The sequence below is a fragment of the Trachypithecus francoisi genome, unplaced genomic scaffold, assembly GCF_009764315.1.
Source record: "Trachypithecus francoisi isolate TF-2019V2 unplaced genomic scaffold, Tfra_2.0 Lachesis_group17, whole genome shotgun sequence".
In the NCBI taxonomy this organism is placed as follows: Eukaryota; Metazoa; Chordata; class Mammalia; order Primates; family Cercopithecidae; genus Trachypithecus; species Trachypithecus francoisi.
Window position 1 is genome coordinate 32,481,947 of NW_022681462.1, and position 72,089 is coordinate 32,554,035.

At 36.3% G+C, this 72,089-nt stretch overlaps 1 pseudogene; it reads right to left on the reverse strand.

Annotated features, from left to right (window-relative positions):
* Nucleotides 1–1,612: 1,612 nt before the first annotated feature.
* On the reverse strand, nt 1,613–48,752 carry LOC117062819 (annotated as a pseudogene).
* Between the last annotated feature and the right edge of the window lie 23,337 nt (nt 48,753–72,089).

Sequence of the window (72,089 nt, forward strand, 5' to 3'; positions counted from 1 at the left end):
ACTAGTTATTCATCAGCGGACAAAACCCAAAGCAAACCAATAAATTTGATTGTCCCGCTTCTACATTTAAGCAGTTTGGGCTCAGAAAGTGATATCTTCATAACTGGCATTTTGACATGCTGAGAGGCCTTGGAAGCTGCCTCAGAATCAAGGTCCTACAGACTTGTCTCATTCTCCTGATAGAGAGGGACTCTCTCTGGAAATTTTCTTATCTGATCAAGAAAGATTCTTTCCAAAATAAATGCAGTTGCCTTAAATCCTCTCCCTAAGGATCTTGTTGAATAATCAGGAAATATCAGCCACAGAAGAAAAGAGACTGGGAGTCATCGCTATGCCAGAAAGACTTTTCATCTGTTCTAAGGGAAGCTCCAAACGATTACCTGAGGAACTCTGTATAATAAGACAAGCTTTGTTTTTGTGCAGCTCTACCTCTCACCATGAAATTTGCCTTCCACCTCCCAGTTTCATGGATTTCTCTCCTACGAGGAGAATATTTAAACATCAAATATCTGGTTCCTCTTTGAGTTAATATTTTGTATGACCCCCCTATGCATATGGGTGCACATTAATAAACTTTGTATACCTTTCTATTGATCTTTTGTTAGCAAACCTTCAGAAAGTAAAAAATGTTTCCCTTTACCCCTACAAAGTCTGAAGTGAAATATTGGATCTGGCCTCTTTCTATGAAGATAGATATGTGAGACTATGAAAAGACTCAATCAGGACACCTATTACGTCTAGTACCTTCCTTAATATCTAGGTGAAACTGTCCTAGGCATACTTCCTTCTATCTTTTTCCCCTCTTTTTAAAGACAGGGATAGGGAGGAGTGAGTTCACAAGGTCTTCCTCTAGGTATGCATTTTACCTTTTGTAGTGTCTGCCAATTTGAACAATTGTGTCTGTTGTAGGTTGATGTTGATATAATAATTTTCTACTTCTTATGTATCATATTTTTCTATCTTTTTGCATGCCTAGCATTCTTTTAATGTCAGAAATTTGAAATTTTATGTCTTTGGGTGATGGATTTTTTATATTCCTATATATATTATTGTGGTTTGTTTTGGGATATAGTTATTTGGAAGATATTTGATCCTTTTGAGTTTACTTTTTAAAATCCATTACTAGCTATGTTACTACTTAGACAGAAAGCTTCTGGTTAGTTTATTCAGTATCCCAAGGATTATAAAGTTTGCAGTTCTGGGTGATGGGCACCATATGTGAGTATTGGATACTGTTCCCTCTGTCTTTCCTGGTGGCTCTTTCCAAGATCTCAGGTATTTTCTTTTATGCGTCTGTTTATATTGCAACTGCTTTCAAATAGAAGGGACCTCGGGTCCTCCTTCTACAGCAAGTTTCTTCTTCAGAATTGAGCCAGGGCTGAAAAGGCAACAGACCTTTTTCTCAGGGAAGGTCATACTACCAACCTCAGCAGGATTTCCTCCAAAAGTTATGCTCCTTTTGTTCAGCACTTGGCACTTAGGGAAAGGTGAACAACACCACCAGCCCAGACTCATCAGGATTCCCACGCAGCCACTGCTTTAGTGCTTCTTTGTCTTCATCTGCTTTGGGGGAGCTGACCCTCCCAGGAAGGCAGATAGTGTAGAGGATACGCTAGCCGTTTGACTGGGGTTCACTTCCTCCTTGTTGCCCCATATTTAACAATTCTTGGGTCAATTCTTCCTCCAGCTTCTCTAGTTCCTCTAACAGTTCACAATCACCCACATCTTCTCCAAAACCCACAGGTCAAGAAATGCATCTGAGATCTGCTGGACCACCTCCTGCTAGTCTGTGATGTCATCCATCCGTTCATCTACCTTGCCAGTGTCCAGGTCCTGGTAGGCCTTCTTTATGCCTCGGGCAGCTAACTACAAGGTATGAAGCATGTTTGCATTGGTAGTGGCATTCTCAACGGCTTCATGCTGAAACTCCAAGGGGGATAATGTTCCATCAATTTGTGCCAGCTGCTGTTCCAATCTTTTCTTCCTCTGTAAAGCCCGCAGAGCAGCTTTCTTATTCTTTTTTTTTTTTTTTTTTTTTTTGAGGCGGAGTCTCGCTCTGTTGCCCGGACTGGAGTGCAGTGGCCAGATCTCAGCTCACTGCAAGCTCTGCCTCCCGGGTTTACGCCATTCTCCTGCCTCAGCCTCCCGAGTAGCTGGGATTACAGGCACCCGCCACCTCGCCCAGCTAGTTTTTTTTGTATTTTTAGTAGAGACGGGTTTCACCATGTTAGCCAGGATGGTCTCGATCTCCTGACCTCGTGATCCGCCCGTCTCGGCCTCCCAAAGTGCTGGGATTACAGGCTTGAGCCACCGCGCCCGGCAGCTTTCTTATTCTTGAAACCATGGTTCTTTGATAGTCTGTTCTCAGTGCTGCTAATAAACGATTCATGTTGAATCATCTGCTCCAGAAACTCCTTTTTCTTGATTACTATCTTCTCTATCTCCTTCAGTTTCTATATTGTTTCTTCAGGGGTTTCACTCCTCTTCTTCTTCCTCAAGATTTGCTGGCACCACTCATGGCAAACTTGCCTCTCTAGCCTCTGCTTCTGCGCATCCTCCACAGTTCTGCCTCGTGTTGATCATTATTCTGTCAAATACTCAAGAAAGACCTTCTGCAGGTCTATGGACTTCTCTCTCTGAATATCACTAGAATAACCTCTCCATGCTCCTCTTTCTTTCTGTTACAAAGTCTATCCTCCTTGGTCTCCCTGGATTCCACTTCCATATTCTCAACTCAGAGAGTCTGCAAGACTCTTTTTAGATTCTGTTTTCTTGTGCTGTGTCCTGGAAACTCTCTTAAGACAATGCATTTGGACAATTTTAGGGCTCTCTCTTTTATTTCCTATATCTCAGGGAAGACTTTTCTTTGTTTTTTGATATATCTTGTTTTGAATATTGTTGTTTCATATCATTTCCCCCCCATTTTGAGTTTACTTCACAAGGAAAGTTTATCCTACATCATCTTGGCCAGAAGCTTCCCTTTTGCTTTACAGGTAGATATAATTTCCACTATTCCCTCCAGGATAGAATATTGATTGTGATTTACTATCTGACTGGCAATGAAGAGAGGCAGTTACACAGCTTCCATTTCGACAGCAGCTCTTATACAGGGCAGTGACCAATTTTTGAGTTCCACCAAATTCTTTATAGTTCATTTTCAATATGCTTTTGTGTACATGGAAAAATAACTGCCAGTTAAGTTTGTGGATAGAGCAGACACACTGAGGCCTCGGCATGCATCAGAACTTCATTTATTATCTGTTCCCTTATGTTTTTCCCATTAGGGAGCCTAATGATAATTTTGGACCCTGAATAGAGTATCAGTCTAATTTCTGTGTCCAGTCATCCTCAAAATGTTTGTGTATTTCTGTTTCCAAGTATGCCCTTCCCTAAGTAAGTGACAATTGGATTATTCTGTTCTCAATGCTGCTCATAAGGATACACCCAAGACTGGGTAGTTTATAAAGGAGAGAGGTTTAATGGGCTCACAGTTCCACATGGCTGGGGAGGCCTCACAATCATGGCAGAAGGCAAATGAAAAGCAAAGTCACATCTTACATGGCAGCAAGCAAGTGAGCTTGGACAGGGAAACTCCCATTTATAAAACCATCAGAGCTCATGAGTCTTATTCACTGCCTCAAGAACAGTATGGGGGAAACTGTCCCCATGATTCAATTATCTCCACCTGGTCCCACCCTTGAAACATGGGGGTTATGACAATTCAAGGTGAGATTTGGGTGGAGACACAGTCAAATCATATCAGCAATAGATCCATTTGGGGAAGTACTATGGGAATTATTGTAACATCATTCCCCCCAAATACTCTCTGTCTACTGTAGTCAATTGGTACTGGATCTGAAAAACTGTCCATAAACAGAAATTAATTCAGAAATTCTGACTTATTTGTGTATGGTTGCCTTTAGCCCCTGAATAACTATATGTGACTTCTTTGATTCTATCCACCTCATCCCTACCTCAGGGTTTCTTAACCTCAGATACGTGGATATTATTGTTTGCATATTTCTTTCTTGTGGGAGCTACTCTGTGTATTTTGTGACGCTTAGCAGCAACTTTGGCCTCTACCATTCTGATACCAGCAGCATCATTCTGCCAAATTGACAGCCAACCATATTGCTAGACATTGTCCAATTTAGAAAACTTTTTTCTGATTGAGAACCACTTTCTAGGGACTTCAAGTATTTTTAAGAATCTTTATAGGCCTCTCAAATATGTGTCAGATTATGTCAAATCTTCTTCAATTACCTCTCAAATAATCCTATTATGACCAGTCAGCCTTCTATCTACCACTTGTTTCCTGTTTTTCACAATCATCTTTATTGCCAATTATGCTCCAAATGTTTTAGTAGCATTTCTTACCGTCAGTATGGGAATGTGGAAGATGGCCACTGAGTTTCTCAGGAATGAATGCGTACTTTTTATCAGCACTGGGGTAAAATGAGTATTCTCTAGTCCCTCCCATGGGATATATTCAACTGGTGAGTTTTCCAGTCTTATGTTGTTTATCCATACCAGCATTCCTATGTCCATTTTTTCCATTTTATGCCATATCAGTTTTGTCATTTCAATTTCACTTTGTTTGGGCATCACCTTTCTCAAACTTCCAAAAACAATATGTCAATTTCATTTCCTAGCACATTGCCAAGATGTTAAATCTGTATTATGAGAGAGCACTCTCATATCCACAAACTCTTCTTTAAATTTTGTATTCTCTTATCTTCTTCCCACAATCCAGTCTCTTCAGTATCTAACCCTAATTCTAACAGTAAATGTTGGCTGAGCCCAGCAGCAAATTCTAGGTATAATCTCCTACTTATGGTACACCCTGCACTTTCTAGCTTGGTTATCTTGTAATTTAGTTTCAGTTATTGAACTTGCAGACTGAAGGGTGTTACTGTGGGTAAATTCTAACGGGGGTTTATAGTTTCTTGCAAGACAGCAACCTGTACATTGATTGCAAGCAAGGAAGGCACTCTAGCAATTAACAGAGAGTAGTGGGCCTTTAATATGGGTCTAGAGTCTTCACAAGTATCTAAACATTCAATAGTTTGAATTGCATTTACCTAGATAACCCTATAATATGCCTCTGAGTCCACTTTTACCTAATCAGGACCCTGGTTTTAGTAAAGTAGGCATTCATTCCGAGTTTGAGAATTAAACCCTCTTGATAGTTTTGCTGCTACTATTATTCTTAAATCCTGGGCTTGATTCTGTGTTTTGTCTGCTCGCCAACTGCAGTAAAAGAGAATTTCAGTAGAAACAACCAAGGAGCCCCTCTAGTTTCCACTCTTAGCTTTTAATTGATGACTAACTACCCTTAGCCTTTTCTTTATCAAACACATCGTAAGTCCTAGTAAGAACCATTCAACTCCACTTTCCTAATGACAGTTACTTCCCCAGAATTTCTTAAACACCTGAAATATGCCCCCATTAGTGTGTATGCCCAATATTACTTTTGCACAATGGAAAGCTTAATGATTACACTGCCAGAGCATGCAAGGCACTAACAGTGTTACACATTCTACCAGTGATGGAGTTTTTGTTGCTTGCAGTATGGTGGTTAATCTAGCTCTAAATTTGTGCTTTCAAGTAGGCTTTCTCAGTGATTTTTGGCATCACCTGTCTAACGTAAATTTCTCTAAGAAAATTCTGAAGCTGAGATTTGTGGGGAAAAAAAAAGATTCAAGTAAGGAATGCTTCTGGGATCAACAACCGTAGGAGAATGAAAGAAGTAGGACAGAGCAGAAGGATGTTGAACCGTGATGAAGTCACCACAAATCCTTCAGATGGTTCTGTGGTGAATTCTGGCATGGAACACTCCTACAAAATTCTTTACTTAAAGCAAAGGAGGCAAGTCTTTTAATTCCTACATTGACCCATCAGTGGATGTAGGCTGCTTCTCATAAATGTGGTGTAACCCTCACCAAGTCAGCTTTCATTTGTAGAGTACAGTTACCAGAAAGGGACTTGGTTGACATTTTTATGCTGTCAACATCTCCAGAATCTTGGAGAATAAGCAACTCTGTCCTAAAGTGGAGAGTGGTATCTCTGTGTTACCCCCACACTCATTATGTTGCTTATACCAACAAATGAAGATGTGACTGTAGAACTTCCCTCACAGGCTTCAGTGAACTAGATGATTTTTTATTTTTTATTTTTTTATTTTTTTTGCAGGGGGAAGGGTGGCTTCTTGGCCTCTAGACAGATGACTTCTTTCCTTAAGGACTCAGGATCAGCCCTGCTTAAAGACAAGGTGAATGACTCAAGAGTATTGCTAGTGAGATAATTGGCTGTCTCCCCTCTGCCCCCGACCCTGCTAGTTGTGTTATTGACTTCATTCCAGAGATTGCAATTAATCAGTGATGTTTCTTCTGATGGCTGGTATAAATAGTGACTTTCCTAAGTGGCAACTCGAGAACATTTTATTCTGAAGTGACCTAAAAGGCAATAATGTGAGCTTGAGAAATATAGCCTGTATTGTTGTGGCCCTGAGCATTTGCTACCATAAATAATACATGATACAGTCTTTCACATGGACTGTAAATTATTAAATTATGTGTGATACTTCTGAATTTAAATAGAACTACTAACTAGATGCAATAGACTTTGTACACACGCACACACACCCCACTTCCCTGATAACAAGTAATGCCTGCAGTAGGAGACAGTGTGGTAGTAGATGAACTAAGATTTTTAAAATGTTCTATTTAATTTTGTGAAGAACTTTTTAAAAAGTGAAAGTTCATTTAAATGGAATATGTTACCATTAGTACTTTTACTGGCACTTCCTGTCTGTGCAGTGGAAATTATTGCCCATTTTCACGTTCATATAGGGATCAGTATCTTAAACTAGACCTGGAAAACACGAGTTATATTACATGCCAGTGTTTCATAGTAGTTCTGCCTTAGTGGGCCAGGTCATGCCTAATTACTGATTTTTTTTTTCCATTCTCGTTCTTTTGCCTCCATTAAACCCACACATTTTTTCTTATGCCTGCCCCTTTCTTCTCCCTTTTCTCAATACTCTATTTGCCCATTTGCCTTAATGGATTGATTAACAGGTAATAGTACACAATACATTTGTTATCACTGTGGTAATTTTATTTATTGTGTATAAAATATTCTTGGCAATCCGAACTTTTTAATCTTGTGGGCTATACTCACCAAGTTCATTACTAAACACAAACCATATGAAATTATAAAAAGTGAAAATGCAATAGCTGCCTTTTAATTTTTGCATTTTTTTACAAAACTGCTGAATTTTGATGAAAATTCAATATACTATAATTGTGAAACACTGTGGAATATTTTCTCACCTGAGAGATATTTTTATATTCTATTACCCTCATCCACTGAGGTAACAACAAGAAAGAAATTATTTAGTTTCTCTAACATATACTTTCATATTTTTTACTTGATTGTCCCAAATTCCTGTACTCTTTCCTAGCAAATTGTACTACTCATTGTTTTATTCATATATTACACCTATGAGCATTTCACACCTTACTGATTCTTCCTTTGCTCAATTTCTCTTTACTCTTTCTTCCTAAAGAGAACTTGCTTAGTCTGTGGGAGTAATCCTTATGTCACCTCTTGCCAGATGGAAACCTAATTATCCTTTTCTCTGTGCTTTTACAGCAATTTTCTGGTGTTTATCCAATATAACAGTCACTTTTATTTTCTTAAATGTGTTCCTTTGCCTGTGTAACTTGAGAACAAAGAATAGGTCCTTCCGATACCACATTTGTCACAGTATTTTGTGAAATTTTTTGACCAATGACATTTTGGCTTCAATCAGGGATGGAAAGTAGATGGGAATGGAAAACCCCATTGGAATGATGCTTTTATTTAGAGAGGTGCATTGTATACCAGAGGGCATGGTATACTGGAGTGGTAGAGCAAATGAGAAAGCCCTGGACTTGGGATCAGGAGAAGTTGCTCGCAATGGTTTCCCTAATATTCTCACATTGTATACTTCTAGGTTTGCTACTTGAGTCCTCTGACCCTCATTTTCTTTATCTGCTGAGCATGTCATCTTTATGCTTTATAAATTTATGACTTAGATGTAGCAATTATAAAGTGAAAGCCACACGTAAAGTGCATGAGAAGAAACTATGTAATGGTTCAGAGCACAGTCTTTAGAGACATACCTAAGTTTATATCCATTCTCTTTCACGCATCTTAGGCAATGACTTTAGTCACTTCCTCCCCACCCCAGGTGTTGGGATAGTCCACTGGAGCCAACCTGGTCATGAGAAAGAGCTTGGAATCTAAGTCTGTAAGGGTTGGCCTGGCATAGGGGTGGGTCCAAAGTCAGGGAGATTGAGATCAGTTCTGGTGGTCAGGCAGGCTTGGAGGCTCTGTGGATACCAGTCTGGGGTGCGGCATAGGCCCAGTGTTGGGATATGAGGCAAAGCCTGGTGCTCAATTTCCTCTCCATCCCCAAGCAGAGAGTATCTTCTCTCTGAGCTGTGCCACTTGGAGTTTGGGGAGGGTAACAAGGATAATGTTGAAAGTGTTCTTCCTATACTTCTCTATGCATCTTCTCTTATTTCTGTGCCACACCCAAGTGCTGTAATCTCACACTTCTTGGGAAGATATTTTCCTATGTGGAGAGTAGTTGTTCAAGATGATGTGGCCTTTTTGAGTGGGGGCAAAATGAGTACTGGAGATCCTCTTCTACAATCTTGCTCTTTAAATGACTTTGAGCATTTTTATTAGCTCTACAGAATTCTAGTTTTTCTCAGTATAGGGATAATATGCTCATCACAGATAGTTCTAAGTATTAAATAAGACAATACGAGCACTTACTGAAGTGCTAGTATATAGTAGTGCTCAAGAAATAACAGTGGTAGTTGAAGCAGGTAGTACTGGTGGGCTGTAATTTCAGATGACATTTGGCTTAAGGTAAATAATACAGGGAGGCCAGCAAGTGACAAGAAGCACCTTATTTATATTAGTTCATATATGAAGTATCCACATTCCAGTCATAGTCATGTTTATGTAAAAAACCTCTTTTTGCCTTTATCTTTTAATTAAAAATAAAATTTTATTAAATGAAGGCATGTAAAGCAAAACTAACATCCTTAAAGCATATTTTTAAAACAAAATTTAAAAATGGTAATTAGGTACATTTTCAGAAATCATGAAGTATTATCAAACTTCCTCAAATTATCTGTTTTAATTTAAAGAGTGAAACCAGAGGCTCGTCTCACTTATCATTTGACTTCATATAAACATTCCGAGGTTTCATTTCTAACGTGTTCTTCATAAACGAGGCCTCTCTACTATCAGTGATTGATCTCAAAGCAGAGAGACAGGAGAATGGTAGAAAATTGCAGTGCCTATCTTATGTGGCCTCCTGTTAGAGTTGCCCTTAGGTTTTCTTGTATTTTGAACTAACATCAAAAACAGAAAGATGGGCATTATATTTGAATTTGCTTCAGCATCAACCTCATAAATCCTGCACTTCTCTTTGCCCAGTAAGAAAACAAAGACTATACATTGGAGAAATAGGTTGGTGAAAATCTTTGTAGAAAGTAGGTTACCTTATAAGTTAGAGCCAAGGATCTTGACACATCTTTTTCTTAATTTCTTGTTGTACTTAATGTGATAAACCAAGAACCTATGCTGATACTGTTGACATTTTATAACTTGCCACCATGTTCATAACCACTCAGAGAAATTAACAAAAAATAAAACCAATGTACCTTATACACTAAGGAATACCAAATTACAGATTCCTATTCAGATTATAAAAGGGGGGAATAGTTAGAAGTCGGTGGATCAATTAATAGCTAGAAGTCAGGGCAATTTAAGGCAGAATACCACCCCAGTGAAAGAGATGATTTGGGGCAAGATGTGTTTTTCAATAATTCTTAATTAGATGCTCTGTAGGTAACTACATTTTTACTTATAATTGCTTTCTTTTTCTTTTTTTGAAAGAGAATCTCACTCTGTTGCCCACGCTGGGGTGCAGTGGTGCAGTCATAGCTCACCACAGCCTCAAACTCCTGAGCTCAAGTGAACCCTTCCTGAATAACTGGGACTACAGGCATGTGCCACAACATTGGCTATTTTTTTTTTTGTAAAGACTGTGTCTCACTGTATTGCCTAGACTGGTCTCAAAATCCTGGACCCAAGTGATCCTCCCATCTGGCACTTACAAAATGCTGGGATTATACACGAAAGCCATGGTGCTTGGCCTATGGAATTTTTTCCTATGATGCCATCAGAGCAAGAATGTAACAAAAACACCATTACTTTCCTAGGTAGAAAAATTTTAGTATAAATGATTGTGAGTTGCCAACATAGGCTGGTGCATGTGCCATATCACCAGTTTCACCAGATGGTACATAGCTAAGCCTATATAATAAGGTGGTGTAATATCATATGTGGCCCTGGATATGTTTAGATGACCACGTGGGAGCTACAGTTGTATTTTAGCCTCCAAGATATTCTTTTTTTTTTTTTTTTTTGAGACGGAGTCTCGCTCTGCCGCCCAGGCTGGAGTGCAGTGGCCGGGTCTCAGCTCATTGCAAGCTCCGCCTCCCGGGTTTACGCCATTCTCCTGCCTCAGCCTCCCGAGTAGCTGGGACTACAGGCGCCTGCCACGTCGCCCGGCTAGTTTTTTGTATTTTTTTTTAGTAGAGACAGGGTTTCACCATGTTAGCCAGGATGGTCTCGATCTCCTGACCTCGTGATCCGCCCGTCTCGGCCTCCCAAAGTGCTGGGATTACAGGCTTGAGCCACCGCGCCCGGCCCAAGATATTCTTAAATTTTAATTTTTCTCAGACTTCTTAAGGAAGAATCATGTCAATTTACCTATAACTTCACAAATTACAGGTACTCTTTGGACATATTCATGAAACAGCCCTTATATAAATCTGTATTTCCATAATGATATATTAGAAAATAAATTGAGTGTTTTCTACTGGGTTATGCATTTTGATTTTAACTGAAGTAGCAGAGGGAAATCTGAGATGGCATTAAAAAGCTTAGGGACATTAGTAGGTTGGAATGACAATAAAATGCTTAAAAATAATAGTATATTTACCATCTTCTTTTCTTAATTCACCTTCTGCCATTGGCCTAGGCTGTTATAAATACAGCATCCACTGAAGCTGAAGTAATACTTTATAACTCCTGTTTTGTCATGATTGAGGGAAAGGCTGAACACATAAATGATAGTACCAAGTATACATTAGATGCCTTGCATTGTCATTTAAATACAATTTGAACTGAATTTTGCTAAATTATTTTTCCTTTCATTTGCAAAGCTGGAGACAATCACTTGGAATTATTTGCTGTTTTTGGCATAGTATTGGCTTCTTAATCCTGATTGCCTACACTTTGCTTCTAAAACAGAGGTTGGGTGAACTGGATCTTTTCTGTCTTCAGTTTTTCTCTTCTTTCTTTTGGTCTGCACACACAATTATGTTCAACAAGAATTTTGGACGGTTTAAAAACGTGAATACACAGGAAATGTTAACTCTGCACACCCGGGTTGCTCAAACTGCATATCCCAAAAAAGGCCTGTTTTCAGAGCTGGCTTTTGACTAACTCCTGGAAACTGAGCCCCTGAAATTTTTTATTTGATGAGTGCTTTTGCAAGCCTAAGGCTTTGAACCACAGTATCTAGTATTTCCAATAGTTTTTACTAACAATATGACACATGGTGAGCACCTGCTTTTTCTTTGGTGTTCCTGAGCTTGAGTAACTGAGGTCAGTTTCACTGGTGCTGCATGCCTACAGGGCTGACCCTCAGTAAAAATCCTGGACATCTAGACTAGGGAGAGCTTCCTAGGTTGGAAACATTTTCCATGTGTTGTCACACATTATTGCTGGGAGAATTAAATGTGATCTATGTGACTCCACTGGAAGGGGACACTTACAACTGGTTTCCTGCAGACTTTGCCGCACACACTTTTTCCCTTTGTTCATTTTCATCTGCATTCTTTTCCTCTCATAGGCAGTAAACACAAGTATAACACTTCTAGGGTATCATCTAACCTGAGAGTGGTCTTTGGGACCCCTGACACAGTGGGCTATTCTCCAGATTCAGCTGTAGCGGTGCAAACATAATTTGGGCATCACAGGCTATCAGTTGTAGATTTCTAGTCTTTTTATGCCACCTGTTCCTCTTCTTGTCCTCTTATCATTAATCAGATAAGCCTCATCTCAGCTCCTTATTTTTTCCATTATTCTATTCTATTCTATTCTATTCCATTCCATTCCATTCCATTCCACTCCACTCCACACCACTCCACTCCTCTCCTCTCCTCTCCTCTCCTCTCCTTTCCTCTCCTCTCCTTTCTCTCCTTTCCTCTTATCTCCTCTCTTCTCCTCTAGTGAAATCAATGAAGGCTACAAAAAATAATTGTGAGAAGAAAATATTGGAATCAGTGAAATACCCCAAATTGGTCATTGTTAATAATTTCCACTTTTGTCCCTCAATTCATTCTTGCCATTCTCTCTTTTGGCTCTCTCTCCCCACCAAATCAAACTGAAATCCCTTTGCCTGGCTTCAAGACAGCAAAAATCTAGTTTTCCATCATCCGGTCTATTTTATTTAACACTATTTTGCAATTATAACTTCTTCTTTTGTATAAGCTTAGTTTGTCCACTTTACTATTCCCACACTATATTCATTTATTAGCTCAATTATACACTCAGCTACTCTCTTAATAAAAAACTCATTTATTTAGTAAATTGGGTGCACCATACACAGAGTTAGACTGTATTATAAATATACAAATAAAAACACAGATATCTTGCTTTTATGGAGTTTACAGACATTTGATAAATGTACAAATAATTAACTCCTTATAATTCTGAGAATGTTTTAATGGAGAAGCATACCTTTGCTTAAATCTCCTCATCTACACTTGTATTATTTCTTTTCCTATTATGCAACATCCTCCTACCTACAACAATGGAATAACTATAAATAGATGTGACATTTGAAATTATTTTAAGAAATACTAGAAAATTTATATACTTTGGCAGTATAATTTAGAATGAGTTCTCATATATCCATCAAAGTGGGAGCTAAAGGAAATCTCTTTTAAAGAGACACAAATCTTTTCAGGCATCTTCTGCACTGTGAGATATCTCTTCCCAATTTTTTCCCCTATCACATTAAATAGAACCTAGACAATACCCCTCACCCAATGGCCCTCTTTGAAATAAGAATATGAGCTGCAATTTTTTGCTCCATATGTGTTAAGAAAATGAAGATGTGCTTTATAATTTTTTTTTACCACAGATTTTGAAACAAAGTAGGATCTTATTGTTCGTGTGTGTCTCTACTTTTTGTTCTTTTTTGTTTTTATTTTCTGAACATTTATTGTTTTGCTGCTTGTCAAATTGTTAGTACTTATACTTAATGACATTTTACTTTCTGTATAAGATCAGTAGTATTGTATGTGTATAATTCAGCAACTCAAACTCTGCTATAAACACACATGTATACATATGTATACATACACACTCACACACTGATAACATATGTTTAAACAGTTATTTCTCATCTAGCTATAAGAGGACCAATGGAACTAGTTCATCATATCCCTTATTTGCTCCCCAAATACTTCCAGAAATTAGGAAGTTGGCTAGCCCTTGGTATTCTGGCAATCTCTCTGTGTAGTCTAATGTAAGTTTTTGTGTAATACAAAGATAAGTTAGGATTACATTGAAAATTCAGAATAGGACACTCAACCCTAATATATGATTACTAAAGAGAACTTCACATATATGTTGAACACTTCCAAAAAGAGTAAAATAGCAACTGTAAAGGGAAGAGACTTGAAACAGTTCATGTACTTATTTTTAAAAGTTCACCTTGCAATATGAATAGGGCACCGTTATCTAAATTTTACAGATGAGGAGACCAGGACTGCCCTCTATGACAGTGAATGTTAAGCCCAGGGTCACAGCAAAAGTAATTAGAATAGATTGAGGCCACTAACTCCAACATTAGTGCCCCTTGCATCACAAATTACCGCCACTTGAGGATTCTTTTTACCTTCATGATGGCATTTCTATCGTTATTTCCCACTCTGAGTATTTGTTTTCAAATACATATCACTTTAACTCTATTACAGGAGTTTTGAGTAAACAAACTTGTTAATTTCTTATAAAAATCTCTCAATATATCAGATTATTGTTAATAAATATTGAGTTGATGATTGAAAATTCTTATTTATATTATCATTTGTTTTAAATATAATTGGAGATGGATTAGGGAAAGACAGACAATAACTTGAAGGAGCATGAATGGACAGTAATTAATGAGTTATTAATTGATAAAAGAAAATTTGCTTGTGAATGTCCTGTCTATTTAAGTAACAAGGTTGAAATAAATTGAACATATATAAAGGAGCATAATATTTAATCATATAATTATAGTCCAGCTGTTAAGAATTTGGGAGTTGAATCAGAGAATCCAGATTCGAATTAGAATATCAATCATTCTGTAGCTGAGGGACGTTGAGCAACTCACAAAACATCTGTAACCCTCAGTGGAGTATCTGAAAAAGCGAAATAATAATAGTATATTGTAAGGATTAAATGAAATAATGAATGCTAACAACTTAGTCCCCTACCTGGAACATAGTAAGAACTTAATTAAGATTATGTGTTATTTTAAAATTATATATAAAATCAGACTGAATAACAGTATTCATTGTACCTGCTGCAAAAACCCATTAAGTGCACTGTCTCTTTTAATCCTTTACAACAACACCATAAAGGAATTATTATTAGGGAGGAAAAATCACTCACTAAAGGCTTCATATGTGGGGTAATATATGGCACGGTTGGCTGGTTACTGAAGTCAGGCTTCATAAAATAGTCTTAAATCCTCTGCTCAGCTTCCCCATCATTCAAACAGAGGCAATGAAATAACAAATACATAAGTTCATAGTTTTTATTAGTGCCCATTTAGATACATATAAATTTTCTATTTACCATGCTACATTTACATTAGTTATTATTTTTGGCTAAATTAAATGCCACATGACCAATGTTAATATTAGTTTGATAAATATTTCACTCTATTACATATATCATGGCAGTTTCTATTCACTTTGTGGGGAGTAGGGGTAGGGAGAAGACCCACCTGCAAGTAAATGAGGCTGGTGAGAGATTGTGCCAAATTCTCGAACTTAAGAGAACTGTTGTCAAAATGGGACCTGAGACTTGTTACTTTGACATTGTGAAGCACAATCGTGAATGACATTATGAAGCCCAACAGTGACCCTGGATGATCAAGGTCAGATTTCAGGATCAGCCAGGCAATTGCATAGGTCCCCTATTTAATATTCTCCAGAGGCAGAAACCGGCTATTGTACAAGCTGCAAATAAATTATCATTTTAGCAACTCCTTCCATAAAGTAACTGAAAGATTCAAACGTGATGAGCAAAATTTCTCAAATACTATGACCCAATATAAAATTATTTGGAAAAATTGATTTTGTTTATTCTGATATTTGATAAAATCAACAAAACTAAACCTTTACTTAATATACATTCTTCTTCTTACTGGTCGTATACAAAGGCCCACCAATAACTTTGGGGATCTTGAGATGGGTTAGCAAAGTCCAAAATTCAAGGAGGTGGTAGCTTTGTAAGAGATAAATACAATAAACAATAACAATACTAGTGTAATAGAGCCAATGATGGGACACTCATATTTGAGTAGGAAGTCATTCTGTGCACAGAGTGGTGTAGAAATATCTTCTTATGTAGGTATAGTGAAAGATGATAATTAAAATTTGGGAGGTAGCAGAGATATTATCATAAAGGACATTCAGTTCTAGGGAAGGTTTTCAGGAATGAAAGTTTCTCAAGGAATGGTAAGAAATTCCACCTGGTCTGAAGTGAAATACTCAAACTTATGGCAGTGTCACTAAAAACATTACAATTGTTGTTCCAGTGTCTCTTGTGCTTTTGATGATCCTATCCAAAGCTAAGTCATATTTCTGACTAACTGAAACTGTATCTTTGCTTCTCTCACTCAAATTAGAATATCTCAGTGCAAGTGAGTAATGTGAATCTACCCTACTTCATTTAAAAACAGGTAATATACCCACAAGCCGAGGATACCTGGTAATATATCATTTAAATCTCATTCATGGCCATTTAGTACCTCAATCTATTAACATTGCCAATGATACCACTCTTCAGAGAGTTTGCCTCAGTTGACATGTTCAGGGGCAGAGATGAACACGAGGAATGGCTATTTGTGCTGGTTTTCTGAACTTATAGCCTTCAGACTTTCCAAATGGCTCTTCTCTTTAATGTAAATGTTCATTTTGCAAGTTGTCCTGCATATCTACAAATTGTTTTTCTGCCATGCTCACTAACATATTGCTTTCACATCAAAGTTGAATGCAATTCTCAGGTGCACTGTTATGTCCCAGTAGTGGGTCTTAGAAAAGAGAAACATATAATTACTCCTATTCTGGTGTAAATTTTCAAAATGATACACAATTAATGAATTGATCTGGCAAACTCCCCTAAGGAAATCCACTCCTCAGAGTGCTCATTAGCTCTCCAGAATTCAGCACTGTTTAAGCACCTTTTCTTACTAAATAGCAGCTCCCCTAGGGTAAACTCTATTATGTTTTTCATTCCTAAATTGCTTTAGCAACAAGATTTGTATATGATAACCCCGGAAAGTCCATTCCATCTCAGCAAGTAGATGCTGACAATGTTACCTTAACCTGTTTGTGAGGACTGGGACATGACATTTGCTCTTGTAGTTAGGGCACTGCAAATTTCATCCTCATCCTGTGTGGAAACTTTGCCTTTTCTGTCCTTCTCACTCACTCACCGATTTTATTTATTATCCTGATTTCTTTTAACAATAAATATCTGTTACATCAAGCTTGTCCAACCTGTGACCCATGAGCTGCATGTGACCCAAGATGGCTGTGAATGTGGCCCAACACAAATTTGTAAACTTTTAAAAACATTATAAGACTTGTGTGTGTGTGAGTGTGTGTGTGTGTGTGTGTGTATAGCTCGTTAGCAATTGTTAGTGTTAGTATATTTTATGTGCGGCCCAAGACATTTCTTCTTCCAATGTGGCCCAGGGAAGCCAAAAGATTGGACACTCTTGTGTGAAATGCTCCTCCTGTACTATCAGTCATATCCGTAAACAGAATGTTTTCAGTTACAATCTTCCTTGCATTTTGACCTCATATTTATTGGAATTTATGCCAACACTTCTAGCTATGTAAGGACTGTATGTTTAAAATAATATGTTCATATTTAATCTCAAATTAAAGATGATGCTGATGATAGAAACTTGGCTATATTTCAAATATGATGAAATAAGCAGGGCCAAATGTGTAGTCAAATGTCTTTCTCCTTAGCACAATAAACAAATATTTTGAAAATCCATTACATTTCAGGGGAGTGGAAAGCATCAAATATGTAAAAAATTGACCCTGGACTTTAAATGACTGAATTAGCAAGTTGTACTTTCCAGAGATTCAAAAAAATCAATAGTAATAATAATACACATACAAAAGAAAGTAAAAATAAAAATACTCAAATAAGAGTGGAGCTTTGGAAATAATTTTTCCACTACTAAAATCTCATTAAGTAGACCATATATGTCCTTGCCCAGCTCAGAGCTCAACATACGAATATAGGTTTTTGAAGTTGAGGAGGAAATTTAAGGTGTTACTAATCTGTTTTAATTGGTCATATGAAAAATTGACTGTGACACCACAAAGAATCTTCAGAATATGTAGAAAACTTGTCAATAACAAAAGTATCTGTAATGTAAAAACCAAAAACTACAACACAAAAATATCCATGATTTGACCTGAAATATAATACTTGATCAGAATGTTTCACAGGAAGCTTGCCCTAGAAAATCGTAGGTGGACAATCATTTAAATATAGTATAGATATTACTATAATCTACATAATTTAATAATTGTGTGTATGTAAACATATATATTCACAGACATAGCAATGCTCAATGCATGATATTACATTTGGATGGTATTTAACCTTATCTATAGATTATCATGCAGAATCATAGCAGTTGAACTTCACAACAGTTTTGTAAGAAAGACCAAATATTATTATTATTCCAATTTTATAGATGAAGAAATTGAGATTTAGAAAAATGTATTTAATTACAGTGTAGGTGGTTCTTCAGATCGAATTCTTGTATATAGAAGTATGTTTAATACAGTAGCCTAGTCACTGATTTCTACTTCTTGCTAATGGCTTTCAAAAGATGCTGTATCTATAGGAGTCATAGTATGGGTGGGGGTGTGTTGAAGTACTTCCACAGCGAGACCATGATTTAAAAACTTTGTCATCTTATTTTTTCAGCCTGTGTATATTTAACTCTCTACATAATTGCCATTTTCAAATGTTTAATAAGTCAATATAGCCTTCCATTCTAGTATTCTTTTGACATTTCCGTGATGTTTAATAATTCTTGTGCTTAGATATACAATGGGAAAATTATCCATCACCTTATCTTAGAACAGAGTTTAAGTTTAGAATCAAAAACTTTTGAAAAACTGCTTTACTAATTTCTCCTAACATAAATTTCTTTAAAATTACTTTAACCAGAGTTGGAACTAATGGAACTAGTCAAGTCTTTAATATGAGATACTGCAGCTCCATTAAAAAGAATCAGGGACTTTACCAAATGGTAATTAACTAATGTTATCTATCACATTAGATAAGCTAACAAAGAAAAATCTCGTGGTGATTATCAGCAGAAGCAGAAAAAGCATTTCACAAAATCCAACAATATTCATATTAAAAACTCTTAGTAAACTAAGAATGAAGGATAGCTTTCTCAACTTGATAAAGAACATCTCCAAAAAACCTGCAATTAATATCATACATATTGGTGAGAAACTCAAAACTTTTCCTTTAAAATCACCTAACAGAAACATCTAAACTGATGTTTGACCAAACAATCTGTGCACCTTCACCTGGCCAAGTTGACAAATAAAATGAGCTAGCATAGCCTAGTTACCATAGACAGAGGAAAGAATTTGGGGGTTAATTAGTAAATAACAATAAGCCTAACTTAAATCCTTTCTTTCTCTAGCATCCCCTGTTCATTCAAAAGTTCAACTATTCTCTCCCTGTGTTATTTTCCTCTGCTGTATGAACATATTCAGTATCTCTTTAAAAATCAGTTCCTTTATATACATGTCCTCTAGTTTTTGCTTGTTTTCACTTTCCAAGCAATCAGTAAAACCATGTCCATAGCATGCACCTGCACTGGTACAAAATAAGCCTCCACCAATGGTTGAGAGTTATTAAAGTTCTCCTTTCTTTCTATGGTTTTAATCATTATAAAGATGTCTATGTTTCTTCAGATTATATTTATTGTTCAGTTGTCTTGAAATCTTGGACTTCTAATTCTTCCCTTTATCGCTGGCTGTTGCTTATGGTGGATTTTTTCAATTTTTTGTTAATTTGTTTTTAGGTAAATGTTGAGAGTTCCTTTTACTGTTGGGAATTCCTTGCAGCCTAAGTTGTAAAAATGTCACTCCACGGTGCTAGGAACCGCAGTAGTATTAACAACTTGGGAAAACTATTTTTGGTAGTATTTTTGCTTGTGATTTTCTGCCAAAAATATTAGAATAAGTTTAAATCTCTAATGTGTATGACATTTTGGGGTCTTCCCGGGATAGTACATGAGTCATACAAGTGGAAGCAGAGACCTCTATAAAGCCAGCATTGTATACCGAAGGGCTGTCCCATGGTGAAACACTGGACTAGTCACCAGAGAAGACAGTCAATTAAGCTACATCTCTAAGTCAGTGGTTTACAAACTTGACTGCACATTAGAATCACCTGGGTGGCTTTCAAACAAATGTACAATAAAGGAACAAAAACCAGGATGTGTAGGTCATTTCTAGCAGAGTAATTAAATCAGAATATTTGTTGGCACTAACATTTATGGAAAAATTCACAGGAAACTCCAATGTGCAGCCAAGTTTGAGAATTACTATTAGAGGTGATCTTCTCTGAGAATCTAGAACCCTAGTGTTCATTATAGTTTTTCTTTGTCAAACTGTGGTTGAGAAGACATTAGACAATTTGTTGCTGCAAAATTGCTACAGTGTTAAGACATTTATGACATAGAGGCTAGAATCTGTGCTTTACACCACAGTAGCCATTTACGTGGTTATTTCAATCCAACTTTAATTACTGGTTAAAGAAATCAGTTTCTCATTCATGATAGCCACATTTCAAGGGCTTAATAGACACGTGTGTTTAATGGCAAATGTATTGAATGACACAGATATAGACTATCCATCATTTTTGAAAGTTCTATGGGACAGTATGAAGCTAGAAAGCTAGAATATCTTCTTGAGGCAGTTGGCCCTATTACTCTGGAAAATTATCCAAAGGATACTGTTAATTCTCAAACGTAACTTTTGAACAAAATTGTAATTAAGGCATATGAGACAAAATGATCTTAGTTTATTTCCTTTATTATAGAACCGTTACACAAGATTTTATGTCCTTAGGCTTTCTACATGATTGCAGCACGTTGAAGTTTCTCATTTTACAGTGAAGTAACCCAAGAGAAGTTTAGAAGCTTCTCCAAGCCCAGGCGGCTAGTTGAAATAAGAAGAGGTAAATTGCAACCAAGAGAAATGAACCCAGAGCTGGGCCTACTGCTCCACAGAGTAACCATGTGCAGGTGGGTATACCAAAATGCGCAAACACTGTTTCAGAGTGCCTGGTGCTAAGACACAAGGACTGCTTTTGTTCCTCTACAAGCCCAGCATGCTTTCAATGATGTGTAGATGGAGCATCTATAAAAAACAAGGTGGCATCAAAAATTCTGACTAGGCTTGCCCATAGAGTAAGATCCTGAGGAGTCTTTGACATAAATTAGCTCAGTATTTCCAGAGCGGCAGCACAGTTACCTCTAGTGTACTATTTAGCATTGCAATAAATCAGTGCTTCTTTGTTCCTTCAGCTCTCCACAGCCTCCATGGACTGAAGCAGCGCAAGATGTTTATATTCTATTCCAAATGCACATGCTTCTACACAGCTCATAGTTATGAGAATGTCTTTGGATATTCGTGGAGTTATCCATCAAGTAGAAGAAGTTCAATACTGTTTGGTAATTATTATCACAGAAACTCAAGTAAATGCCAGAATAGGGTTTTTAAAATACACTCCTTTGGAACACTCTCTCTCCGATTATCTGAGTCTTGGGCAAATCATTTCTTTTGTAATTCACATTTTTTATTAACTTTGACTCTTCAGTGATTTGTTTGAAAAAGTCACTACAGAGACATTTAATATAATAGGTGCACTCCCCACCAACACATGTATATATTTCTCCCTTAAGATAAAAAATAAACTAGTAGTATTCATCAACAGGAAAATATTCAGATTTCTTTTTTTAAAAACCCAAATCTGGTGACTGATTTTTCAAACTTTATGTCAAAAAATGGGCAGCCATAAATTCATTGAACAAAATTATTTATTTATTTGTTTACCTATTTAACAATTTAGATTTAATTTGATTTGTTGTTAAGCATGAAAGGTCCTTTCCTATCTACCTGGAAACTTTATTTGGGTGTTATGAGCCTCAGCATCACCTTTAAAAAATATACTTACTCTCAGGAAGGTTACAATGTTAGTACAAATCAACATCAATGGCTTTCTCTTGCCACCGTCTTTTAGACTACAAGATGAGGACTTTGATGTAAACTACACTGAAAGCAATTCTTTTGAATATCCAACAGTTTAGCAAATACTAGTTGGTTGAGAGTAACATACCACAGTTCTCAAAAAAACCCACCTCCCCTAATAGCACTCTCAAAAGATACAAAATAGAAAGAATTATTTGAAATATATGCTTTAGCCCTCCTTATGTAAGTGAGGAAGAAAGGGCCCACAGATACATAAATGGTGAACAAGAACAAAAGAAAAGATGTTCAGAATCATTACTCATTAGGAAAACGCCAATCAAAACACCAAAAAACCTATTGTATTTGGCATTTTCATTAGTTTTTGTTTTGTTTTAAAGTTTTTGACAGTTCTCTGTCAAGTCCTCAAAATTTATTTTGAAAGTTTTTTGACCTGGTAAAAGAATCTTAACATTGCGACTCACTAAGACCACAGCAAGTATCTTTTTCCTCTTCAGCTAAATTTGAATGATATCATTCTGGGATTCATGACCTAATTGCTATGTAACTAACTCAAATTAGGCAGTCACTTGCAAAAGCTATGATGAGACAAAAATAAAGGAAAACAGTTTCATTTTTTCATATCACAGAGGTTGTAAATTGATAGTTTACATTCCCTATGTAACCCACAGTTATACTATAGGCAACAGCATGGTTGTTTTAAAACTAAGTTTTACCCCAAATTACCCTGGAAGACAACCTTGGCAATACAATTTAGGACATAGACACAGGCAAAGATTTCATGCTGAAGATGCCAAAAGCAATTGAAACAGAACCAAAATTGACAAATAGAATCTAATTAAACTAAAGAGCTTCTACACAGCAAAAGAAACTATCAACAGAATCAACAGCCTACAGAATGGGAGAAAAGTTTTACAAACTGTGCATCCAAAAAGTTCTAATATCCAGCACTATAAGCAACTTAAATAAATTTACAAGAGAAAAACAAACAACCCCAATAAAAAGTGGGCAAAAGACATAAACAGACACTTCTCAAATAAGACATGCAAGTTGCAAACAAACATGTGAAAACAAGTTCAACATCACTGATCATTACAGAAATGCAAATCAAAACTGTAACGAGATACCATCTCCCACCAGTCAGAATGACTATTATTAAAAAGTAAAAAAATAACAGATGTTGGTGAGATTGAGAAGAAAAAGGAACACTTATACACTGTTGGTGGGAGTAAAGATTAGTTCAATCATTGTCGAAGAAAGTGTGGCAATTCCTCAAAGAACTAAAGACAGAAACACCATCTGACCCAGCAATCCCATTACTGGATATATAACCAAAGGAATATAAACCATTCTATTATAAAGACACATGCACATGTATGTTCACTGTAGCGCTATTCACAATCAATCTACACGCCCATCAATGATAGACTGGATAAAGAAGCAAAGACATGGAATCAACCTAAATGCCCATCAATGATAGTCTAGATAAAGAAAATGTGGTACATAAACACCATGGAATATATGCAGCCATAAAAAGAAATGAAATCATGTCCTTTCCAGGGACATGGATGGAGCTGGAGACCATTATCCTTAACGACTAACACAGAAGGAAAAAACAAATATCACTTGTTTTCACTTATAAGTGGGAGCTAAATGATGAGAACACATGGACACATACAGGAGAAAAACACACTGGAGCCTATTGCAGGGTGGAAAATATGAGAAGGGAACGTAACAGGAAAAATAACTAATGGGTGCTATGCTTAATACCTGGGTAATGAAATAATCTATATGAAAACCCCCCAAGACACAAGTTTACCTGTGTAACAAACCTGCACATCCTGCGCATGTACCCATGAACTTAGAAGTTAAATAAAAACAAGTGAAGTAACTCAGGAATAAAAAACCAAACATCATAGGTTCTCAGTTACAAGTGGGAGCTAAGCTATGAGGGCACAAAGGCATAAGAATAGTATAATGGACTTTGGGGATTTGGGGGGAATAGTGGGAAGCAGGTGAGGGATAAAAAACTACACACTGGGTACAGTGTACACTGCTTGGGTAATGGGTGCACCAAATCTCAGAAATCACCACTAAAGAACATTGTAACCAATCACCACCGGTTCCCCCAAAACTACTGAAATTTTAAAAAAGTAAATGTCATCTAAATCAAAATAAAAAAACCCAAAACTGGGTTTTAATTACCAATTTTAAAAAATATATTATTTTACATTAAAACTTGTATTTCTGGATTATCTTTAATAACCGTGAACTCACAGTCTGACATGGGCAAAAGCAACAGGCATTTCATCTGATTCGGTATGCATTTACCATTGGACCCACCGCTCCCCATTTTCCATCATCTCTTACATTTGTCCCACTTGACTCTTGTTTTATTCATATGGCCCTCTGTCTTCACACCAGCTGAAATGAGATAATTTGATCAAAAGAAAAATTATCTAATAAAAGATATCCCTAGTTCATTCTTTTTCAATGATCTTCTCAGCTTGTCTTACAAACACATTGATGGTGAAAATATTCAATTAAAAAATTCAAACAATTGTTTTGAAGTTTTGTTTGTGTTTATTTATTTACTTTTGTCATCTTGTTTTCTAAAAGTTGAACTCAGGACAAAAGAGGAAGAAACCTCTACTTTTAATTGTATAATTCAGCTAGTTTTAAAATATTTTTTTCCCACCATACACCTAAATGCCTATCTACTTCCATAGGTAACAGCAGATAAACTGGGAGGCATGTGTCTCTCACAGTAGAATGGACTTAGCAGGGAGAGGGGCTCTCAGGGTTCAATAGAAGATGGATGTTATATAATTTTTTTTAAAGCTCAGCAATTGGTACTAAAAAACTGTTCCTCCAATACCAAGAATTACTCCCATAGAGAGTTATTTATTTTGAGCCCTTCCAAACTTGTCTGGAAAAGCTTGGAAATCCCTTCTGATTGTTTAAAAATACATGAATGGATGCATCTAGGGCATGTCTAATAAAAAGCCATGTTACTAAGAGCTCTGGTGAATGGATAATTAGCTCCGGAAATGGGATCAAGAGTCACAATGAGAAAAAGAAGAAAATACTTTCTTCTTTCTTCTCACCTCTCCTTAATGACTTTGTATTCTATTTCTTTTAACTCAGAAGGGAATAAGGAATAGAATGATAAACTAAAAAAAGAAAACAAACAGAAAACCACCCTGAGTGAATTAATTCATGTAACTTGAATGAAATGTTTATATCCTGAAACATCGCCTCTTTTGTATTTATCCTGCTTACATTATGTGGCAATATTTTTTTCTTATTTCTTTATTTTCATTATGCTTAATGCACCCATCTCCCATTTTAACTCCTTTCAACATGTCTTTTCACCTTCTGTCTTATAACATGACACATTAGTCACTTCAGTGGAAAAGATATAGCCTTGAAAATTAGTATTCATTTGCCATACTCTCTCTCCAACCCAAATCAATATTTTGGCCCATATCTAACTTATTTTTGTTCTACTACTCCCAACCCCAGCTCAATTTATTTTTTTCTCTCCCATCTATGTCCTGAGATTCAGTCTTGTTCCTAGGGCCAATTCTGCCTTTGAATAAGCTGGATCATGTCTTTGAGCCTCAGTTTCCTCATTCATAATCCCCAAATTTCATTCCATCACTATATTTCTGTGCTTCTCTAGGATCACATACCTGTGGATTCAAATGTTTCCTGTACACTAACAACGCCCCAGCTTTGTGGACCTGGAAAAGATCTTGGCCTAAGCAAGATGAGGGCACATATTATGCTTTGCCAAGGATATTATGGGGGTGGCCAGAAGCAACTTTAAATCTATATGGTATGTATTATCTTCTCTTTCCATCTTTTCCATTTGAGCATTAGTCCTTTCATTTATCAATTCATTCTTTGAATATTCATTCTATGAATACTTACTACCTCTTAGATACATTGCTAGGTGCAATGGATTTAAAGACAATGGCAGAGACAGATCTTTTAAATAAACCTTGCCAATATTCCAAAATCACTAAACAAATAGCTGAATTTTTTTTTATACATCACCTGAAATAAAGAGGAGACATGATCTCAAGATATGAGGATGCCAGCCTTAAAAACTTTAAAAAGTAGATTTACATGGGAATAAAACAAATCCTTTCTTCCAGAGGAGAGGAAGTAAATAAAAATGTACAGATTTTTTCCAAGTATGTAAGAAAATGTTAAGAGAATTACTACATGAAGATATATTATGAGTATTTAGTATTTATAAGAACATGGTGAATACCTCTAATATGGAAGGATGGCGCCATGGAAAGCTTTCTTAACACCATTTCCTTATGCCCTTGTTAGATATAGTTCCTGATTGGTGGGAATATGAAACTAGTTTCAAGGCAATTTCTCATTCCAGAGTATACTTATGTGGCCTCATTCTGCAACATTCCCCACTTACGGTTAATATACCTGCTGTTGCAACCCTCTCCCATTTCCAAACACAACTTCTTCTCTCTTGATCCTTTGTCTTTGCAAAGATTCACCATATGCCCAAAATATCTGTTTTCTTTTGTCTGCTGGGACACATATAACACATTTATCAAGGGAATCTTAAAATGTCTTTTAGGAAATTTTCACTGACTTTCAGCCTAGGTAAATTTCATCCTCTGTACATAACAATTGCATGCAGTACATCATATTATATATCATTCCTTACATTATTGCTATAACTTAGTAGGCTTTTAACCCTTGTGATCCTAAAAATGATGTCAAATTCACATTAATAACTTAAAATTCTAGTAATAACTATCAGATACATATTTGTATATGTTTATCAGATATATATTTGTATATGTTTATTATACATATATTTATGTTTGTGAAAGAAATGAACAAATGAATGTGCAAATTAATGCTGTGTCTGCTAGAAAATTTGATTTTGTTGAATGTACTGACCGCTGTGATGAGAAGAGAATATAAATCAAACTTTTTGTTTGCTTTATAGACTAATTGTTGAATCATCAATCCCTCTTTAGTGCTTTTGCACTGAAGATAGGAATTATATCAGCTTTATGGATGCGGATTTTCATACCAAACTCAGAAGAAAATATTTTTTATGTTGGATTTGGGATTGGTAAATATTGAGCAACAGACAAACCAATAGACAATTGTTCTATAGTTTAATTGAACAAAAAATATTTCTTGCCTCACATAATTGATGCTTACTGCTTAGATTTGCATAATTATATCACTTCTTCCACAGTCCTTTCAACACTTGAGTTTATTTTTAGCAGGCAGGTTACTAATCTCAAATACCACCCAGGGAGAATAAGAAAAAAATGGTTACTACTATGGGAATAATATCTCTTTGCATTCCTGACTTTTCTTATAAACTGGAACCATCATAATGTTTCATTGTTGCAAAAGAAAGGTAATGTTTGCATATGAAAGTATCTAGAGTTCTTTTAGCTGTCACTTAGGAAGACCTAAACATTTTATACAGCATGATTTTAGATAACTTTTGACCTTTTTAGATTTTATTCTATTTTATTTTAAATTTGTTCCAAATGCCAGGAGCCATCAAGGCACTTGCTTGTCTTAAAGAAAAAGGTCACTCCGAAGAAGAAAGTTAGTCCTGGGTTGAGTGACAGTGTTTCTCTGTTTTCTAATACAGAATGTTGACTACTAATTGTAGAGTGCCTGAAATCATAGCTTATTCTCTTCACTGATCCCAGATTCACAAGAAGGTTTCAGGAATCTGCAGCTATTTCCAATGCAAATCTGGTGAAATGTGACAATTATTCAAATCCAACTGTCATGGTAAATGTAAGTCAGTGTCTTAAAGTGCACATCTCTTTGTGAAAGCCAGTTCTATATTCTCCAAACAGAGTCTGTATTTATTTGAAAGTTATTTATCACTGTCCCAGGTTATCAATACCGAGGTACCACTACAAACTTATTGCCATATAGGTGTATGATTTTTGCTTATAACAATGTATTTGATTGAATATCATTCTTACTGCAATCATATGATAGAATAAGCATATAAACGTGCAATTTTGTTGCAATGAAATAGAGTCACACTCAAGACTTTTCTTAAATAGTCAATTCCAAAAGTAAATGAGGCTACGGTTAACTGAATGTCATGAAATTATTATAAGTATTATAAAATGTTATGGTTGTGATGAACCTTCTCATCTATTATTAGAGAACAGTTTTGTTCTTCAGAATAAAGCATGAAGACCGAAGGAAGCTGAAGCTAAGCACCTTGTGCAGGAACTACAGCTCATTACTGACAAACTTAGCGCCAGAAAGCTGTTTAATATCTCTTCTGCAGTACATTCTGTCCCTACACAGTTTGTGTCTACTACAATACACAGGTAAACTAGATTTTAAACTTTGCTATTTGCTTGAATAGTAATGATCTACTGGTTTCAGGAAATGTTGATGTCAAATAAGTCTAGGCATTATGGTCATACAAGAGTAGCAAAAAGAAATAAAGATTGTAAGACAAAATTTATGATTCAGTTTAATGTTTGAGATTTAAAGAATTTATGATCTGTAATCTCAGAATACATACTATTTGACTAAATCCATGAGGTCAGATTTAGAAAGTAAGATATCAGTCAGTAGACTCCCTTAATATCTTATTTGCAGTAGACTCTACAGTCAAATATGTGACAAAAATATAGTCTGAAAGATATTTTTTTTTTTTTTTTTTTTTGAGACGGAGTCTCGCTCTGTCGCCCAGGCTGGAGTGCTGTGGCCGGATCTCGGCTCACTGCAAGCTCCGCCTCCCGGGTTCACGCCATTCTCCTGCCTCAGCCTCCTGAGCAGCTGGGACTACAGGCGCCCACCACCACGCCCGGCTAGTTTTTTGTATTTTTTAGTAGAGACGGGGTTTCACCGTGAAAGATATTTTTAAAAAAAAATCTGTAGTAACCACTGGAATGGAGACGCTGCTCATGTTCAGGAATTAAGGAAAGGAGAAATTTGCAATGCAAATAATAGCCAGGAGTCATCTCAGCTGCCTGAAGTAGCAAACTGGGTGAAAACAAGAAGTCACCGACAAAATCTTACTCCTGCCCTCAGTCAAAACCCACCACCAACCCCGTATCAAAGCTCTCATGTCTATTCTAAGTGGGCCAGACACCTGCCTTCCACTGTATGGAAAGTCATGACTTCCCTTCTTATCTGTCTTCCAGCCCTTGTGCAAATGCTTCTCATTGGTGCAATCTACATGCAGGAAAAGGGAGTCTGTGGAACAAGTTTTTTCAGGTCTGCAGCCACTGGCAATACAGAGAAGAATGCAAAAATTAGGTGGATTCATGATGAGACATCAACAGGCAATATAGCATGGTTTCTGTCCTTAAGAAGACATAACTCAATGTAAGCATTTGTATTCTTTATTAGCTTTGTCCCAACTTTTTGGGAATGTTTTTGTCACATAAATAGAATTCAGTCTTATATTGTCAGAAGTTGATTTGGTTAATTTGTACAAAGGAGATCATCTTGGCTTCATTACTTTCTCATTTAGACATGGAGCATGAGCTTGAGCAAAGACAGGTAGTTGGAAGTGGTTATTGGAATCAATTTATTTCTTATTTGTGAAGACAATAGTCTAGGATTGAATAAATCTTACCTCCTAAAGTGTTCTGGCTGAGATTTGCATGTTTTGACTTTATTTTAGAAAATGCAGGCTTGTCTGAGGAACTGGACAAATACACCATACTTCAGAAATGTAACTTTTAGTCAAAGTCGTGAGTGGTGATATGTCTATTTTATAGCAAAAGTCAAAGGTTACCCTATAGCAGTTATCCTTCAAGTAAGGTTCCAGGATCAGTAACATCAGTATCACATGAGAATATGTTACAAATACAAATTCTTGGGTCCAGTCACATATCTAGCAGACTAGGTCTCTGAGCTTGGACCCAGATATCTGTATTTTAAGATGCCCTCCAAATAATTCTAAGCCAAGACAAATTTGACAACTACTGGCCTACATTATGTGGAACTGGGAATATGGCTTTAGGAGCTGAATTTAAGACAGCAGGTCATTGCTATTTCCAAGTTGGCTATGAGTGCAGGGGAGGTGACTATGTAGAGAATGTTACAATGAATTAGCACTCAGAATATAACCGTTAACGTAAGAGACTCTAGTAAGATCCTTTTTTCTTTATCCTGCCCTTTCTTCACTCTGTCTCAGTCTTCAGATGCTAGCATTTACATGGAGGTGATTTTTGTAGTTAATATTCTCCAACGAGCTGCTATTGATGTACCCCTTGATCCAAGCTTCCAGGGTAAAAGGATATCTAGTAAGTGTGCTGATAAGCATAAGAATATAGTTTGACATGCTTGATTTCTAAGTGATTGAAGATATTCACTGGGAGACAATTCTTCATAGGGCTCTCGTGATTCTGGACATCACACACATACAGAAATTGACTCTTTGTTCTGGACTAGCTTTTTAAAATATGGTTATATAGTAAAAAGTTTTGGGGGATATAGTGTCTCCATCTAGATCAAAAGGCAGGTTTCTTACAGTTTATGATGAAACAGATAGTGTCTCCCTTCAAAGAAAATGGTAGGTCAGCCTATTCTCCTTTATAAAAACTTGGATTCCCTAAATTCATGAGTCCTTTCCTGTAATGCAACCCACTGCACGTGAACGCATTACTTGACCCTCTTCCTATTGCCCTGTCCAAATTGAGATTCAAGGAACCTATGCAAACACTGAGAACTCTGGCTACTGGTATTGCTGTGAGTAATAAATCATGCTTCATCTCTAATGCAGAACTCTATTATCCTGTTTCAGCACCCATAAACAATTCAACTGGCAATTAGGTTAAAAACTCTTAACATTTCTTGGAAATGTCCTGTGATTTCAGTATTTGTATGGACCAGTGACTACTTGGGCTTTCCAATTTTTCGGCTTTTGAATAAGAGTATCTAGAGCCATCATTCTAGGTCTGTGGTATCATTTCATGTTGGGTGTGTGGGGACAAATAACTTGTGCTCCTCATAAACCTTGCCTGAGGATAATCAGCTCTAAGGAGATTATTGTTTACAGGTCCTAATGGTTTTCATTTCAAACCTGCAGAATCAGTGACCCTAATTGCTTCTTACATATATATTTGTAATTAATCCAGTAACAGTTTTGTCTCCAAAAGTGAACAAAACTTTCTTTCCATTAGGGTGAATCAATGTCCTTAGATTATTATTTGGGATACCAATTTATATTTGCACTTACAAGCTATTTAATTAGTCTTAGTGATTGAATTAGTGAAAACAGTTTCTGCCATTATCATAAATATTAGGGAAATACAACAATGAGTTAAATGTGCCTTATTTGAAGACCTTGTGCATGAATTAATTCCATACATATATAAAGTACTGCTATTAATGAGAGCAAGGAGCAAGATTAACAATGGCTGGAATTGTCAGGGAAGATAACACTTGATGTGTGGAGATTAGGTGAGGTCTTCAGTGATGACATAGTTTGAACAGTTTTCTAACTGTTAAACTTTCTCTTGGTCTTAATATATTGCATCACACTGATTAGAGAGGATCATTCTCTTTTCTACGATTTTTCAATGTCCACCATCCATCCTGGCTTTGAGGGACTTTCTCCTACCCAAACTTGACTGCAAAATGAAAAACTGACCTTCAGCACTCCTCCTTCTCGTTGCTTATTTCCACTTCTTTCCTAACACTAAAGAGCGACAAGCAGGCCTTTCTTATTTGCAAGATTTATCTCTAGTTACTGGTGGTTGATAGAGAAGAGAGTCTAAGGGTAATAAAATAAAAATATGAGGAACATATAAAATATAATGTCCATTCTTCTTTTCTCTCTGTCTCTGTCAACTAACACTCTTTTAGCAGTGGGGCTCAGAAGAGCACTCTTTGATCTTTGTGTTACCTCTCTCTCTTTCCCTTCTGTGTGTGTGTGTGTGTATTTCCTTTCTAACAAACACACACATGCACCACACTAAAGTTATCCTCCTGCCATTACTATTAATTGGGCAAAAAATTTAAGAAGCACATCAGTGACCACTCAATAAACACTGAATAAAACTGAATGTCACTTGTATGTTTACTTTGTTCACTGTGTATTTCCAAATAAATTGCAAATTTGTCGAGAGCAGGGTTCACACATCATACACTATTAGTCCCATTGCACATACTCCTGGTCCTCATACATGTTGGTCTAGCACGGTGCTAGCAAGTAAGGCTAGTTCATAAACACAAGCTCTGTTTCTGCTTACCTTCTGTCATGAAGGACTCCACCATTCATTTATGATCATCTCAGCATTAGATGAAACTAGTTCTCTCTCTGTGTAGCCCTGTCCTTTACTTTAGTGACTGTATTTGAAAATAAGATATCCTTATTTGCATTTCACTACTGGAGCAAGAAAACATATGTGTGAAATTTTACATAGAGAGCAAACTGAGCCAGAAATAAGCATGAAAGTATAATATACATTATGGTTAACTCTATCATGGTTTTCCCCTCATTCTCTAATATATATATATATATATATATATTATATATATATATATTATATATATATATATTATATATATATATATATATATAATTATACATAAGAGATTATACATGTATATGTATATGTAATTAGATATATATAAAATTAGACATATATGTGTGTGTTTGTGTGTGTGTGTGATATTTGGTGATTTTTTGGCTCCTCAAATTTTGGAGATTTTGTTTGATTAGCTCTTAAAATTTTTATTAGCTAATACTTCAATTGTTTTACTTATTAAATAAATCAGTTTTGATTATATTTTGAGTTATTCAGTAGTATACAGAAACGCCTGCTATAACAGCTTAATAATTATTTCTTTGTGCTTGTAGTCAATTATTAGTTTTACTTGTTTTATTTGTATTGTACCATCCATGTTGAAAAACCATCCAATTATTTTTATGCACAACTTATATCTTAAATAGGTGTATGTATATGTGTGGATATGTTTTGTGTGTTTCTAGCCACTAGACACTAGTCATTGCATCATTGTTGTTTTATTTATCTAATTAACTGAACAAATATTCGTAATGTTTTTTATATTTTACATACCTTGGCAATTATAAAATGAATGAGGTTTCAAGAATCTTATAAAAAATCATTACATACTCATTAAATTAAAACAAGAATAAGTGGTTTGGGATTTTGCAATATTTCAAAAATTATTAGTGTTTTGATAGGTGGAAAATAAAACATTGGAAGAGGGCACTATGAAGTTAAATATATTAAACAATTAAACTTTATTGTTCAGTCAATGAAAAGTAAAACTACTAGACTATCAATATTTGACAATGAAATCTATTTCTATTACAATAAAGCTGGAAATACATATCAGGAACCCAAAAAATTAAAACATAGCTTGCAATGTAGATGAAAATGAAGTGGCCATGGGAGAAACATAAACAAGGAGAAGGAGAGAGAACGGAGAGAAGTCTGGAGAATTTAAATCTTCGGAGTCAGAATATTAAAAGAAGCTGGGCAACTGAAAAGCAGGAGGCTGCAGCAGAGCACAAGTAAAGATGTCCAAATGCAAAAGGCAAGGAAGGAAAACTGGTTTTCAGGAAGAAGTATGAGATTACATGCAGTCAACAGGGGGCAAAGTGGCGAATTGCATTTGCAAATTTCTATGTTAGCAGTACACGTTGAGGAACAGTCGAGATATATGGGGGTAGCTTGTGTCTAATGACATGGGCAAGGAACACAGGGAAGTTTTAGCCAAGTGTCAGTGACTATCCCTTCTGGAAGGGAATGGTACGATATTAAATACTTAGCCTTCTCTGCTGATTTCAATGTCATACTTAGTGTAAGCTCTAATTATTACAACTTATGGAGTTTACTTTCTTTCTTTTACTCCTATTGCTAAAGATTTGTTGTCAATAGCAATCCATTCAGTGGCAGTGTCTAGTGTTTCAAGAACTACAGCTTCCCTGAAGTGAATGGAGATTCATAGCTGATAGCAAACCATTGTCAAGAGTGAGTTCACACCAGCAAAGCTATAACTCCATTCAAAGGACCAGCAGTTCAGTCTGATAGTGTCCTCCTGAGACAAATAGTTCCCATTTAAGCACCAGGATGTGATAAAAGGGTAGGAAATCGTTGCTTTGTCAATATTTCTCAATGGATTTACTTTGGCTAGCTATGACCTACCCCTGCTTTATAAATCATCTCAAAAGTTAACTTTTGATTTTATGCTGAAATACCCCTGCTGGGAATAATCTGCCACTGATAGAAGAGTTAACACAAAACTTTTTTTTTTCATCCTTAGTCAGGACCATCTCACTTCTCTTTAATATTTCCAACTATCTTTCTTGCTTTGGTCTGATTTCACCAAATGAACAAAGGACTCGAGAATAGCACCAGTTCAGGTAATGAATGGGTTAGAGTAAAAATCATCATTTGATTTTGTGTGAATTATCCGTGAAAGCCATCTGTACAGATTAAGTGAAGCAGCAACTTTGCTTTACTTTCCGTGGAAATGAAATCTTGAATTACATGTACGCAATTTTAGAATGATTTGTCAAATGAGTGAATTTAGTTCATTTGCAGAAGGAAAAAATTACTACGACAGATCTATTTAATCTGTTTAGGAGGTCCAGCAGACCTGATAAAACTAAATCTTGAATAGACATAAAATTCTTGGCAGCAATTGATATAAACCCCAGCATGATTCTGCTCAATAAAAATCTAGTTTATCCATTAATACTATATTTTATCTTTTTCTGTTTTCATCATAGTTTGGCTGACTATATCATGAACATTTACATACTAACAATTTAATTGTGTACATATTTATATAGAATACAATTAGTAAATTAAAAGAGTACACTATGAAAATTCAATCTTCCTTCCCTTCCTGGCCTAGGCCATACAATATTCCCATCAAAGGCAACCACTGTTATGGAGCTGTTCCAGCATATGTAAAGTAATGTGTGCATGCTTACATTCAGGCACACCATTCTCTTTTGTACAAATATTGGCATATTATATTTCCTATTCATAGATATTGCTTTTTTTTCTTACCAATATGTCTGTAATCACAAGATGAAACAGGTTAAAATGCTGCTACATTGTTTGTAAACATATTAAAACCACTCTTGAGCCACTTTTAATTTGTAACTATATCACCCTAGGTAAAGAAGTTTGTCCCAAATAGAATTATGTCTTAAGGAGAGAAAAGTTTAACTGTAGCTCTGCCTATGTGCTCTGCAGATTTGTTGAGCTACTTTGTTTATACAATACACGAATCAATTTTACTAATCAAAGAAGCCTTTGCTAATAAATTTCTCCACTCCAGTCTTTCCTTTGTCTATGAATTCAGTCCATGTATTTATTCAATATCTGTTTGAAGAGTACCAGTCATATATCAGGCATTTAACTAAGTGGTCAGGATTTGAAAACCATGATGGACCCAGTCAAAGTTGGTACTGCTTTGGTAGAGGTGATTCAAAGAACAGGAGGAAGGAGGATACCAGATTAAAAAAAACACAATGCAATTCAAGGTGATACACACGCACACACACACACGTGTATATACACACGTATTTTTACATAGTTATATTTATATGTAAATATGTAAAAGATACATTAATCTCACAGAAGGAAGGAGGGGTTATCTTTACTGAATAAGTCATAGAAATTATGACAGAAAAAGCAACACTTGAATGGAGTTTTGGAGAAAGAAGTTTTCTAACAACAAAAACAACAAAAAACACACAGAGTAGCATTCCAGGTGAATGAAGCCACACTCAAAGAGCACACAGAAGGAGGCAGAGGAGCAGAAGCAGGAGGAGAGAAAATTTTAAAGAAAATAGGAAAAGAATAAAATGTGCTGTATATGTAGAGGTACACATTTAGTTATGACTCGAGGTTAAAGTTTAAAGGTAAAACATTGGACAAACAGATGCAGAAATGAGGAGAAGACAGCTTATTTAGATAATACAAAGTGTGCACAAATGTCATTTGGTAGTGAAGTGTCCCATTGGAGTACTTTAAGCAATGGAGAAGGTATTGCTTTGTTTTTAAGAAAAATAATTTATCTTGCTGAGTGGAGGACAGCCTGGAAGAAGGACTTGAGGCGAAAAAGTATTTAGAGGATACTTGTCTTTGCTCCATATAATGAGGCTGATAACAGTGGAAGCAGTGAGAGCATAGTAAGAAATTATCTGGAGCAATATTTATATAAAAACCACTGGGTTTACTGGTAATGAGAGTGAATGGGTGCAAAGGAGTGAAGATAACTCTCAGGTGTTGGCATAGCAAACTGGTAGATAGTGATGGCAAAACCTTCCCCTGTAGAGAGGACCATATTAAGTAAAATACTCCATAGTTAGCATCACGGTCAAATCACATTTTGGAAGGGGCTTGTTATAAAAACAGATTGTATTTATATATACATATATTTTAAGTATATAAGATTTATTTTTTATGCAAGGAATTGTCATTAGGAATTTGCTACATATCTGCAATATGAACTGAAAAATACATTTTAATTGAGTCAGGAAGAAAAAAAAATAGTATGCCTTATTTCATCCACTTATTTTAGAATAAGATGAAATTAAGACTCAGAGATATTATAAATTACTTTACAGCTACTATTAAATAAGTATATTCAATTGCTTACTGTCTTAGTTACCAATCTTTGTATTGTATAAAATGCCTCAATACAAGCATACATTAGTTTATTGGATATTTGCCATGATTTTAATTTAGCTCTGCCATTGGTTAATAGAGCTATATTTGACAAGTTGCCTAACTAATCTGTATTTCAATTTTTTCATTCTTTATATAAAAGAGATAACAAAAACTTCCCAAGATACATCACCGCTCTGCAACAGAATAACTGGTAATACCATGAGAAAAAAACACAAAATATTTGAAAGAGTATTATTTATGAATGGCAAAGGCATGTTTTTCTGGTTATAGGTATGTTAACTATGGGTCGAACATGAAAATGTATAAATAAGGTGTTTCATTAGCAGATTGCTGACTAAGATATCATTTATTTTCAGTGTGCAAAGTATCTGAACCAGGAGGTGGTAGAAATTTACTGGAAGAAACTCTAGGGCAGGAAAAAAAAATTTACATTAGGAAAACAGCAAAGTCAAATATTTAAACTGATGTAAGAACTTGCTTGTGACTGGAAGGGATTTAGTTAAAATGTAGAGATCAATGGAAATATTTCTTTAGAATTTGACAGTGGTTTCAGGGTTAGTAGATGACTCAGCTAAGATTCAAGGTCAGACTAATCCCAGAGGGTGTTTTGAATGTAAGCATTTCAGGCAGTAGGTATACTAAACAGATTGTGCATACACATAGAGAGTTCTGTAAAGAGGCTGCAAGTCAATGTTCAAGTAGCTACCTCGCTTAACATTTGCATTCAGCTGTATGTAATAGAAAAGAAAACACCAGAGACTTTAACAAGATAAGAGGTTTACCTTTTACTCAGATAACAAGATAAGAGGCTTATCTTTTACTGGGTAACAAAATATTTAGGAAATAGATAACACAGGATTATGTAATGACTTAGGTATACAAGAGCTGGTAATATCAGCAGTGATATTCAACATTTGAAAACACCAGTGTGGCATGGACATAGAACTAATCAGAATGGATACCTGGCCAATCAAAATGGATTCTGGGCAAAAGCAACCAGTAAAGCTCTACTAAAATATAGGAGCCAAATGTAATCTTTGTCTGTGATTCAAATTTTATATCAATGCTTATGGCAGAAAAAAAAGAAAAAACAATAATTAAAGGACGTGTGTTAACTGAATCAGTACCCTTTCTAAGAAATTTCCCCCAAACCCTACCCAGTGACTTCTGCAGATACCTCATGTGCCAAACTGTATTCCAGCAAGAAACACAGCTGCAAGACAGTCTAGAAAATATAGAGCTATTTTTGGTTTTGTTTAATGTCCTTGTTTATTTGCTTGTCTGTTTACTTTTAAGTTGGGCATGTTGCTGCCCCCCACCCCCAAAATCAGAAGTCTCTTAATAAAGAAGAAATGAAGGAATAGATACTGGGCAAACACTTCTGAAATTTACCCTTTTCTTCCTCCTGTGATGACTAGAGCAGAAGCAGCCAACTTGACAAAATGATAGAAAATCCAAGAAACTTTCAAACTTCAGACCTGACTCCCTTGAGTCACTTAATTAATGTCAGCCATCACTTATATAGAGATGTAGAGTAATACAAAAATAAAATAAATTCTAATTAATTGTTGTTATTTGATTTATCCACGTTATAAAGAATAACACAGTCTTTAAGTATTAAATACACTGTCCAAGGGTGTGGTCAACTCCAAGAGTCTATAACTAAGCTTCAGTATGAACTTAATACCTAACTCCACCAACTGATGTAATGCTAGACTGGGTTCTCATTGTCTAAGGACAAAAGTCTGAGTCTTATGAACTAGGTTTTCATTGTTGGTGGCTAGGTGAAGTTTGAACAGGCAGAAGATGAAAAAAAGCTTAAAACTTGAAAATAAGGTTTATCCATGCACCACAGACTGATATTTTGGTCATTGATGGACTGCATATATGACAGTGGTCTTATAAAATTATAATGAAGGTGAAAAATTCCTATTGCCTGGTGACATCATAGGCACTTTAATGTAGTAGAACAACACATTACTCATGACTTTGTGGTGATCCTGGTGTAAACAACCTATTGCACTGCCAGTCATACAGAAGTGTGGCACATACAATTGTGTACAGTATATAATACTTGATAATGAAATAAGCAACTATGTTACTGGTTTATGTATTTATATACTACACTTTAAACTGCTATTTTAGAGTGTAATCCTTCTACTTATATATAAGGAAAGGTAAAACAATCTCAGGCAGGTCCTTCAGGAAGCATTCTGGAAGAAGGCACTATTATGCATGAAAGATCCATTTATGTTATTGTCTCTGAAGACCTTCTAGTTGCGCAGGAAGTAGAGGTGGAAGATAATGATATTGATGATCCTGATCCTGTGTAGACTTAGTCTAATGTGTGTGTTTGTATCTTAGTTTCTAACAAAGAAAGTTTAACAAGTAAAATAAATAAATAAATAAATAAATGGAATAAGCTTATAGAATAAGGACAGGAAGAAAATATTTTTGTGTAGCTGTGCAATGTGTTTGTGTTTTAAGCTAAGTGTTACTATTAAAAAGTCTAATGGTTTTTTTAAAAAAGTGTACAAGGTAAAAATATTACAATAAACTAAGGTTAATCTATGACCCAAGAAATAATTTTAAGAAATAAATTTAGTGTCACCTAAGTGTTCAGTGTTTATAAAGTCTACAATAGTATACAGTAATGTCGTAGACCTTCACGTTCACTCACCATTTATTCACTGACTCACTCAGACCAACTTCCAGCCCTGCAAGCTCTATTCATGGTAAGTGCCCTACACTGGTGTACCATTTTTTATCTTTTATACTATGTTTTTTACTGTACCTTTTTTAATGTTTAGGATCACTAATATCATGGTATAACAATTTCATACAGTATTCAGGACAGTAGCATCCCATACATATTTATACCATAGGAGCAATAGGCTATACCGTATAGCCTAGGTGTGTAGTAGGCTGTACCATCTGGATTTGTGTAAGTACACTCTATGATGTTTGCATGATGATGAAATTGCCTTGTCACATATTTCTCAGGATGTATTTCCATCATTAAGGGACACATGACTGTATATTCCAAAGTCAGAGAACTGAAATTCGAATTAAAAGTTTCTATTGGTTTGAAGGAATACAATATGCACTAAAACAATTGAGGTGAAATATGAACTTCCAATTTATAATTCAATAATCATCCAAGATAAAAATAGATAAAAATATGCTGCTATATTTAGAGTGCCAGTCTAGCCAAGAAAATTTGGTACTTGTGCATTAAAAAGGATATTCAAAAGTGAGAGGGAAATTGGGTGTTGGGAACTAAGAAATCAGAAAACTGGAATCCAGTGGTAGAATTTCCACCATTGAGGGAGTTGAGCTTCAGGAGTAGAATTTCAAATGACCAAGTATAAGGCAGGAATTCACAGGACAAGTGAAGGAAAAAAAAAGAAAAGAAATTTAATGAAAAATATGAGAATTAAAACAGAACCCAGTCAGTATGGACTGGGATGCTGGGTTATTAAAGTTGATGCCGAATTCTTACGTTTACATCATAGAACTCCTTGGAATACTTTTTGAGTACCAGGGCTGACTTAAGAATTTGAAACAGAAAAGAAACCTTTCAGCAGAGGTTAAATGGCTTAGTAATGTGAATGTGAGTAATTGAGTATGGAAATTCCAAGTAGATCATTACAACTTAAGCATGATTTTATGACTTTCAAGATATTCAGATACAGAATAATGAAACATTTTATAATGCCTACAACCAGGTCTATTTTAGGTTAGCATAGGAAGCAGTTGTATGTAAATTAAAAGATGCAGAAGTTCATATTAGGATGAGAAACTTTAATGAGAAAGTGCTATACTATATTGGTATTATCACTGAATTCCAATTTAATTTGATTTTTAATACAATTTTAGAAGTATTTATTAAGGCAAATAAAGCAGTAGAAATTCAACCTGTTAAGGTGTAATCAGACTAGGTCAAGAAAGAATATCCCACAGAATGTTTCCACAACCTTGTCTTAGAGCAGTGGTAGAAATTACTGGGAATGAAGAAGGTTAAAAAGATATAGGAATTTATGGCTAGAAACAGATTCATGTAAACAAATATGAAACCGAGTGAATATTAAACAAGTGTGTCATCCCCACCATCTTTATAGTTCAAGACTTTGTTATCTATAAGCATATTCTTTAAAAGTGAAAATGACCTTGAAAGTTTCACACTTTACAAGCCACTAATAGATCTTTGTGAAAAAATACTTCCATTAAATTCAGCAAACATAAACTTAACAGTATTAAGTTACCTAGATACATAGTTCCACCTCAGGCCTTTATGGTAGTCAGACTTCTAAGGTGGCCCACAATGAGAACCATCTCTTGGTATTTAAGTCAGTCCTTTTGTGTGTGGGCTGGCCAGTGTGACTCACTTTCAACCAATGAATGAAGTCAAAGCAATGGACAGTCACTTCCATAATTAGGCTACAAAAGTACTCCCTCTCTCCTATCTTCTTGGCCTATACTCTTTGATAAGCAAGTTGCCATGTTGGAGAGGCTCACATGACAAGGAACTGAGGGCATTCTTTAGTCCAACAGCCCTTAACAAACCAAATTCTGCCAACATTAAAGCTCTTGGAAATGGATACTTACCCAGTTCAATCTTCAGATGACTGCAGTCCAGCAGGTACTTGGATTACAGCTTTATGAGAAACCCTGAGCAAAGGACCCAGCTAAGCCAGGCCCAGACTCCTGACCCACAGAAACTGTAGATAATAAATGTATGTTGGTTTAAGCTGCTACATTGGGATACTTTGTTTGCAGCATTAGATAACTAATAACAGACTTTCAGGAAGAGAATAAAGGATGAGATAATATCCAGAAATTCTCAATGTAGGTGACAATATTCCTGAGAACATTAATAACAAAAATTCTGGCTGGAATATGTAGATCTGGATCTATATAGGTATACAGATACATTTGTGTGTGTGTGTGTGTGTGCGTGTGTGTGTGTTTATATGTACCTTTTGGAAGCACTAACAAGTGAGAACAGGCAAAAAAAAGAAAATATATCAAGGGGTAGGGTATTATCAGGCATATTTAGATTTGTTGTAGAGTGAATAATTAAGAATTTATCCAATGGATAGAAGTGTACATGCTTAGAAGAAAAGGGAAAGCACTTTTGGTTAAAGTGTGGGATACCTAGTGGATGGGATAGTAGCATGTAGGCTAGAAAAGTAGGTCATGAAAGAAAATAGAACATCTTAAAGGCAAAACTGAATGGGCTGAGTTATACTTCTTAGGTGAAGATTGCTTTCCTTCTTGCTTGGAATCTGCAATCCGTCCAGGAGAAGAGGAATAATCAAAGAATTGGCATTATCTAGGCTTGACAAAGTTCATGCATATCAGCATGTGGAAATAAATGACTCTTCACAGTTTCTCAGTTGGAACCAAGAAACTAGAAACTGGAATGAAAGAACAATATAGTCACCAAAACAGAATAAAAGTACCTTAAGGGATAAAAAGTTTGTAATCTACAATAAAATAATACAATAATACAAATAGAAAGAAATAGAAAATGTCTTCTCATGAAAATATTTAACTTTTCAATCTGCTTGTTGGTAACGACTACCAATACCTAAGACTACAGACCAACACATTTATGAGAAAGAGAATTTGGTGGCACATCCCTTCCCAGTTATCCTTCCTCATCAGGACATACACTTTTAGAGTAATACTACAAAATTCCATCAACATGATGTATAAACTCAAAACTCTGCCATAAGAAAACCTGATGAAACAGTACGAGATGTAGGGGCCGAAAAACAAACATTCAGTAAAATGGGGGACATTTTAAATGTCCTTATATATTCCAAAAGTTGTCATGTGTAAAACAGGTTAACGTTGGTTGTGAGAATCCAATGGACAATGTCAGATTCAATGACAGGCATGTGAATTCAATTCACATTTAAAAGCCATTTATAGTATATCAGGCCCTTGATAGATACGGGAATATAAAGATGAATGAAATAAAATTTTTGGTCTCAAGGAATTTGCAACATAGCTGGATAAATGGTTAATGTGTATATACAATAAATGAGAAGAGAGATTTAAATATTTACTGAAAGGAGAGAACACAACTGTTGTTAGAAGTCATATTCCCATATACAGTAGACTAAAATGTAAAGGAAATGTTAGAAGCAGAGTTTCTTCTTTGCAAAGCTCAGAATCTGAGGAAGTAGCAGTATTCATGGTGTAATCATTGTGTCAAAGAGTGTGCTGAGCCTTCTCTTAGAGGAAAAGCTGTGAAGCAAATTGGAGAAATGTGGTAGAGGCCCAGAGATCCCCTTTTTCCAGTTGGCATCAGAAATCCAGGCTGCAAACAATGTGATGGGTCAACTTCTTGCTGTAGCACCCAGATAAGAGATTGATCATCCATAAAGACTTCAGCAACAGTGAGACAGGAGTATGATGCATCACTTATGCGTATCTCTCAAAGAGACAGCACATATAAGGTGTGATTTATCTGAGTTAGCAAATCACCACTCTTTTGTCTCAGAAAAGTTGAATATATTAATAGCACTATTTATATTTGGTGTGTATCTTAATCCCTTTTGTGTTGCTATAACAGAATACCCAAGACTGGGTGATTTATAAACAATAGAAGTTTATTTGTGTCATGATTCTAGAGGCTGGGAAGTCCAAGAAAATGGCACTGACATCTGGCCCCTGGTGGAAGACAAAAGTCATCACATGGTAAGAAAGAGTGAGAGCATGCAAGGCAGAGGAATAAAGAAGGCCAAACTCCCATGATAACTAACCCACTTCTATGATAACAGCATTAATCCTTCATGAGGAAATGCCCTTATGACATACCACTTCTTAAAAGTCTCACCTCTTAATGCTATCATGATTGCAATTAAATTTCAACATCAATTTGGAAGGGAACATTCAAACCAGAGCAGTATGTATAGAAAGCCTTACCTAGGTTTCATGCTGAGACCAGGTACCAACTCAACCTTTTCCCCAGGCTCTTTTCTCTAAGTCAAAAATTACTTACTGTTAGAAAAGGCTACATTTTAATCAGTATCCCTCTATTATTCACCAGAGTGAGTAATGATTGGCACCAAAATACTAAAAAATCCCTAATATATGATTAAATTAACTTCAAAATGTCTCCTTGATTCCTAAACCTCCTAACCCTCCTAACTCCATATCTGCTATCTACTTTTGAGAGTTAATACTAAGTAGATCCCAGATTAAACCTACTACTCCAAATCTGACATTATTATCAGCCTCCAAGCTCATTGCCAAACCATTCCACAAATCTACTACGTCTTCTCTTGACTCTGTTTTATTGCTTCCACTTTTGGGTCCTGAATCTTTGCCCCTTCTCCACTGTCTGCCTGCCTGTTACCCAGAAACCATCATATCTACCTGCTACAGGCACAGGAAACACACTGAACTCTACAATCAGACCTACACTGATTTTAATCTCAACTTTCCATCTTGAATGCTGTGCCACATTGAGCAAGTCATGTAAATTCTAAATCTCCACTTTCTCCTGGGGAAATATGAAACTTAATGTACCACAGGAGTACCTGGTAAATAGTAGGCACTTTATAAATGTGGATTATTTTCCTTCCTCATTTCTACAATCTTATATAAATCAATTTGAAGAAAATGCTTAACTGTGAGGAAGAAAAAGAGCAGTATTATACAATTTCTGAAAAGAACTCTTTTCTCTTGAACGATTTGTCTGTCAGAATAAAGAATTGTGTTCACTATATTCTTTCATTCTGTGAAGTGGTCACACTCTAGATGTGGTGATGAAAGGAACATGCCTTTTTCTTCATTTACACAGTACAGCATGCTGCTATCTGGTGAATGTTTCCATAGAAACAGCAGAATGGCTGCTGGGGCAGGAGGGACACTGGAATTCTTTATGGAACCTTTTTCTTCCCTTTAGCAGCCAGTGGCAGTCCTGGTTTGGTTGGACTTATGAGCAGATAGACATTGATTTGAAGCTGCATGTTCCAGAAGAACCAAGCTCAAAGCAAACTTTCAACATGTAGTCTTCTAAGTTCAGGCAGAAAGGGGAGAGTTTCGGACATATGTTCTGCTGGCACTAAATCAAAGAAAGTGTCAATCACCCATTATTCAGTTAAACTGATACTTGAGACTAGTAAAACCAGCAGAACTGGCTGTGCATTTGTGGTCAAATGGTTGATTTAAATACTTTGGTACTTTCATAGGTCTACCAGTCTATGAAAGAGTCACCTCTACATTTTTACCAATAGACAATCATATGAATTGCATAATTTCCAGGATTTTGAAGATCTCATTGGTAAAAATAATCCATTCCACTCTTGGACATTTTTAAGTCTGTTCTTCACTTTCACTGAAATTTGGTTTTCCCTCTTATTTTTCAAGCAGAAGTGTAACAGTGAAAATTATATCTATGGCCATGTTGAATTTGGAGGTAGGCATAGGTATAGAGTAGGGATTCTATTAATCTTGTTTGGAAGATGTTTCTCACAAACTTTTTTTGTTAGTTTGCATCATGAAAGAGGATTTTAATGTTTTGCATTCTCAGAAATATTTGGACTCTTCTGTGTCCTAGGATTTTGCTTTGCAATTTATGTAGCTCATTTCTTAAACAGCCTATTTAAACATAAGTGGGGTTCTATCAAATTTTTGAGTTTCTTATTCCTCACATTCTCCCTAGCCTTTAATAAAGAGAGCTATAATGCAGAAACTTTTGGGTGTGTGTGTGTGTGTGTGTGTGTGTGTGTGTGTGTGAGAGAGAGAGAGAGAATCAGTTATGGATCAAGTGATTTGAAAGATTTATTTGGGAAATCAAAGATAAATTAATTTTTGGAAGAAAGTATCTCAAATGTTTCTGTATTCACTTGTCTATACCAACTGAACATGCAGAATTTTTAAGTTTGATTTCTCTAAGGCTGTGCATAAAAAATAGTTATGCATGGGTATGTGTGGGGGCTGTTTTTGAATAACATATTACACATATAACAAGTTTAGGTAAATGATACACTTCAAGTAATTACATTGACTTTTCCTCTAAATTTTTACTTCAGTCAGTGAAAAGGCTTTTTATTTGAAGAGTGTCATGATTAAAAAAAAGGTTTGACTACTTTTAAAAGTTAAATTTACATAGAAGGCACTGACAATGTGTTCAGAACATGCAATATTGCTAAGAAAAATATAAGGAGATTTATTATATGGTTACTGTATTAGTCTCTTCTCAAATTGCTACAAAGAAATACCTGAGTCTGGGTAACATATATAGAAAAGAGGATTAATTGGCTCACAGTTCCAGAGGCTGTGCAGGAAGCACCTTAGCATCTGTTTCTGGGGAGACCTCAGAGAGGTTTTTTACTCATGGTGGAGGGCATCTTTTACCCATGGAGGAGGGCAATGAGTGAATAGGCATCTTATACGGCAGGACCAAGAGAGACAGGGGAGGTGCCACAAACTTTTAAACAACCATATCTCATGATAACTCACTATTACAGTGGCAGAATCAAAGGGGATGGTGTTGAACCATGAGAAACCACTCTCATTTTTAATCAACTCCCATCTGGCTCCATCTCCAATACTGAGGATTGGACTTGAACATGATATTTGGGTGGGTCCAAACCATTATCAGTTACTTATTTGCAATTTTCAGATGAGATGGAAAGGCAGAAAGGGATAAACAGTTGAAATGGCAAAAAAAAAAATAATAATCAACAGGATAAGGTTTATATTTCACTTCCACCACATTATATTTTCAACATAGCTTTCTTTCTTTCATATACATTTGAGTAGTATTTAAAATTGCAACTTCAGTTAGAGTTTCCTTTTGTAACTCTACCTTAGTCACTACAGGCCTTTTGGTCATTCATTATCCCCTGAAATCTCAGTTACCTAATGACACACGGAACCTTACTAGTTCTGCTGATCCTACCACACCCTTTCTTCCTAAATTCTTGACTTATGATGATGTGTGCATATGAAAACTCCCTGATATTTTCACCTTTTTCCTGTCCAACATTTTTCTAATCATCTTACATTAACTGAAATAGGACTGTCTTCCAATGTTATTAAAATCCCTCTCCAACTTCACATTTTCTCACACCTTATATATCTCATGGTGGGGAGCTGGGAATGGAATTATCTTCATGCATCAGAATAAACTCTAGGTAATTACTCCCCCTCTATTTTCTAACACTGTCAGCTGTTAAAGTTTATGCCATTCACCTAAAACCTTGTCTTTGCCACCTGGTTGCTGAAATCCATAGACATTCTTCACTGAAATTTTGTTTATGCTCAGTGATTGACAACCTCATCTCCAAATTCCTTTTCATCTTCTCTATTTTAGCCACACAATCCCAAGGTTACACCATAGATTTTGTTAACAAACACTTCAGATTGCCCACATCATAATTCAAACTGGCTACAGTTTTCTAGATTTTCAGCTCACCTAATTTGTGACATTGAAAGCAATCTTTGTGGCAGAGAAAATATTTGTCAAATTCCCCAAATGAAATGAGCTTCTGTTTACTTTCAAAACTTCCTTGGAGCACATTGAATTCATGTGGCTAATTCTAATTAAAGTATACCAAATGAAAAGACGATGTACAACCTCTACCCATGCTGCTTCTGCTTAAACGACTTTGGGAGCCATACATTAAAATGATAGCATGACAACACGAACGAAAGCTAAATCAGCTCCTAGCTAGATGAAATAAGGAGTCCTCACTAACACACTTCATAATGGTCTTGCCTAAGAAATTACCTTTTGTTGTACTAGCCAATGAAAATTTGAGGATTTCTTTATTGTGCAACAGGTGTTAATTATGCCAAAGAAAAGTTGGCTGTCACAATCCATTGACTTCTTTTCATTTTATGTAGTAACACTCCTTTTCTGCCTCTACTTTCTTTTTAATCTAGCTTGTATGTTATGGTCCATACTTATATTCAGCATTTTGTTAATTAAATCTATCACTCTTCATACTTTCTCCTATCAAAACCTCATCCTTAGATCAATAAATCATCTGCGTTCTCTAGTCTTGCACCCAAACACCTGAATGTTGTTGTATCAACAATGTCATGATTACCTCTTTAAAAGAGCACTCTACATGGGAAGATGTTTGATTATAGTTTTTTAGTATGTTTACTCCACAAAATGCTTATTACGTGCTTTCAACATAATACTAAAAATGTCTCTCTCTTCTGCTTTTACTTTCAGTTAATTAATATGCTTCACACCTCATTGAGAAAATAGAAACAATTTAAAAAGAAATCTCTTCTTCCATCAGAACTATTTTAAAACCATCATCCTCTTCATTAGTCTTTGTCTTGTTTTTCCACTCACTTCTCCATTCCTTCACTCTAATGATGTATCTCTTTGTGTATGAAGGACTTATTCTTTACCATATGCTCAGTTTCCATTACCTCTCATCTTCTCAAAGAACCTAATATTCTCCTCCACATGTCTAATAATAATTCTATCTGGAAAAGTCACAAATTTATTTCATATCTCCTCCCAGCTACTGCCCTAATTCTTGTTCCACTTCACACTCAAACTTGTCAAAGAAATGTTTTAACATTTACTGTGTCCACTTCCTCACCTAACCATTCTCTCCTCAGTCCATGACTCCCATGCACTATTTTGCAAACACTGTTCTATGTATATACATATATATTTACAAAATGTATTATTTTACTGTCTCTAATTTTAACATATATCAGGCACTTCAGAACATCTAGAGAGACTAGACATTACAAAAAGTTTAGCACTGTCAACTATATATGCAGTAGTGAGAATAAAATGCACACAAAACAATGGATAGAGTATGAAAATTCTTCTAAATATGACCAGTCTGGCAAAGAATCTTCTTCTCTTCCTTCTCAGGTCTTCTGCTCCATGTCCTCTAGCAAGATGTGTGATTTTCTAACTCTACTTCATACGTCCGCAACCTCTCTACAAGGGCTGGATGTGGCAAATGTTTTCTTTTAAAAGGTTTTGGGTGGGAGAAGTTGAGAGCATCTTTTTCATATTATTATATAGGCAATCATTCTACAAACAGCCAGTAAATCTTCCCAAAGGATGATGGGCATTTCCAGTGGGCCAAATGGGGCATGTCATTCTGCCATTTCTCTCTTCCAACAGGGAAGTCTGGTAGAACAAAGAGCAAGCACCGCTAACCGTTCCACTCATTGTTGTAGGGATTCCTCTCACCCTCCAGGGCCGTTCAGGCCGTTGTCCCTTGTAGTCAGGACTAAGTAGGTCTTGCCCATTGGAGACAGAGTGGTCACCCAGGACCTGGATCTGCGCGGCTCCATGACCTGAGAAGACAGCTGAGTCAGTGCCGGTGACCACCTTCCTGGACCCTCCACACCTTAGCAGCTCTGTCATGTGGCGCTCAAGCGGCCGCCATTATTATGGTCCAGCACACCCGCCACCACCCAAAGTTGCTACGTCCTCGCGGCTCGGCAGGGGCTTTGTCTAGGCCCAACAGGGTTGAGCCGAGAGACGTGGTGGCCGAGAGACCTGGCGGCCGGCGTGTTCAGGGCTGGGAAAGGCCGCCGCTTCCATCAGGTCTCCAGGTGGAATAGGAAAGAGAGATTCGCCACTGCTTCAAGGCCTGCGCCCGGCCTTGGCTGCCACAACAAGGTCTCAGGGTGTCTGCAGGGCAGAGGGCGTGCCTGCCACTTCCCCAGCTCACTGCAGGCCCAGGCTGTGTCCAGAGCACCCCCGGGTGAGGGCAGCTGGGTGTGCTTGGCCTGCTCTCTGCCAAAACCGAACTCAAGACCATTAAGACATATACCTGACCACTGTCTTCCTGCATAGAAGAGAACATTATTTTTCTCCTTATCTTTTTAGAACTCATAGCAACATAGAGTTGAGCACTTTTCATCTTTCGAAACACATTGGTATGAAATTATTCTCCAAATTTCGTTGTACACAAATGTTTATGTTTCTTCTGTTTCCATACTTTTACTATTTTCTGTTACTAATTTACTTCATTCAGTTTTTATGTCTGTGAATATCCTAATGTCTTAACTACCAAATTTTTTCTCTCTCTTCTGTTTTTAGAGAAAGGGTCTCACTATGTTGCCCAGGCTCTCAGCTCACTGCAGCCTCTGCCTCCTGGGCTCAAGTGATCCTCCCACCTCAGTTTCCTGAGCAGCTGTGACTACATGTGCACCCCAGGCTGTATTTTATTTTATTTTATATTTTATTTTTTAATTTATTTTATTTTATATAGATACAGTCCTTTTTGCCCAGGCTGGTTTTGAACTCCTGACCTCAAGCCATCCTCCTGCCTTAGCCTCCAAAAGTGCTGGAATTACAGGTATGAGCTATCACATCTGGCCAAAAATTTTCTTTCTTATTTGACTCCTCTTCTAAGCATATTCAATTAGTCCTTGATATCTTCACTAACACTGTTCAAAATTTCCTGAACTTAACATGTCCAATATAAAATTCTAAATATTTTCTTTCAAGATTTCTCCTGTATTTTTATATATTTCTGTAAATGTACTCCTGCTAAAATGCTGGAAATCTGTCATTATTAACAACTCTCTCTACCTCAACACAACGTTCTATAACCAAGCCTGTTTATTTTACATTAAATATGTACTTATAATTCATGTTTTTGCATTCAAATCTTTGCAGCTACTGTTGACTCAATCTTGTTGCATTTCAGTTGCTTCTTTAGTGTTGCCCCTGTTTTAATTTTCATACCTTTATCCCACCCATCCTTAATTTACAATCCATTCTACTACATAACTGGTAGACTGTTTAAAAAAATCATGAGTGAGATCAAATTTCACACAACATTTAAATTACCAATTGTGAAAAATTGGTATTTTGAATTGTGAAAAAAATTTCAAACACCTTTGCATGTATTACAAAGCTGTGGTGATCTGATCACTACCCAGCTTTTCATCTGTATCAAGCATCACCTTTCTCCTGTGCTTAATATGTTCAAGACATTTCTTTCAGTTTTTCAAATTAACTTTCAGAAGTTTTACATATATAAAAAAACAGAGGAAGAGGATTTTTCTTCTGTTATTAACATCTGACACTAATATGGTCTATTTGTTACAGTTAATGAATTAATATTGACATATTACTAATAACCAAAGTCCACACTTTGTGTTTTTTTTAGTTTTCACCTAATGACCATCCAGGACCCCATCTGGGTTACCCACATTAGATTTAGTCATTATGTTTCCTTAGGCTTCTCTTGGCTATGGCAGTTTCTCAGACTAACCTTGTTTATGATGACCTTGACATTATGGAGAGTACTGGTCAGGTATTTTGTAAAGTGATCCTCTATTGGGAATTGTCTGCTTTTTTTTTTTCTTATGATTAGACTTAAGAGTTTTGGGGAGAAAGGCCATATCCCATTATATCAAGGGTACCTACTTGTTGTGGGAAGTCAGGGACCCTGAATGGAGGGACTGACTGAAGCCACAGCAGAACCCAAATTGTGAAGATTTCATGGACATTTATTAGTTCCCCAAATTAATACTTTTATAATTTCTTATGCCTGTCTTTACTGCAATCTCTGAACATAAATTGTGAAGATTTCATGGACATTTATCACTTTCTCAATTAATACTCTTATAATTTCCTATGCCTATCTTTAATCTCTTAATCACATCATCTTCGTAAGCTGAAGGTGTATGTCGCCTCAGGACCCTGTGATGATTGCGTTATCTCTACAAATGTTTGTAAAACATGTGTGTTTGAATAATATGAAATCTGAGCATCCTAAAAGAACAGGATAACAGTGATTTTCAGGGAACAAGGGAGATAACGATAAGGTCTGACTGCCTGCGGGGCCAGGCAGAACAGTCATATTTCTCTTCTTGCAAAAGCGAATAGGAGATATATCACTGAATTCTTTTTCTCAGCAAGGAATAGCCCTGGGAAAATAATGCATTCCCAGGGGGAGTTCTCTAAAATGACCGCTCTGGGAGTGTCTGTCTGATGCAGTGGAAGATAAGGGATGAAATATGCCCTTGTCTCATGCAGCACCCTCAGGCTTGTTAGGATTAGGATTCCAGCCTGGTGAATTCTAGTCAGATCAATTGTCTGCTCTCAAACACTGTTTCCTGTTAATGTGTTTATCAATGACAATGCATGCATGCACGGTGGGACATGAAACCTCATCAGCAATTCTAATTTCCCCCGATCATGTGATCTTGCTCTGTCCCCATTTACCTTGTGATATTTTATTTCTTTTTTTCTCTCTCATCACTTCTTTATTATTATTATTATTGTTATTATTATTATACTTTAAGTTCTAGGGTACATGTGCATAACATGCAGGTTTGTTACATATGTATACTTGTGCCATGTTGGTGTGCTGCACCCATCAACTCGTCAGCACCCATCAACTTGTCATTTGCATCAGGTATAACTCCCAATGCAATCCTTCCCCCCACCCCCCACCATGATAGTCCCCGGTGTGTGATGTTCCCCTTCCCGAGTCCAAGTGATCTCAGTATGTGATCTCTGTGACCTGCTCGCTATTCATACACTCCCTCCCCTTTTGAAATTCCTAATAAAACTTGCTGGTTTTGTGGCTCAGGGAGGCATGACAGAACCTGCCAACATGTGATGTCACCCCCGTAGACCCGGCTGTAAAATTTCTCTCTTTTGTACTCTTTCTCTATTTCTCAGACCAGCTGACACTTAGGGAAAATAGAAAAGAACCTATGTTGAAATATTGAGGGCTGGTTCCCCTGATACCTACTTTTATTTATTTATTTATTTATTTATTTATTTTGAGATGGAGTCTTGCTCTGTCGCCCGGGCTGGAGTGCAGTGGCCAGATCTCAGCTCACTGCAAGCCCCGCCTCCTGGGTTTACGCCATTCTCCTGCCTCAGCCTCCAGAGCAGCTGGGTCTACAGGTGCCTGCCACCTCACCCGGCTAGTTTTTTGTATTTTTTAGTAGAGATGGGGTTTCACCATGTTAGCCAGGATGGTCTCGATCTCCTGACCTCGTGATCCACCTGTCTCAGCCTCCCAAAGTGCTGGGATTACAGGCTTGAGCCACCGCGCCCGGCCGATACCTACTTTTAACATGACTCATTACTGTTGATGTTGACCTTCGCAACTCAGCTAAAGTGTTGTAAAAGTAACTATAAAGTTATTCTGTTTTATTTTTTCCCACTTGTCTCCTCTTTGGAAGGACATCATTATACACTGTTATACTCTACCTTCTTCAGGGCAGAGAATACATATAAATTATTTGGAATTCTGAATGGGAGATTTATCTCTTCTTCTCCACTTCTCAATTTGTTTATTTATTTAGTATATGTATATAAACTGGCAGATATTTATTTTATAATTTGGAGTTTAATACAATACTATTTATTTATTTTTTGGTTCAAATTGTTCCAGCAATTAGCTATATAGGGAGCTCTTTCTATTGGCTCCTGTTTCTCTTTAACATATTCCCATCATATTGAATTTTTGCTTTTGTTGTTTTTCTGAGCACTTCCTTACTTCTTTGCACTACAAGATGCTCCAGGCTTATCTTGCATATGTCCTGTCCTGTGTTTGTATCAGCTATTTTAGCAAGCCGCCCTGGTTCCTTTTATTGTAAAATGTTAATAGAACCTGAAATCTGGGAGCTGTATGTGCTCATTGATATTGGGGTATCAATGTTTCTAGGGTCTTTTAGCTGACAGAGCAAGAAAATGTATGTGTATGCAAGTATCTCTTCATATTTCTATATGTAGCCATCTGTATAGATATTAAGCTAAAGCTGAGTTCATAGTGATGTCTCCAATTCTACTTTATTAACACTTGGACCTCTATAACTTCCTGCCCTGGCTTATCTGGAATCTCTCTCTGCAACAGTGAGAAATCTGGCTACTACCATTGCCATTCATTTACAATTGTTTATATTCAGTACACACATTAACACTCTTAACTGGAGTATAGGGCTTATATACAGCGTCTATTGTCTTTAATTTTACCTTCCTCTTTCCAAAGGTATTTAGGTTACCTGCCTTTACCCAACTTCATTCAGGGAGGTTGTTTCATATTTCTAATACAATTTGATTTTTTTCCACATTCTGCATTCCATCCTGGATTTCTGTCAACCTCTTGAAAAAAAATAAATATATAATATTTGAATATATATATATATGTATATAAAATATTTGAATACATATATGTGGAAAACCTTCCCATATCACTGAGACCAAGTGACCATGCAACAAGAAAAAGATTCTATGTTAATCAATGCAGTTGCTAAATTAACTTTTAGTCATTTTTATGTGTTCAGAATAGTTGAACTTCTTTTCATGGGTAATTTTTTACTAGAATTGAAAAGATTAAGAAGAACAATAAAGAACCATTAGATCACTAACTCCATTTATCTCAATTGCAGAACAGTCTTTGGTAATAAGTTTCTTTGGTAATAATTTTGCATGTTTCTCTCATTTAATATTTCTTTTATTATGCACTTGGACAAGGTTCGATTGTAGAATAGTTTTTGGTTGTAGTTTTTGTTTTGTTTGTTTGTTTTGTAACCCATGAAATCAAAGATCAAAAACCTACCTTAAATAATAATACCATTTTATTGTCATTACCCTCCTTCTACCTCTGATACATCTTCTCTTTCCTTACCAAACTAAACCTCATTGGAATAATAGAAATAATAATACTGTGTGTGAAACATGAATGAGATAAAAACACTTTTAGTAAGAAAAATAACATAACTTTGTATATCGTAATTATTTGGACTTGATTTCTCTATGCTTATATGTTTATACTCTTGAACATGGTCTTCTTTTCACCAGAAGAAAACAATAAAAAATAGTTTACTTAAATTTAAAGTCAGTCTGTAGCCTGACTTAGCAACCACCTCTACATGACTCAGTGTGCCTAAATATGTTATTTTATTTAGAAAATAGTACCTTCTCAGTTAATAAAGACATTTAAATACATGAAAAAAATGTTAATGGTATATGTAAAAAATTTAATGATATATAATCATATAATCACACAGCCTGCATATTTTCAGAGTCTATGAAACACATTTGTGTGATTATATTATATATATATGTGCTTATACATAGATGAGTGCCTTACAAAACGAGATGATATACATAGATACCATATGTATACACATACATGATGACATACATACATTACATATATAATTACCATCTTTAGGTTGGCAAATATTTCTATGAAAATGTAATAGCATATTTGTCTAATATCTATAGCTATTTAGATTTTGTCCCTTTTTTTACAACTTTAAACAGTGATATCACTGTTTAAATACATCTTTATGTTAGTATCATTTTCAATTGTATTCTTTTTAATATAACTATATGTGGAATTTTGGAGTCAAAATCTGATCATTTTCTTTTAACTTTCAAAACATTTATTAAAAAACCTGAAAGGAAGTATTTTACCAATTAGCAATCCTAATTGGTATGTATGAGATGTGCCATCAATTAAAACTTTTTAAATTTTGGCCAGTCTAGAAGGCAAGGTTTTTCAATAGAACACACACCACACACCACACACACACACACACACACACACACACACACCAGTAAAATGATAGCCTTGCATGCAATAGTTCTTTCAGATATTCCTCAACTAAATCCACCTGCCCATAGTCTGATGGGTTTTCAGGGCATTGACAACTTTAGATAATTTAAGTCTCACTAGTGCTACAAACTGAAGTCATTAGTGTGAGAGATTTACTACAGTATTATAGATCCAGGTATTTTTTCACCTTCTAAAATGCCTCCTTTAGACATACTTTCTTTCTTTTTCTTTTTTTTTTTTTTTTTTTGAGATGGAGTCTCGCTCTATCTCCTGGGCTGGAGTGCAGTGGCCGGATCTCAGCTCACTGCAAGCTCCGCCTCCCGGGTTTACGCCATTCTCCTGCCTCAGCCTCCCGAGTACCTGGGACTACAGGCGCCCGCCACCTCGCCCAGCTAGTTTTTTGTATTTTTTTAGTAGAGACGGGGTTTCACCGTGTTAGCCAGGATGGTCTCGATCTCCTGACCTCGTGATCCGCCCGTCTTGGCCTCCCAAAGTGCTGGGATTACAGGCTTGAGCCACCGTGCCCGGCCAGCCATACTTTCTTAGTTTCAGAACACAATATCACACAAACACACACACACACATACAAACTTAAACACACAAAAATATATGCAACTGATTAAACCCATTAATATTTCTATTTTTCTGAAGATAAAAAGAAACTTACAAATTTTTATTAGTACTTTATCCAATCTTAATTATATGTTACTATTCTCTAATATTTTAGTTCCCTGGTATTTTATTATCTCACATTTAGATATCATCAAGATCCATATTATTATTATGTTAGACAGTTCATATTTATCTATAGTACCCATGATTACTAATATCTGGCTCTCTATTTCTTCTTGCTTCTCAGACATTCTTTCTGGAACTATTTTACTTTGCCCTGTTTTCTTTCATAATATTGTTCAACTGTCATATATCTTAGAATAGGCTAGATTATACTATAGAAATAAATATGCCCAAATAACCAAAGGTGTATGTTTCAAACTTATGCTATATACCCAACATAGGTTGGTTAGGATCTTGGACTGAAAAGGCTCTATCTCAAAATATGCTTCTACCATCAGTGCAATCAAGGAAAGGGATTGGGCCCCTGCATTCCGGCATGTAAAGCTTATTCTGGAGAGTGGTCTTAATGTAATTTTACACGTCAACATGGCTAGGCTATGTGCCCAGATATTTGGTCAAGCACCAGTATACATGTTTCTGTGAAGGTGGTTTTTAACTGTGATTAATATTTAAATCAGCAGGATTTGAGTGAAACAGATTACTTTTTATAATGTGGGTGGAACTCATCCAATTAGGTTAAGCTTTAAGAGCAAACACAGAGGTTTTTCAGAGAAGCAGTTTTGCCTCCAGAATTTCTGCCTGAGTTTCCAGCCTGCTGCCTTTCAGAAATTGAATTCAAGACTGCTACATCAGCTGGGCATGCCTCTAATCTCAGTACTTTAGGAGGTTGAGGTGGTCAGATTGCCCAAAAGCCAAACCTAGTCTTCATAAAAAATACAAAAAATTATCTGGATGTGGTGGCACGCATCCGTAGTCCCAGGGACTTCACAGGCTGAGGTGGGAGGATCACCTGACCCTGGGAAGTTGAAGCTGCAGTGAGCTGTGATGGCACTGCTGCACTCCAGCCTGGGCAACCAAATGAGACCCTACCTCAAAACAAAAACAAAACAAACAAACAAAAAAGACTACTACACCAACTGTTGCCTTAATTTTCACTCTGGTGGCCTGCCATAAACACTTTAGATTTCCAGCTCCCACAATTGCATAATTTTGTCTAATTTTTTGAGGAAACATCAAAATGTTTTCTCACCACAGCTACGCTATTTTACATTTCCAACAGCAATGTATGAGGGTTCCAATTTCTCCACATTCTCACCAACACTTATTATCTTATTATAAAAAATGTTATAGCCATCTTACTGAGGATAAAGTGTAGAAACTATTTTTAAATCAAATTGATGTGAGATTTTTATTTACCTTTTGCTTTTTTAGAAAACGTTTTCTGTTTTCTAGATTTGAATCATGTAATTATTTGTAGTCTGTCTAATAATTTCATTAAATTAAGTTCATGTTTCTTTTGTTTGTTTCTGCCTACTCTTTTCTATAGTGAATTTTGTTTTTATTTGAGCTCATGCTTTCTAGCACTGTGTAAGTAATTATAAAAGGTCTGACTATTGATGCTAGGAAGAAATTGCATCAACTAACAAGCAAAATAACCAGATAACATCATAATGACAGGATCAAATTCATACCTAACAATATTAACTGTAAATGTAAATGGGCTAAAGACTTTAACACCCTACTGCCAACATTAGACAGATTAATGAGACAGAAAGTTAAAAAGGATATCCAGGAATTGAACTCAGCTCTGCACCAAGCAGACTTAATAGACATCTACAGAACTCTCCACCCCAAATCAACAGAATATACATTCTTCTCAGCACCACATCACACTTTTTCCAAAAGTAACCACATAGTTGGAAGTAAAACACTCCTCAGTAAATGTAAAAGAACAGAAATTATAACAAACTGTCTCTCAGACCACAGTGTAATCAAGCTAGACCTCAGGATTAAGAAACTCACTCAAAACAGCTCATCTACATGGAAACTGAACAACCTTCCCCTGAATGACTACGGGGTACATTACGAAATGAAGGCAGAAATAAAGATGTTCTTTGAAACCAATGAGAACAAAGATAAAACATACCAGAATTTCTGGGACAGATTTAAGGCAGTGTGTAGAGGGAAATTTATAGCACTAAATGCCCACAAGAGAAAGCTGGAAAGATCTAAAGTTGACACCCTAACATCACAATTAAAAGAACTAGAGAAGCAAGAGCAAACACATTCAAAAGTTAGCAGAAGGCAAGAAATAACTAAGATCAGAGCAGAACTGAAGGAGATAGAGACACAAAAAACCCTTCAAAAAACCAATGAATCCAGGAGTTGGTTTTTTGAAAAGATCAACAGAATTGATAGACCGCTAGTGAGATTAATAAAGAAGAAAAGAGAGAAGAATCAAATAGATGCAATAAAAAATGATAAAGGGGATATCACCACCAATCACAGAAATACAAACTACCTTCAGAGAATACTATAAACACCTCTACGCAAATAAACTAGAAAAACTAGAAGAAATGGATAATTTCCTGGACACTTACACTCTCCCAAGACTAACTAGGAAGAAGTTGAATCCCTGAATACACCAATAGCAGGCTCTGAAATTCAGGCAATAGTTAATAGCCTACCAACCAAAAAAAGTCCAGGACCAGACGGATTCACAGCCGAATTCTACCAGAGGTTCAAGGAGGAGCTTCTACCATTCCTTCTGAAACTACTCCAATCAATAGAAAAAGAGGGAATCCTCCCTAACTCATTTTATGAGGCCAACATCATCCTGATACCAAAGCCTGGCAGAGACACAACAACAAGAGAGAATTTTAGGCCAATATCCCTGATGAACATTGATGCAAAAATCCTCAATAAAATACTGACAAACCGAATCCAGTAGCACATCAAAAAGCTTATCAACCATGATCAAGTAGGCTTCATCCCTGAGATGCAAGCTGGTTCAACATACATAAATTAATAAAAGTAATCCATCGTATAAACAGAACCAACGACAAAAGCCACATGATTATCTCAATAGATGGAGAAAAGGCCTTTGACAAAATTCAACAGCCCTTCAATGCTAAAAACTCTCAATAACTAGGTATTGATGTGATGTATCTCAAAATAATAAGAGCTATTTATGGCAAACCCACAGTCAATATCATACTGAATGGACAAAAACTGGAAGCATTCCCTTTGAAAACTGGCACAAGACAGGGATGCCCTCTCTCACCACTCCTATTCAACATAGTGTTGGAAGTTCTGGCCAGGGCAATCAGGCAAAAGAAAGAAATAAAGGGTATTCAATTAGGAAAAGAGGAAGTCAAATTGTCCCTGTTTGCAGATGAAATGATTGTATATTTAGAAAACCCCATCGTCTCAGTCCAAAATCTCCTTAAGCTGATAAGCAACTTCCGCAAAGTCTCCGAATACAAAATCAATGTGCCAAAATCACAGGCATTCTTATAAACCAATAACAGACCAACAAAGAGCCAAATCATGAGTCAACTCCCATTCACAATTGCTTCAAAGAGAATAAAATACCTAGGAATACAACTTACAAGGGATGTCAAGAACCTCTTCAAGGAGAAATACAAACCACTGCTCAATGAAATAAAAGAGGACACAAACAAATGGGAGAACATTCCATGCTCATGGATAGGAAGAATCAATATCGTGAAAATGGCCATACTGCTCAAGGTATTTATAGATTCAATGCATTCCCCATCAAGCTACCAATGACTTTCCTCACAGAATTGGAAAAAAACTAATTTAAAGTTCATATGGAACCAAAAAGGAGCCCACATTGCCAAGACAATCCTAAGTCAAAAGAACAAAGCTGGAGGCATCATGCTACCTGACTTCAAACTACTACAAGGCTACAGTAACCGAAACAGCATGGTACTGCTACCAAAACCGAGATATAGACCAATGGAACAGAACAGAGCCCTCAGAAATAATACCACACATCTACAACCATCTGATCTTTGACAAATCTGACAAAAACAAGAAATGGGGAAAGGAATCCCCATTTAATAAATGATGGTGAGAAAACTGACTAGCCATATGTAGAAAGCTGAAACTGGATCCCTTCCTTACACCTTATACAAAAATTAATTCAAGATGGATTAAAGACTTAAATGTTAGACCTAATACCATAAAAACCCTAGAAGAAAATCTAGATAGTACCATTCAGGACATAGGCATGGGTAAGGACTTCATGTCTAAAACACCAAAAGCAATGGCAACAAAAGCCAAAATTGACAAATGGAATCTAATTAAACTAATGAGCTTCTGCACAGCAAAAGAAACTACCATCAGAGTGAGCAGGCCACCTACAGAATGGGAGAAAATTTTTTCAATCTACTCTTCTGACAAAGGGCTAATATCCAGAACCTATAAAGAACTCAAACAAACTTACAAGAAGAAAACAAACAACCCTATCAAAAAGTGGGCAAATGATATGAACAGACCCTTCTCAAAAGAAGACATTTATGCAGTCAACAGACACATGAAAAAATGCTCATCATCACTAACCATCAGAGAAATGCAAATCAATACCACAATGAGATACCATTTTACACCAGTTAGAATGGTGATCATTAAAAAGTCAGGAAACAACAGGTGCTGGAGAGGATGTGGAGAAATAGGAACACTTTTACATTGTTGGTGGGACTGTAAACTAGTTCAACCATGTGAAAAACAGTGTAGCGATTCCTCAAGGATCTAGAACTAGAAATACCATTTGACCCAGCCATCCCATTACAGAGTATATACCCAAAGGATTATAAATCATGCTGCTATAAAGACACATGCACACATATGTTTATTGCGGCACTATTCATAATAGCAAAGACTTGAAACCAACCCAAATGTCCATTGATGACATACTGGATTAAGAAAATGTGGCACATATACACCATGGAATACTAAGCAGCCATTATAAAGGATGTGTTCATGTCCTTTGTAGGGGCATGGATGCAGCTGAAAAGCATCATTCTCAACAAACTATCTCAAGGACAAAAAAGCAAACACCACATATTCTCACTCATAGGTGGGAACTGAACAATGAGAAACTTGGACACAGGAAGGGGAACATCACATACTGGGGCCTGTTGTGGGGTAGGGGGAGAGGGGAGAGATAGCATTAGGAGATATACCTAATGTAAATGGGTGCAGCACATCAACATGGAACATGTATACATATGTAACAAATCTGCAGATTGTGCACATGTATCCTAGGACTTAAAGTATAATAAAAAAGAAAAAAGAATAAAAAGGTCTCAGTATTTATCCTTCCAAACAGAATTTTTCTTTGCTTCTGCCAGGCAGCCTAGTGGTGGTAACAAATGTTGGGCCGTGTTAAGTTAATGTCATAGGTTGGTGTTATATCCTTATAGCAGTGTAATTTTAATGGTAAATTAGTGTAAGGATAGACTGGGTTTCACATTTTCAGTGGAGTTTTTTTTTGCTATAGCTCAACCACACTCTACTATTGTTTAATTTTTGTTTATATGATGATATTTTTCAGGTTCATTCAATTGACTTAATCATAATTCTTGGCTATCACTAACATTGTTCATTAGTTAATGGTGGACTCTCTATATTGGTCTATGTATGGACTGCTTCTTTTTATAGTTAGCTATATATATCACTATTTCAAATAGCATAATAAGCACCTGTAAGTCTACTGTTGAAATAAAGGCTGGGCATTTAAAAATTATCTACGTGTAGCCATATGTTTCTCCTGCCCACCCAAGCTTGTACCATCCCACAGCCAGCATAATCATCAAATCCTTGCCCTGAATTCTATTTATTATTTCATATCTTTTTATATTGTTTTATGATATCTATATGCACCTTAAGATGGAGTGTGTATGTATGTACTCTGCATAATAGCTTTAATATATTTATTTGTACTCTTTAAATATCTATGTATAATTTTAGTTGCTTTTAATTGTATAAAAATATATGTCATGGTACATATAAAATTTGTAGCTGGGCATCCGAGTTGTTTCCAGGTTTTTGTTACAATACCTATTGCTGTTATAAGCATTGTTATACATGTCTCTGATTACAAAACTTTCTCTGGCTATATGTCCAGAGTTGAATTATTGATTCATAGGATATGTGAAAATTTAACCTTAGGAGTTAATAACAAAGGTGTTTTTTAAAAGGGACTGTACCAAATACAACAGACCAGCAATGTATAAGTTGCAGATCTATTTAATTCCTGCCATTTCTCACTGAACTTTTAATTTTTGCATGTTTAATGAGATATAAATGATATGTCATTGCAGTCTTTTCATTTTGTGGTCATCAGTGTTGTTGAACATCTTGTTTAAAGTTTATTTGTAATAGGTTTGTCTCTTATATAAAATGCCATGGAAATTTCTTGACTATTATTCATTTATTTCATGTTCTGCTTAGTGATTTTTCAGAGATTTTAATACATTCTTCCCCTTAGTTCTTGGCCAGTTCGATGTAGGGTGAATATTTTCTGTGAAGGCATGATTTGTTAAATAAAAGTTCTTAAAGAATATCGTGTTTCTGAAGAGTTTTATTATGAGTGTTTTATATATCTTATCTCTCATATTTTGTTACCACAAGGTCTAAAAGATGTATATTTCTATATTCTACTATGAGATTTGACATCTATTCTGATAGCTAAAACCTTAATTTATCTTGAATTGGATCAGATCGAATTAAGTTTGAAAGAATTTTCTATGGATTTCTAATTTTTAGAGCTCCACTTCAAGAAGAGTTCCTCTTATTCCAGTAATCTGCATACCAATTTTGTCATTTAACAAACTCGCATACATCTGTGGGTCTCATTAATGTTTCTGCACTCATACTACATTGTTGTTTATTATCGTTGTGTAAATGCAATTTCTGTATCTGCCAGGGAAAGTTCCTGGTCTTTGAGTTTCTTCACCAGTAACCTAAACAGCACAGTACTGGTACCAAAACACACAGGCCAATAGAACAGAATAGAGAACCCAGAAATACTGCTGCATGCCTACAACTGTCTGATCTTTGACAAAGTCAATGAAAACAGCAATGTGGAAAGGACCCTCTATTCAACAAATGGTGCTGGGATAACTGGCTAGCCATATGCAGAAGGTCAAAACTGGATTATTTCCTTACACCAAGTACAAAAATGCACTCAAGATGGATTAAAGACTTAACTGTAAAAGTAAAGATGATAGAAATCCTGTAACATAACTTAGGAAATATTCTAGACATAAGACCAGACAAAGATTTCATGACAAGCATACCAAAAGCAATTGCAACGAAAACAAAAAATGACAAATCAGAACTAATTAAACTAAATATCTTCTGCACAGCAAAAGCCACTACCAATAGAGAAAATAATCTACAGAACAGGAGAAAATATTTGCAAACTCTGTATCAACAAAGGTTTAATATCTAGATTCTATAAGGAACTTAATCAAATTTACAAGCAAAAAATAAATCCCATTAAACACCAGAATAGGAAACCAAACACTGCATGTTCTCACTCATAAGTGGGATTTGAACAATAAGAACACAAGGACACAGGGAGGGGAACATCACATACTGGGGCCTGTCCGGGGGTTGGGGGTAAGGGGAAGGAGAGCATTAGGACAAATACCTAATGCATGCATGGCTTAAAACCTAGATGACACGTTGATAGGTTCAGGAAACTACCATGTCACGTGTAACAAACATGTTATGTAACAAACCTGCACATTCGGCACTTGTATCCCAGAACTTAAAGTAAAATAAATAAAGAAAAAAAGAAAATTAACAACAATGAAAAAAGGTGGGTAAAAGACATGAACTGACACTTTTTAAAAGTCATACATTTGGCCAACGGGCACATGGGAAAATACTCAACATCACTAATCAATAGAGGAATGCAAATCAAAACCACTATGAGATACCATCTCACACTAATCAGAATGGCTATTATTTTTATTTATTTGAGATGGTGTCTTACTATGTCACCCAGGCTGAAGTGCAGTGGCATCATCTCGGCTCACTGCAACCTCTGCTTTCCTGGCTCAAGAATTCTCTTGCCTCAGTCTCCCCTGTAGCTGGGACTACGGGCATGTGCCACCATGTCTGGCTAATTTTTGTATTTTTTGTACAAATGGGATTTAGCCATGTTGCCCAGGCTGGTCTTGAACTGCTGAACTCAAGCAATCCATCCACCTGGGCCTCCTAAAGCTCTGGGATTATAGACGTGATCCACCACAGCCAGTCACGGCTATTAATAAAAAGTAAAAAAAAGTAAAAGTGCTACAGAGGTTACGGAGAAAATGGAGTGCTTATACACTGCTGGTGGGGGTGTAAATTAGTTCAGCTTTTGTAGAAAGCAGTGTGGCAGTTTCTTAAATAATATAAAGCAGAATTACCATTCAACTCAGCAGTCCCATTATTGGGTATACAACCACAGAAATACAAATTATTCTACCATAAAGACACATGCACGTGTATGTTCATTGCAGCACTATTCATAATGGCAAAGACATGGAATCAACCTAGATGTCTATCAATGGTAGACTGGATAAAGAAAATATTATATATATATACACCATGGAATACTATACAGCTATAAAAAAGAACTAGATTATGTCCTTTGCAGCAACATGGATGGAGCTGGGGCCTATAATCTTGACTGAAATAACACAAGATCAGAAAACCAAATACCACATGTTCTCACTTACAAGTGAAAGCTAAATATCAAGTACATATGGACATGAAGCAGGGAACAACAGACACTGAAGCCTACCTAAGAGTGGAGAGTAAGAGGAGGGTGAAGATTCAAACACCACCTATCAGGTGCTATGTTTAAATTGGTTCACAGTTCTGCAGGGCTGGAGAGGTCTCAAGAAAGTTTTGATCATGATGGGAGGGGAAGCACACATATCTTCTTCACATGGTAACAGGAAGGAATAGTGCAGAGGGAAGGTCGGAAAAGCCCTTTATGAAAACATCAGATCTTGTGAGAACTCATTCACCACCACCATGCTCGAATTACCTCCCATGAGGTCCCTCCCCCAACATGGAGGGATCAAAATTCAGATTCTCATTCAAGATGAGATTTGGATGGAGACACAGAGCCAAACCATATCAGGTGGGATGATCAATTCACACAGTTGCCTCTCTTCACTTATGGACAAAATGATGGTAGTCTATTCTAGTTATGATACGTGATCCTCCACACCCTCATTTTGCATGTTACATACTCTACTATCCCTTGTGTGGTCACTAGGAATAGAGGGAAGCCACCAATAGAGAACCTACAAACCCTCATATTGCACATTCCATACTCTGCTATCCCCTGTGTGGTCACTAGGAATAGAGGGAACCCAACAGGGTACATATAAATTTGTGTTCAAATTAAGAGGCTTGTGTCCAGGAATTTATCTTTCTTTAATTTTTATGGATTGTATTGACACCTGAAGACTTGTCTTTCAGTTTAGTAGAACCATCTTTGACTTAAAAAAAAAAAATGATCTATCTTTCTTTCTCTCTTTCTCTCCTCTTTTCCCTTTCCTTTCCTTTCCTTTCCTTTCCTTTCCTTTCCTTTCCTTTTTCCTTTCCTTTCCTTTCCTTTCCTTTCTTTCCTTTCCTTTCCTTTCCTTTCCTTCCTTTCCTTTCCTTTCCTTCCTTTCTTCTTTCTTTTTCATTTTTGAGATGAAGTCTAGCTCTGTCACCCAGGCTGGAGTGCAGTGGCGCGATCTCGCCTCACTGCAAGCTCCGCCTCCCAGGTTCACGCCATTCTCCTGCCTCAGCCTCCGGAGTAGCTGCAACTACAGACACCCAACACCATGTCCAGCTAATTATTTTTTTTTTTGTACTTTTACGGGGTTTCACTGTGTTAGCCAGGATGGTCTCGATTTCCTGACCTCCTGATCCGCCCGTCTCGGCCTCCCAAAGTGCTGGGATTACAGGCGTGAGCGACCACACCCATCCTAAAAAAAAAAAAAAAAAAAAAAAATTCTAACTACCTGTTGTGTAGTATGCGCACTACATGGGTGCAATATGCCCATATAACAAATCTGCACGTATACCCTCATATCTGAAATAAAAGTTGAATTTTAAAAGAAAAAAACAATTTTTAAAAAAAAATTTTGTCCCGCTTTTGTAGATGTTTTGTTTCACTATTTTTGAGAACATATCGTTTGACATGCTTCTAGAAACAAAAAGTAGGCTTATTAATTTTACAGAATTATGTCATCCTCATAAAGTTCTGAATTTAAAAAATCTCTATATTGTTGAATATATAAATATCTACACAGGATGGGCTTGATTTGTTTCTTATAAATAAGATTTTGAAGTCCAGGTGTAAAATTTTAAAGGAAATTAAAGACAGATGTTTGAACACACATATATTTATTTGCCTGGGTATGTTGTGTGTTCCCTTTAACTAATCTAATTTTCTTTCATTTAGTTCTCTTTTGTGGTATCAGAGATATTTTCTTAAACAAAACTCAAGATGTTATTGCCATGTGTTAAAAATAATTTCCCCCAATCACCTACATAATTAATAGTCAAGATTGCATAGCAAAGCAAATCAAGCAATTAAGTTTTGAATTCTCATTGTATTAGTCGGGTGCGGTGGCTCACAACTGTAATCCCAGCACGTCGAGAGGCCAAGGCAGGAAGATCAGGAGGTCAAGAGACTGAGAACATCCTGGCCAATATGGTAAAACCCTGTCTCTACTAAAAATACAAAAATTAGCTGGGGATGGTGGCGCATGCCTCTAGTTCCAGCTATTTGGGAGGCTGAGGCAGGAGAATCACTTGAATCTGGGAGGCGGAGGTCGCAGTGAGCCGAGATCATGCCACTGCACTCCAGCCTGGAGACAGAGCGAGACTCCATCTGAAAAAAACAAAACAAAACAAAACCCTTATTTTATCTCATCCCTCTGTAGGCCATTAAATCCTACACTTCAGCCACTGTGAAACACAGGTAGGGTAAGAACATGAGATTCTTAGTCACACCTCTTTTTCTTTGTGCATGCTGTTCTGTCATTTGTAGTTTTTTGTTTTGTTTTTTGCTACTGAGTCGTATAAGTGTCCTACATGTTTTGGATATTAATTTCTTATCAGATGAATGCTTTGCAAATATTTTCACCTATTTCTTTATTTCTTGGGTTGCCTTTTTAAAATTTTTTATTTTATTGCTATTCAGAAATTTTACTTTAATGTAATCCTACTTCTTTCTTTATTTTTGCTTTTGATGACTGTGCTTTTGGTGTCATATCCAGAAAATTATTGTTGAGACCAATGTCCTGGAGCTTCTTCTATATGTTTTCTTCAAGGAGTTTTAGAGTTTTAGGTCATACACTTACATCTTTAACCCATTTTAAGTTAACTTTTGTGCATGATGTAAAATAAAGATCCAATTTCATTTGTGTGTGTGTGTGGACATCTATATTTGTAAACACTGTTTGTTGAAATGAGTATCCTTTCTTTATTCACTATCCTTGGTGACTTTGTTGAAGATGAGTTGACTATGCATTCATGAATGTATTTCTAGGCTCTGTATTCTGTTCCATTGGTCTATAAGTATATTTTTATGCCAGAACCAAACTGTTTTGATTACTATGCTTGTAATATAATTTTAAATGAAGAAGTGTGATGCCTCCAGTTTTTATCTTTTTTTTTCAAAATTGCTTTAGTTATTTGAGGTCTTTTGTGGAGGATACACATTTTAGAATTTTTCTTTTATTTCTATGAAAATATCATTGAAATTTTGATAGGGATTGCATTGAATCTGTAGATCACTTTGTGTAGTATGAACATTTTAAATTAGTGATATTTTCTATTTATTGACACAGAATATATTTCCATTTATTTATATCTTCTTCAATTTCTTTCATGAATGCTTTATAGTTTTCAGTTTTCATATCTTCTACCCTCCTTGACTAAATTTTTTCTTTAGTATTTTATCCTTTTTGATGTTATTGTAAATTGGACAGTTTTTTAAATAGCTTGTTTGTGCCTCAAAACACAACTGATTTTTGCGTGTTCATTTTCTATCCTGCAACTTTACTGAATTAGTTTACAAGTTCTAATAGGTTTTTTGGTAGAATATTGAGAGTTTTTGATGTAAAAGATCATGTCACCCGCAAAGACAATTTAACTTTTCTTTTTCTACTTAGCTGCTTTTTATTTACTTTGCTTGCCTAATATCACAGGATCCTTTGGGTGTCGCTTTGCCAGCCTGAAACCACTGTGGCTGGTAGTGCCTCTACTTGAGTTTGCTTGCGCCCACTGGGCTCTCTCTGCTCACTTAGGCCAGCAGGCTATGCTTGGCTCATGCTACTGGCCTGGATCCTACGCCCACCAAGGGCAAGCCAGGTACAGGGCAGCAAGCAGTGTGTGAGCAAGCGGGCAGGGTCAGGCCACTGTGCACAGCTAAACACACTGGCTGCTGTGGCAGGGCAGGAAGCTCCAGGCCCTGACACATGCACTGGCTCTGTGGTGAGGCTGTGACTGGACCAGTCATCCTACAAGCAGTTTTTGATGCAGACGCCAACATCGGGATGAGGGGAACACGGTAATGCCCCAAAACTCGGAGACACCAGCAACCTTGGAGCCCCAAGGGGTCGGGGGATGTGCTAGAGCTCTCTCATGCCTGCCGCCCACAGCTCAGCGAGCCATGGGTTGGGGGTTACATGTTTTAGCTAGTTCACTCTTGCCACCCCGCTCTGGACCGCTGCTTCCGGGCTGGCTCAGCCCTGCCACCACTTCCGGTCACATGGGGCAGCTGCCGGACACCGGGAGAGGATGGAAGGTCTGTAGTGTTACAGCTCTGACCCAGGGAGTATCAGGGTCTTGGCTTCCAGAAGGGTCGCGGCTCTTCCCTCCCTCAGTCCAAGGCACAGGAGCATGTCACCTCCCACAAGCTCGGGGAGCTGGCCAGGAACGTGTTACAGCCCCTTTCGCTCCTGTCTGCAGCTGGGCAAGGCAGCCAGGAAAACGTTACAACCCTTCTCACGCCCGCCATTCAGCAGGTCCTGAGTTCTTGTGTGACATCCAGGAAGAACGGGGTTACATAGACAACTGGAGGGCGAGCCAAGTGGAGAATTTCTCAGCCGGGAGGAGACTGGAGTGAGTTGCCCCTACCCGCAGGTGGGTAATCCTGACGTGTGGCCGAGCCGGGAGTTTTCATGTTCTCAGAATGGAGGAAGTGCATGCTGATAGGTTCATGGGCAGGCCTGGAAATACACCATTTAATTGGCTGAAAGGCATCAAGAAAGTTCTCACTCCAGGCTGCCCATTCTACTCTGAACTGGTAGCCTGGTTTTAGGCTCCAGGCTGTCTTTGGCTTGAAAGTCGGGTTTCTCTGGGGACCTGCCCATTCCTCCTAAGAATTTGTCGCTTTCCTGCTGCTGTTACTAATTGCTTTGATTAGGACCTCAAGTACTATGTTGAATAAGAGTGGTGAGACTGGGCCTCTTTATCTTGTCCCTAATCTTAGAGAAAAAAATTTTCAGCTTTTTATAATTGAGTATGATGTTGTGGGTGTGTGATATATGGCCTTTATTGTGTTGAGATACATTCCTTCTATATCTTACTTGTTCGATTTTTATTAGAAAGCAAATTTTATCATAGCAAATTTTGTTAAATGCTTTTTCTGCATCTATTGTGATCATATTATTTTATTATTTACTATTTTGGTGTTCTGTATATATTTGTTGATTTGCATATCTTGAAACACAGTCCTGTATTCCAGGAATTTGATCCTAGTGTATGATCCTTTTATTGTGATGGTGAATTCAATTTGCTAGTATTTTATTGAGGAATTTTGCATCTACATTCATCATATATTGGCATATAATTTCCTTTTCTTGTAGTGTCTTTGTCTTGCTTTAGTATCTGGGTAATGCTGTCCCGAAAAGTGAGTTCGGAAGTATTCTCACCTTTTTAATTTTTTGAAAGAGTTTGAGAAATATTGGCCTTTATTCTTCCTTAAGTGTTAGGATATACAATTTACCAGTGAAGCCATTTGTTCCTGTTCTTTTCTTTGAGGGAGGTTATTGATTTCTAATTTTTTAAAATTTTATTTTAACTTGTATTTTCGGTTTTGGGGTACATGTGAAGATTCGTTACATAAGTAAACACGTCATGGTTTTTTATTTTTTTTTTAGCAACTTATCCATTTCATCTAGGATATCCGATTTTTGGTATACAGTTGTTCATATTAGTGTCTTACGATTCTGTATTAGTCCGTTTTCATGCTGCTGATAAAGACATAGTAGAGACTGGGCAATTTACAAAATAAAGAGGTTTATTGGACTTATAGTTCCATGTGGCTAGGAGGCCTCACAATCACGGTAGAAGGTGAAAGGCACGTCTCATATGATGGCAGACAAGAGAAGAGTTTGTGCAGGGATACTCCAGTTTTTAAAACCATCAGATCTCAAGAGACTGACTCACTATCACACGAACAGCATAGAAAAGACCTGCCCTCATAATTCAATCAACTCCCATGAGGTTCCTCCCACAACACATGGGAATGGTAGTTACAAGATGAGATTTGGGTGGTGACATGGAGCCAAACCAAATTAGATTCTTTGCATTTCTGTGGTATCAATTGTAATGCCCCCTCTTTCTCTCCTTTTTTCTTGGTAAGTCTACCTGTTTGTTGATTTTGTTTATCTTTTCAAAAATTCAACTCAGTTTATTTTTTTCTATTTTTTAAAAAAATTGTATTTTGTTTATTTCTGCTCTGATCTTTGTTATTTTCTTCCTTCTACTAACTTTGGGCTTATTTTATTTTTCTGAGTCCTTAACATGTAAAGTTAGGGTGGTTTTTTTTGAGACTTTTTATTTTCTTCATATAGGCATTAAATGCTCTAAGGATCCCCTTTAGAATTGCTTTTGCTGCATCCCATAAATGTTGGTATCTTACGTTTCCTCTTTTGTTTCAAATTATTTTTCCATTTCATTTTCACTATCTTCATCAATTCATTGGTTGTTTAGGAGTATGGTATTAAATTTTCAAATATTTGTGAGTATACTCATCTTCTGTTATTGATGTTAGGTTTCTTAAAATTATGGTCAGAAAATAAACGTGCTATGATCTTAATCTTCTTACATTTGGTAAAACTTGTTTTGTAGCCTAATACATGATCTATCCTGGAGAATGTTCCATATGTGCTTGAGAAGAATGGTATTCTGGTGCTGTTGGATGGAATTATCTGTATTTGTCTGTTAGGTCCCTTTGGTTTAAAGTGAAATCCATGTCCAATGTTTTCTTATTGATTTGCATCTTGATGATCTACAAATTTTGAATGTGGCATATAGAAGTCCCTTGCTACTATTGTATAGTTCTCTATTTCTCCCTTCAGAACTATCAATATTTACTTTTCATTTATAGGTGCTCCAATGTTGGGTGCATATATAGTTACAATTGTTATATTCTTTTCACAAATTGACTCCTTTGTTATTATATAATGACCTTCTTTGTCTCTTTTTACTGTTTTTGTCTTAGAGTCTGTTTTGTCTAATATAAAGTCTATGGTTTAAATGCTGATGTTCCCCCCAAAATTCATGTGTTAAAACTACCCCTAAGATGATGGTATTAGGAGGTTGGGCCACTTGAAAGTGATTAGGTCATGATAACATATCCCTCATGAATATAATTATTACCCTTGTTAAAAAGACCCCAAAGAGCTTGTTCACCCCTTTATGAGGATGCAACTAGAAGGTATCATTCATGAGACAGAAAATAGTTTCTCTTGTGAGGAAAATGATTTCTGGTTGTGAAGACACAACTAGAAGATATTCATGAAACAGAAAATGGTCCCTCACCAGACACTAAATCTGCTGGTGGTTTGATCTTGGACTTCTCAGCCTACAGAACTGTAAGAAATTAGTTTCTGTTACATAAAAGCTTCCCTACTTACGGTATTTTATTGTACCAGCCAAAATATACTACAACAATAAGTATAGCTACTTCTATTCTCTTTTGGTTTCCATTTACATGGACTATCCTTTTTTTGTCCCTTTATTTTTAGTCTACATGTGTTCTCAAAGGGGAAATGAGTCTCTTGAGGGCAGAATTTAGTTGGATTTTTAAAAATCCATTCAGTCACTTTTTTTTTTTCACTGGAGAATTTAATCAATTTACTTTTAGGTAATTATACATATCTTAGAGTTATTGAAAGTTCTGTGGATGAAATTAGTTTTTAACAGATAACCTATTATATTTCATAAATCTCAATGTGGACATTTTAAAATAAAGCATTAAGATGTTGATTAAACATCTGACCTTATATTTGATGTGTCTTTCAATTATAATTTGTAACTTTTTGTTTTTCTTTCTCTATAATTTATAACTTTTCATTTTTCTTTCTCTTTCTCTTTTTGTTTTTCTTTTTCTAGTTTAGTGGTGTAATTTAAAATCAGTGGCTTCATAAGCTCAAAAAAATTTGTTTTCTATCAAATCAAATGTATGTTTATAGTTGTATATCTGTATATGTTTACAAAACTGTTGGATAATACCTGCTTAAATAATTGGTTTTCTA